Raw genomic sequence first — 72,089 nt, 5'->3', positions numbered from 1 at the left:
TCGAGATTATAGCCTCGAGTTTGATTCACTGGCTAGGTACGCGCCCACTATTGTAGCTGACATGGCAGATAGGGTGCATCGTTACGTAATGGGGTTGGATAATTACTTGATTGATAGCTGTATGACAATGGCTTCTCAACCCGGTATGGATGTCGCTCGAGTGCAGGCATATGCACAGGGGTTGAGGAACGACAGAGAGGGTGTCGATTTGATAGGGAGCAAGACAGGGGTCAGCGTAAGAGAGTTAGATCAGCTGGGTACTTTTCTGGTGACTTTCGGGGCAGGCAGCCTCAACAACAGTACAGTAGATATCCTTCCCAGCCGGCACGGAGTGCACCTCCACAATTTACTGGTAGGAGGTTTGATAGCACGGGGTATTCGGGAGCTGGTCAAAGCTCTATGACTTCAGGTTCCCAGATGCACAGGAATACAGGCCACATGAGACTACCTATACCTCCGTGTCCTCGATCTGGCAGACGCCATCCAGGGGAATGCCATTTCATTACTGGTGCTTGTTTCTCTTGCAGCCGTCAGGGCCATACTATGAGGGAGTGTCGATTTGGGGGTGGTGCAGGTGGCGCAGCTCAGCCTACGGGATCAGTTGCTGGTTCTTCCTCTTCGGTGGCTATGCGCCCTATGGGGCAAGGTATTCCGACACCAGTAGGCCGTGGCAGAGGCCGTGGAGGGGCTTCCAGTTCTGGCGGTCCTTCAAACCGCATATATGCTTTAGCCAGCAGACAGGATCAGGAGGCGTCGCCAAATGTAGTTACAGGTATACTATCGATTTTCTCCCGAGATGTATATGCATTGATAGACCCAGGCTCCACATTATCATATATTTCCCCTTTTGTTGCTAGTAAAATTGGGATAAAATCTGAATCTATAAAACCATTCGAGATAGCTACACTAGTAAGGGATTTTGTTTTACCAAGACTAGTGTATAAAGACTGTTCGGTGGTTATATGTAATCGCTGCACCAAGGCAGATTTGATAGAACTAGACATGACTGAGTTTGATATTATTACGGGGATGGACTGGTTGGCTTCTTGTTATGCTAATGTTGACTGCAGAGGCAAAGTAGTCCGATTTCAGTTCCCAGGGAAACCAATTATAGAATGGAGGGGGAATACAGCATCGCCGAGAGGTAAGTTTATTTCATACCTCAAGGCAAGGAAAATGGTTAGGAAGGGCTATATTTACCATCTGGTTCGTGTGCATGACTTGAAAGTAGAAGTACCGACTCTTCAGTCAGTCCCGGTAGTTAATGAATTTCCAGATGTGTTTCCCGAGGAACTTCCAGGTCTTCCTCCTGAACGTGAGATAGAGTTCACTATAGATGTATTGCCAGATACTCAGCCCATATCTATTCCTCCTTACAGAATGGCACTTGCAGAATTGAAAGAATTGAAGGAGCAACTGAGAGACCTATTAGAGAAGGGCTTCATTAGGCGCAGTACATCACCTTGGGGCGCACCGGTATTATTTGTAAGAAAGAAGGATGGGTCGCTGCGGATGTGTATTGATTATAGGCAGCTGAACAAAGTAACAATAAAGAATAGATATCCCCTCCCCAGGATTGATGATTTATTTGACCAGTTGCAGGTGCGGGTAAAGGAAGCAGACTTTCCGAAGACTGCGTTCAGGACCCGATACGGGCATTACGAGTTTAAAGTAATGTCTTTTGGGCTGACCAATGCTCCAGCAGTGTTTATGGACTTGATGAACAGGGTGTTTAAGCCATTCCTTGACTTGTTCGTGATTGTATTTATTGATGATATTCTGGTCTATTCACGATCGGAAGAAGAGCATGCAGATCACTTGAGGGTTGTACTTAAGGTCCTCCAGAATCAGAAATTATATGCTAAGTTCTCTAAATGTGAGTTCTAGTTGGCTTCAATAGCATTTCTGGGGCATATTGTTGGAGCAGACGGTATTCGGGTAGACTCGCAGAAAATTGAGGCCGTCAAGACTTGGCCTAGACCTACGACGCCTACTGAGGTACGTAGCTTTCTGGGGCTAGCAGGATATTACAGGAGATTTGTAGAAAAGTTTGCTTCGATTTCAGCGCCTTTAACAAAGTTAACACAGAAAGCAGCTAAATTCCAATGGACCGATGCTTGTGAACGAAGCTTCCAATTATTGAAGGACAAGTTGACTACAGCTCCAGTTCTAACTCTTCCTGAGGGGCCAGATTGCTATGTTGTTTATTATGACGATTCAGGTGTTGGGCTAGGTTGTGTATTAATGCAGCATGGCAGAGTTATAGCCTATGCCTCCCGACAGCTCAGGAAGCACGAAAGAAATTATCCTACACATGACCTGGAGTTGGCGGCGGTGACACATGCCTTGAAGATATGGAGACATTATCTATATGGCGTGCATGTTGATATTTATACAGATCATAAGAGTCTCCAGTATACCTTTAAGCAGAAAGAGCTGAATTTGTGGCAAAGGAGGTGGCTAGAGTTGCTGAAAGATTATGATGTCGATATTCTGTATCACCCAGGAAAGGCTAACGTTGTAGCAGATGCACTCAGCCGTAAATCTATGGGTAGTTTGGCAGGTGTACAGCCAGGAAGGAAAGAAATAGTCCATGAGATTCATCAGCTAGCTAGCCTTGGAGTTCGTTTGGCTGATTCTGATGATGGCAGAATTTTTATGCGAGGTGTTGCTGAGTCCTCTATTGTAGAAGAAGTGAAGAGAGGTCAATATGAGGATCCTATTCTTGTACATTACAGAGACACATCACTTCAGAAGGACGAGACCCCATTCAAGATGTCATCTGATGGAGTACTACAATACAGAAACAGATTATGTGTACCTGAGGTTGCAGGATTAAGGCAACAGGTTATGGGGGAGGCACACTATGCTCGTTATTCTGTTCACCCAGGATCAACAAAAATGTATCATGACCTTAGGTGTTTGTATTGGTGGAATGGTATGAAAAAGGACATAGCAGAATTCGTGGCCCGGTGTCCGAATTGCAAACAGGTCAAGATAGAGCACCACAAGCCTGGAGGACTACTGCAGGAGATGGAGATTCCGACCTGGAAATGAGAGGTAATTAACATGGATTTCGTCACAGGTCTACCTCGCACTCCACGGAAATATGACTCTGTCTGGGTTATTGTTGATAGACTGACGAAATCAGCCCACTTTCTTCCAGTCAGGACTACGTATTCAGCTGAAGATTATGCCAGATTGTATCTTAAGGAGATAGTGAGACTTCATGGGGTTCCCACAGCTATTATCGCTGATAGAGGGGCCCAGTTTACATCTAATTTCTGGAGATCCTTCCAGGAGGGATTGGGGACACAGGTGAGTCTCAGCACAGCATTCCACCCTCAGACTGACGGACAGGCCGAGCGTACCATTCAGACGCTACAAGATATGTTACGGGCCTGTGTCATTGATTTTAGGGGCAGCTGGGATGATCACTTGCCGCTGATCGAGTTTGTTTATAACAATAGCTACCATTCTAGCATTCAGATGGCACCATACGAAGCTCTATATGGCAGGAAGTGTAGATCCCCTATAGGCTGGTTTGAAGTTGGTGAGACTAAGCTAATAGGCCCAGATATGGTTCAGCAGGCTGTCGATAAGGTGAAGCTTATTCAGGAGAGGTTACTGGCAGCCCAGAGTCGGCAGAAGTCATATGCAGATAATCGACGTCGACACTTGAAATTTCAGGTTGGCGATTGGGTGTTCTTGAAGGTGTCACCCATGAAGGGTGTTATGAGATTCGGCAAGAAAGGGAAGTTGAGCCCGAGATACATTGGACCTTACCAGATTATCCGTAAGGTAGGCCAAGTTGCCTACGAGTTAGATCTACCAGCGGATTTAGAAGCAGTACATCCGGTATTCCATGTGTCAATGCTTCGGAAGTATATAGGCAATCCTTCCAGGGTGGTTCCGGCAGATGATATCCAGGTAACAGAGGAGCTATCATATGAAGAGCAGCCTATAGCCATACTTGATCGACAAATCAGAAGGTTGCGAACAAAAGATGTGGCGTCGGTTAAAGTGTTGTGGCGGAACAATAATGGGGAGGAGATGACTTGGGAGGCTGAAGAGGAGATGGAAAAGAAATATCCTCACTTGTTTTCCACGCCTACAGGTAATCTAAACCCCCTTGGTTGATTGTGTTAATTGTTTGCTCAATCTATATGTTAGCGATAAGGAAAACCCTTCCCAAGACTCTTATAGAACCCGACGAGATAAAATCGACATTCCAGGATGAATGTTCTAAATGGGGAAGGATGTTATACCCCATATTTTCATACATTGGGACGTTTTAAACTAAACGCGACAAGTTAAAAATAAGACTATTTTAAGATACGAAGTAGAGACTTTAACTTCCGGTTTTGCTTCAAGGCACAAGTTACCTACAAATTTCGTTTGGTATAGAAGCATTAATGGAAAATTGGGATTTAATTAACCATGATTGGATTATTAAGTGGGATTGGGGAAACAAAAATGAGTCCATTATTATAAGCCATAGTTGGTCGTGTAGGTTAGTGATATGGTCAATGGTTTTTGACCCAAAAATTTGAGTGGACACATGTCCAATTCATGGAAGGAATATATAAGGCAAAATTCTGATTCATACATCACTAAGCAACTCATTTCAACATTCACAAAGCAAGAAATATAGAGATAGAGAGAGAGGGTCTCTCGGCTAGAGCTGGCCGAGAGAGAGGTGCCCCAAAGTTGATCCAAAAATCAGTTTTTCAAGCAATTTAACTCCCTTATAGAGGTATAATAACGTGTAGCATTCATTGGTATAGCAAGAACAAGTGTTAAATTTTAATAAATGGATTTGAAGGTTTAGCCGATTGAAGCATTTGGTGATAAGGTAAGAAGTTGATCCCTTTTCATATGTTTTGTGGTGAATTGAATGTTTATGATGTTGCATGTTGGTATTGGACTGTTTTTCTTGAAGTTGAAGTGGGCCGTGTGATGTAGACTTAGGTGAAATGATGCTTAATCTCCTTGTACATGTATTGGGAATGAATTGAATGTGTTGTAGTATGGATAATTGGATGAAAATCATGAAGTTGTTGTAGTTGTGTTGAAGCCGTGTAGGGGACTGTTTTAGAGGAATTTATGGACTGTTTTGTGTCATGTTTTGATTGTTGTTGTTATGGACATTGTGGTGTATTGTATGCATTATGAATAGGTGAATTGAGGTGTTAAAGAAATGAATCATGTTGAAGGGGGAAAACAGTCCAAACCGTGGACTGTTTTAATGTTAGGAGTGAATTAGTGTATGTTGAATGTTGGTTATGAACGTGTAGTGAAAGTGAAGTTTAATGATTCAAGTTGAAATTGAAATGGTTTGTGGGCTGTTGTAAGAGTTAATATGATGCTAAAACAGTTCCAATAATCGTATAAGTAATGTTGTAAACGTGTTGTTGTCGTTGTAGTTGAAGTTGGAAAATTGCGAAGCGAAAATGGTAATGTTGTGTGTGCTGTTTGGCCGTGGATAAGGGCCTGTTTTAAATAATGTACGGACTGTCCAAAGTTCCCTTAAGTCATGTTTAAACAAGTTCGGATTGATACATGAAAGAATGACTAACAATATTAGCTTGTAGTACTAGTTGGTTTGAATGCGAACGAAACGTCGTCTAAATGTTGGAAGGGGATTGTTAACGTTAAAATACATATTGAATTCCCTCGTAGACTAATTGTAGCTTTTGATATCTTGATATAGGATAAGTACTATTGGGCAGCAAGTACAAGTTATAATACGACTAAACGCTAAAGGTATGTAAAGCCTATTCCTTCTTTCTTTTGGCATGTCCTAGACGTAAGTAAGAAATGATATGAACCTTGGGGTAAATTCTACTCTCTAGTTCCAAGCATGACTTATGATTCTATTCATTCCGTAATATTATGGTCACGAGCCTACTATATGATTGACTAATGAATGATGTATAGAAGTTCCTATTTTTAAAGAATTGCATAATTAGAGACATACTTGACTATCAAAAGTTACACCATGTCAAATTGATACATGTACATGAAATCTGAAACGTTCCTTGCTATAACTTGTAATGAGATTTAAAAAGAACTGAATATGATTATTATCCTGACACTTTAGAGCTGGTTAGTTACTTATCTATTGAGTCTCAAAAGATGAATTGCATATATGTGGTTGCTTGTTATTCTGCTCGTGCTTACCGCTATATCCTTCACTGAGTCCCGGACCAGGACACGTTTTCGTGCGCATATTTACTATATTACTCACCGAGCCCCTCACTAGAGCGCCGGGACACGTTATATATATATGATGATATGATGATATGATGATGATGTGATGATATGATGACATGATGATATGGAGATGGCGGCCAGGCGGGCATATATTCCTTATTACCGAGTCCCTCACTAGAGGGCCGGGACACGTATATGTTTATGTTATGATGCTATGATTATAAATACCGAGTCCCTCACTAAAGGGCCGGGACACGTTATATTTGTTATATACAGAATGATTATTCAGCCTTGGTTACAAAACGTTATATTGATATTGATATGAGAACGATACAGATGAAATAGGTTCAAAGGCAAGTTTTATGAAATTCTATTTGTTGCATTGGGTCCTACACGCCTTGTCTCAGTATGAGTCTATTACTATATTTCATGCTTTACATGCTCAGTACATATTCCGTACTGACCCCCTTTTCTTCGGGGGGCTGCGTTCATGCCCACAGGTACAGACGCTCGTTTCGGAGATCCGCCAGCCTAGGATATCTATTCAGCTACTTTGAAATGCTCCTTTGTTCCGGAGCCTAGCTTGTGGTATAACTCCATTTTGTTGTATATGTATGTGTTTATTTGGGGGTACGGCGGGGCCCTGTCCCGTCATATGATACTGTCAGTACTCTTAGAGGTCTGTGGATACATGTGTGGGTCTGTATATCGTTGTTGTTGCGTTGTATGAATATGACATACGTTTGGGGCGTACCCATTCGTAATGGCAGCCTTGTCGGCTTGCATATATATATATGTTTGGGATGTTGCGTATAGTGGCAGCCTTGTCGGCTTGCGTAAATATATATATGCTGTTGTTGAAGATCGTAACTCCTCAGGAGACAAGTGCCTACGACATACAGAATTGTGACAGCTTTAGAATAACGTCCTGTTTTTTTTATACAAATAAGTTCATAATATGCTGGTTTAAAAGATTATAGTTAACAGGTGATATGAGTGTCTGATTCGGACACTAGTCACGGCCTACGGGGTTTGGGTCGTGACAATAGCAACATTGGATATTAAGTTGGAGTAGAAGAAACTACAAAATTGGAGCAATTGAGCGTACAAATTCCTCCGAGAAAAATTTGGTAAGATTTTCTTATTTTATGGTGTGATTATGTTAATGGTGTTGTAATGGTAGGATAAAAATTGAATTGGACGAAATTGGAATTAAGAAAATGCATGAAATCGTTGTTATACGAAATTGTGGGTTGAAAAGGATTAAAAAGGGTTATTGGATTGTTAGGATTGTTATGGGCTAAATTGTGAGAACTTTTTATGTATATCTCTATTGTTGGTATTTCTGTGTTAACAGGAGAATAATTGGAAATTCGGGTTAGGCGAATATATAGGGGGAATGCTGCCCGATTTTCGTTAAGTCCTTAACTAATGAAAACCCTAATCGAGAAAGTATAAGTTAAAGAATGAGTCCTATAAGAGATGGGCTACGGATTTACGAACTAGAAAGTATAGTTACTAATGATAGGGTTACCTTTATATTAAATAGGCAAAAGGGGCGACGAAGCGAACGGGTTTGCGATATCGTTAACAGGTATGTAAAGTTGTCCCTTCTTTCTTTTGGCATGTCTTAGATTTAAGTGATGAATGATATGAGATTTGGGGTAATCCTATTCATAAGTCTTGAGTGTGATTCATGATTCTTATTCACTTCTTGATGTTAGAACTGTTAAGTGATTGAGCTTCGCTCTCCAGTTTCCTATACGTGGATAATAGTCGATATATAAGCTCCTATTCCTAGAAACTCTATGATAACTGATGTCCTTGACTTCTATAAGCTGTTTCATTCTATATTGACATATGTCTATGGTTCTTAAGGCTCTTTTGATATTATTTATGATGACGTTCGAGGGATATTTGGTATGATTGTCACTATTGATACTCAGGTGTAAATCCCTTCTTCTTATTCTGTTTGGGTCTTGAAAATGTTTTAAATTGCATATGGTTGCTCACTACTCTGCTCGTGTATGCCTCAATATGTCTTTCACCGAGTCCCGGGTCGGGTATGTTATCGTGCACAGTTTCACTGCATTGTTCACCCAGTCCCTCACTAGAGGGTCGGGTACGGTATATATATATATATATGTGTGATGATATGATGATAAGATGATATGTTATGGCGGCCAGGAGGGCATATGATGACTTTATTCACCGAGTCCCATAATGGGCCGGGTATGATATATGATATTGACATGCATGATTTACGTTTCAAAAGGCAAGTGTTTTGGTATTTTGAATGTTATATTTGTCTCCTGCACTCCCTATTTCAGTTATGATCCTCTTTACTGTATTTCATACTTTACATACTCAGTACATATCTCGTACTGACCCGCTTTCTTCGGGGGGCTGCATTTCATGCCTGCAGGTACAGATAGTCGGTTTGGTGACCCCTCAGCATAGGACTTCTACTCAGCTGTTTTGGAGAGCTCCGTTGTTCCGGAGTCTAGACTTTTGGTCTAGATCTTATGATGTATATATATATATATATATATATATGTTTATCCAGGGGTACGACGGGGCCCTGTCCCGTCATATTTCGCTACTAGTACTCTTAGAGGTCTGTGGACATGTATGTGGGTTGTGTACAGATTTGATCAGCTGTGTCTATATGGTTATTGTGGATGTTCTGTCGTGGTAGCAGCCTTGTCGGCTTGCGTAATACAATGATATATACAGTGGCAGCCTCGTCGGCTTGCGTATGTTATTACGATGTGATTGATTGAGGAGCTATAGTATCAGTCCGATTATGTTTGGCAGGTACATATTGGTGTCCAGATCGGGCACTAGTCATGGCCCACGGGGCTGGGTCGTGACATTATTTGGGTTTATTTATTCTTCATTCTTCATTCATAATTAATGGTTGCAAACATTGATTAAAGCTATAAACCTTGATTTATTTGGGAAAATAATTAGGGTTGGTAAGAATAAATAACAAGGACTCAAAGCTTTAAACTTTGTTTAATAAATTCACTTAGGAATAAGAAGAATTTACTTGGCATGATTAATCGTTCTTCATAGTTACTTTCTTATATTTGGGAAAATCATAGAAAGAGATAATCTTTATTTATTTGGAAATAGTAGAGATTCATATAGAGATTAAGTGCATTCATATAATGATCCATTAGAAGTATATCAAGATCAATACCCATGATCATACACTCTATCTACGGGGACACAACCTTAGTCTCTTTTACCATAAATTACTACCAAAGCAAGTAGTTAGCAATTAGTCATAAAAAAAAACAACTTTTACCAAAATTATCGGATTAAGACATTAAACCTAAATTTAGCATTCTACGACGTTAGTAACCTTTTCACACCATATTCCCTGTGGGATTCGACCCCAACCTTGTTGGGTTACTATATTTGACAACGTCCACGTTATACCATTAATAGGTGTAATTTGAGCGTATCAAATTTTAGCGCCGTTGCCGGGGAATACGGTTTTGAAATTACTAAATAGTGTTTGCTTTGATCGAAGTCTTGTGCTTATTCCATCACACCTTGTTTTCTACTCTGCTGGTAAACAAGGTGAACATGAATCGGAATCAGTAAAATCAACGTGTTGGTAACCAGGGGAGTCGATTGAATAATCAGGCGAATGTTTTCGCTAATCAGGCAAAATAATTGGACCGTACAACGAAGCGTAAACCAAGGATCGTCAGATCAATTCACCGTCGAAGATCTACGGACATATATACACCCCGTGTAAATTTTATGGGCGTAGATTTAGAGCGTACAGGGCCAGGTAAGTTTAAGTGAAAAAGGCGACTAGGGTATAAAGAATAAAGACGTGATTTCTTTTGCTTCAACTTCAAATCAAAACAAAATTCGTTTCTATCCTCTTCCAACTCAAATTCCGAAATCCCTATAATCCCTCCACTACCAAATCCCACACCCACTACCAAATCATATCCCTAAAAACACTCCCCACATATAATCAACAGCCCCTCATCACCATAAATAAGAAAATGAAAAAAAAAAAAAACCCTTCTCATCTGAAAAAGTTTAAGCAAGAAGCAAAAGCCGTCATTTTCTTTTTCTTACTAATACTCATCTGTTTAATCAATCAGTTGCGTTTCTATCAGGTATGGTTGTCACAAGAGCTCGTGCTCAGGGCACAGGACAGGGCCGAGGGCGAGGCCGAACCCAAGTAAGAACTAGGCTCCGTGATCAGGACCATATAAGTGATGAAGACCAGGCTCCTATCACACGAAACACGGGGCTGACAAAGCAACCCAAACTCTGGAAAATCCCCCGTTTGATAAGGGGACCATCAGTGATGGGGAGCACTCATTAAGCTCCCCTGACCTGTCTAGTCGAGAGGAGGCGACTAATGCACCGGAAGAGTCTGATGCTGAAGAGGCGGCACACCTAAATGAGAACAGAATGAAGGAGAGGTCTGAACATGCTGTTAGGTTCTCGGTCAAAGGCTCGGAAGAAATATATGATAAAGGGCTAGAGCCAAAGGAAGGAGGACAGGGTTGCCGCCGGAACATCTATGAGACGCGGATCAATTTCGAAGGGTTTGAACATTTCCCAAACATACAGACTATCATTGATCACCATGGATAGGGATTCCTTAGCCAGCCACTCGGCACATATGTACCATCTATTATGAGAGAGTTCTACGCCAACTATACGGCGGAGATAAACAAAAGGTACAAGCCAGCCCAACAAGCAAAGAAAGTGATACACCTCCAAAAGGTGACTATTCGAGGTGTAAGGATTGATTTCTCCAGCAAGGCCATCAACCGATTCTATTTCGGGAACAATTATGAACCGCCAGAAAATACTGATGCGTTAGACTATAGATTGGCGGGGAACAGGACTGATATGATGAAAGAAGTACCATGGGTGGCCTCGGTGATTTCTAGAGGGAATCCAGTTTGGCGCACCAAGTCTAGTGCACCGATAAAAAAGAAAGATCTTTCAGTGTCCTAATGCACAGACTTCAACCAACTCAGATAGATAATCAGCTCACTACAAGCCAGGCGATTCTAGTGGCTTCCATCATGTCCCGGTATGCAATTGATATAGGGAAGTTGATAGCCGATTATGTTCGAATGCGGGCAACTCAGCCTGGCCTTTCGTTGGTCTTCCCGTGCTTGATTACGGCCCTTTGTCTGAAGGATGACATCCAGAAGTCTCCATAATGGGACTATAAGTTTAAGGCAAAACACATCTACAGTTTACTAAAGAGCCAAGATAAAGAGGTTAAGAATAAGTTGGCAGCAGCCCGAGGCGGTGTGACAGCCCCAGAATTTATGCAATATGAGTCTGACCAGAATGAGGATGAGGTAACAACATTAGAGGAGACCCCAGAGGGTTTTTAGACCGCCGCCACGACAGTTCCAGCTCCTACAGCGGTTCCAGAGTCATCGCTAGGCCCCACATAATTCGCAGCCCCTTGGGTTGCTATTGAACCGGTCGCCACGACTGCCCCACCTGCTACCAGAGTCACCTCCACATCTACAACACTTCCTGGAGGTGTAATGATTCCATTTAACAGACAGAACTTCCATGACTCATATGTAAAGGCGGACAGAGCCGATCGATAAATCACTAGCCTATTAGGGGAGTTGGAGGAAGTAATAGCATGGGAAGTTCGAAAGGAGATGGAGCCGCTACAGGAGTCCCTTACCCAGTCACACCGTCAAATTCACTCCATAATTGATGGTATTGAGAGGCGAGTACTTGAGTTGGAGAAGGTATCGTCAGCAGCAGACCTGAAAGCAGTGAAGAAAGATATTACTCAGCTGAAGGACGACGTCCTTGCGCTTCAGGTAAAGGAGGGGGGAGTGTTTGAAAATCCCCCTCAATCAGTAATGCCGATTGATTTGGCATCTTTTGTGCCAGTGGTGCGACTTTCAAAGGAAGTTCCCTTAGCACAAGATAGAGGCAAGAGGCCGGGATTAGGGGAAGATAATGAGGGGGTTGACCCAGTGGAGTTAGAAGAGTGCCAGCTGAGGCATGCCACGCGGCTATCTAGGGTTGATTTCCACTACACAGGGGCATCGAGCAGTTTGAATCCCTTTGTTGAGCAGACAGTACCTAGCATTAAGGTACCAGAGGAGGCCGGGACGTCTGTTTCACCAGTGGACCCACTTCCGCAGATTCAGACCGAGCCTCCCAGCAGCACGATTGATCCAGCACCCACCAATACTGATGTGGTAAGGGCACAATAGGAGGAGCATCGCACATAGTGTGCCTCAGGTAGTCCTATCCCTTATCTTGTCTATGCCTACGTTGATGCACTGTGGGCAGTGCATGATTCTTTCATTGGGGGTGGGCCTATTTGATAGTATTGTAGTGTAAATATGTGTTTAGGAACCCCTCATCTTTTCTTTGCCAGAGTTCTTTTCCTGAGGGGAGTTTTATTTTGTTAAAACTGGCATGTTTAGGATGTTGCTTAGGTTGAGTAGAGTAATTTTGACTTATTTTGTATTGTTCTGTAACTGATGGCATGATGTTATCGTTGTTAGAAATGTTGGACCCCTCGAATTTTTGAAAAATGCATACTTAGAACAGTTGTTGGTTGACATGATTGATTCTTTATATGACATTATGATTGTTGGGGTATTGTGTGTGATGAATGACTACTTAGGAGGTCACAAGTGTAAAAAAATAATTGTCCTTATGCCAATGTGTGTGTGAGTTGTTAGTTTGGTTCTGTTTATGCATGTATAATCTAGAACTTGCCCGGTTGGTCGTGTTTAAAATCCAAAAGTTAGTTTGGTTGTGAGATGATCTTAGGCTTTCTTTGTGTAAATAGTTACTTTGCCTAAATAAGCCTTACCAAAAATTAAAAATATCACTACTCTCCCTTTTTGAGCCTTTTGACCTTTTTCTGGGCTAGCCAATTATGAAACCTCACCCTTTGTGCAATTAATCCATCTTCGCACCTGTTCCCTCCTTGATGCTACTAGATATATGAGGCAAAATACCTAAGTTGGGCGTGAATTAAATGTGGAGTAGATGTTAAAAACATAAGTTTGGGGGTGGTGGAGTTTGCTAGTGGAGATTCGATGTGGTAGTTGCATATATAAAAAGAATAAAAAAAGAATAGAAAAACCAAAAAATTGTAACACAAAAAGAATTGTCAGTTGGTTAGGAATAAAACCACATCGAGGTCGGAGACTTGAAAGAAAATAAAGGGGTTAGAAAGAAAATAAGTGAATTAAGGTGAAGAGATGTTGTAGTGGTGAGTCACTAATTTCCAAAAAGTATCCTACCCGTCCCTAAGCCTACATTACAAGCCAGAATAAGTCCTAATGTGATCACAACCGAACGAACCTAGGATGAAAACATAGAAAATAAGGGCAAGCCTATGGTATTTGCATGTGTAGATATGAATTTCTTTGTGAGTGTGAGTGTTTTTCTCTTCTCTTTCATCTTCGTCCCATTCTTTTTGTATATATGTGTGTTGGGACATTCTTTGGTCTATGTGAGGGCATAAGGATGAGAATTGAGCAAAACAAAGTGACCGCCTAAAGTAGCGTTTGTGTGCATCATAATATATTCGATAATGTAATGTCATGCATTGAAGCTTCATTGTTAATCATAACGTTCTTGGGTGGTGCGTATGGTTTAAAAAAAGAAAAATAGGGTGGTCCTCGGAAGAAAAACGTGCATGCCAGGAGTTCAGAGTCAAAACCAATGTAGACATCATTACTCTGCGATATCTAAGTGGTAGATTGAGTCATTGTGTTGTGCGACTTGTTTGAGGACAAGCAAAGACTTTAAGTTGGGGGTATTGATGTACCGTGAAATTATGCCATATTCGATGCTCTTTGGCTATAAGTTTTACTTGTCTTTGAGCAAGTCTTGGTCTTTTTGATGTGTTTGTGATATGTTGCAGATGTGTAACGTATTTCGGGAGCAAGTCGTGAAAATGGAGTAAAAAGAAGATGTTCAAAGAAAGAAAAGTAACTGAAGCCTGATTTATACAGAGGAACATACGGACCGTAGAATATTCACGGTCCGCAAAAGCCATCGTAGATGCTCAACAATAAGGCCTCAGACCTGAAGAGGAAGTCTACGCAGAAGTACGGACCGTATATTATTTACGGTCCGTAAATCCCACCGTAGATTGGATCCAGAGAAGTCTTAAAGATAACAGCATTCTACTGACAGGTTATACGGACCGTATAATATTTACGGTCTGTAAAAGTGGATCGTATATCTGACAACTGGAGAAGATTTCACGGAGAACTTTTTCACTGATTCTACGGACCGTATAAAATGTAGGGTCCGTACATTGGTCCGTCGGGGGCAATTATGTCAATCTTATTTTGCACGACTTAGACTCTTATAAATACCTTATTTAGGTTTCTTGTGAAGCACATTACTGCAGGATTCAGTTTTTATTTCCTTAGCAATAATTTCTCATAGTTTTGGAAGTCTTTTGGGGATTACAAACAATTGCAATTAATTTCTCTTCAAATCCAAGCAATCAATTGTAAGCATTATGATCTCCATTATTTCTTATTGGTCTTCTTCTTCGATGAGTAGCTAAATTCCCTTACTATGGTTGTGAACCCAATTGATGGGTGTTTTGTGATTGGGTTTGTGATTGATATACACATAATGGATTATTAGGGTTTATTTATTCTTCATTCTTCATTCATAATTAATGGTTGCAAACATTGATTAAAGCCATAAACCTTGATTTATTTGGGAAAATAATTAGGGTTGGTAAGAATAAATAACAAGGACTCAAAGCTTTAAACTTTGTTTAATAAATTCACTTAGGAATAAGAAGAATTTACTTGGCATGATTAATCATTCTTCATAGTTACTTTCTTATATTTGGGAAAATCATAGAAAGAGATAATCTTTATTTATTGGGAAATAGTAGAGATTCATATAGAGATAAAGTGCATTCATATAATGATCCATTAGATGTATATCAAGATCAATACCCATGATCATACACTCCATCTACGGGGACACAACCTTAGTCTCTTTTACCATAAATTACCACCAAAGCAAGTAGTTAGCAATTAGTCATAAAAAAACCAACTTTTACCAAAATCATCGGATTAAGACATTAGACCTAAATTTAGCATTCTACGACGTTAGTAACCTTTTCACACCATATTCCCTATGGGATTCGACCCCAACCTTGTTGGGTTACTCTATTAGACAACGTTCGCGTTATACCATTAATAGGTGTAATTTGAGCGTATCAGGGGTCTCTGTGATAGTAGGGACTGGGGCGATAAACCGAGTGCATAGGAAACCAAAATGTACAACTGAGCCAACGATAATCAACAAAAGTAATTCAAGATCATGGCCTATGGTTATAGCAACTAAGCTGAACTGTGTCAAGTCTTAATACATCCAATCCGAATTCGTATATCACAACTAGATCACAAGAATCCAAAACTACAATGCAATGCAATGATGTATGAAATATCGATACAATGCATATGCACCGTAAACATGTACTCCGATGATGGAACATCACATCTCGGGAGCACAACCCATGGGGGACCCATGAAGTTCATGTACCTAACGATTCCAGCAACAACCTCCGCAATCGCTACCTGACGATTCCGGCAACAACCTCGGTAATCGCTACCACGCATCCTCAATTCTGGGATAAATATCGAACATCGGTCCTCAAGTCACTCTCATCCAACTGAGCCCAGCTCGTAACAATATTTCCTTAAGTATCATCAATGTATCAACAGTATATTATGAAGGATGAGAATGCATGCAATATACGAGTTCAATGTCAATAATCAAATTAATATCAAAGTACTACGCATAGGCACACCCACAATATCATGAAAAGGCTACAAAATAAGCCATAATAGAATTACTATCCTCGTCTGAATGACAACAAGTAAAATAGTATAATATCATGAACGAGATTAACACTAGTCCCAATGTCCAGCACAGAGAAAATCACAATAACAATATCACCTCATTCCTTTACTTCCTAACGACATCAATATATATGATAAATACGCTTTCTACTTATAAAGTCACCACTAAACGTCCAGTCTAGAATCATTTCATGTTTTTTTGGCACGTCTATCAATTTCAATACCAAAATATGATTCAATATTAAATAACATAGGATATGTTTATGCACATCATACGGGAACTCCTCATCAATGGAATATAGTAAGCCAAGTACCGAACAACTAGTCTTCCAAGTCACATAAAGTCCACCAATGCGCAAGGGAATACATACACATTATGTAGTAGGCGTTGGGAATTTCTTAGTTTAACCGACTTGCACATACCTCATAAAAGGAGGGAGGTGTCCTGGGGAAGTACGGTTGTGAATTGTACTGGGAAAGTCAGAAAAACCCTCCAACCACTTAATGGTGCTCTAAAGGATACGTTTTATAGTCGCCACCTAATTTTTAGGAAATTAGGAAAACTAGCTCGAAAAGGGTTCATTTATAACTATTTAAAAGAAACCTACTCTACCAAAGTCTGGGTAAGGATTCTGGTGATCTCCCGGGGAAGGTGTTAGGCACCCCGGTATTAAGGATCCGCTCAATTGCGGTTTACCTACGGGTTCTAATGGTTTACCTTTATGATTTTAAATTATTTTGGACAAAAATTGTTTAAGTCTAAATTTCCGCAATAAAAGGGTGTCATTTACATGCAAGAAATTCGTTTTTAAGAAATTGTCGAAGTATAGTTCCGCTCAAAATTGAGCATGGGTGTCGGACTTGAACACCTAAGCTAATACCCGAAGGCTCTTAGCCTAGGTAGGACTCCACGTAAGTCCACCCAAAAAACATTTTTGAAAAAATATTTTTAAGTTACGAAAGTAGTTTTATGAAAATAGTTTTAACATATTATCATATTATATATATGTCGTAATTGATTATGTTATGTTATTATTATTAATCTATCAATTATATCCTTTATCTAACCAAATTTTAATCCTATTTTTTTATACATATTTGCGCAAGTTCTTAATGTCAAAAATCAGTCCATAAGTTTAAAACAGTCCAAAAACGGTCCCAGGCAGTTCAGTCCTAAAGTTTCAGTAATGTCAATTCAGCCCAATAATTTTCCTAAGTCCAGCATTCCGAGTCCAAAACAGTTTCTTGATCTGTTTTATTATTTTTTTTTCTACGCGAGTTGGATTTTAGTAAAAAAATCAATTTTAGCGACTTTAAATTGTATGACAATCATATAAGGGTTCCAACATATTGAATTTAAAGGCACAAATATGGAAATTGCATAAAGTAGAGAGTAAGGATTTTGGGGCGACCAAGCCCAAACGAAGGATTTATGCAAGTTGGTCCCTAATTCCATACGTATGCTCCATTTTTGCTCTGAATTTGTTCGATTCGATCTAGATACGTTAGTGGGCCCGTGGCGGCCCACCAACGGGTTTGGGTGGACAAGGATGCAAACGAGTATACAATACATTAATATATGCCCACAAATTAAATTAAGTACAAAACTGAGAGGCTATGACAATCATGATAGTGCTAAGATGAATTGCAACTTTTTTGGGCTAAACCCATATAAATACAACTCAAGACTGCCACAAAATAACACGAAGAAGAGGCCCAATAAAATCGATATTGATTCAGTGATGAGAACCACGAGTGACAGGCCCAAGCAACAAGCCTAACTCTAATTATATCTCAAAATTTTCTAAGTGTCAAGGGCATTATATACACAATATACCAGTAATATACTATTTGGACTCCTCCTCAAATTTTCAAAATGTCAAACTATGGTATACCTGATATACTATTAGTATACCATTGAACAATACAATCCTGTAAAGGACATACCCTACTGATATACTAATCATATATATGCTCTATATTCCATTAACTCTAAATTACCATATTCAGGCTATCCAAAAATTTCAAGACTCTTCAGAGAGATTCTACACTTTTTAAAGACCAAATACTTAACTTCAATCAAGGCTAACAAGCAAGGATTCTATAACATACAACTTTACTGCCAAAGCTTGACACGGATGGGGCAAGAGGAGTCACAGAAAACATTCGACTAGTACTAGAACAAGGGAGTCAAGTAGCCTTTAGATGATGTTCACCCTAAGCTAGAAGAATTTTAAGGATTCAACAGAGCTCAAATAATCATAATCAAGGATAGGTGCACCAAAATTGATGGGAACCGCTACAAAGGTTTGAACAAGGTTTCAACAGTACAGGGGCCTCTAATCGTATAAATAGGGACATGATGCTAATTCCTAAGTTCCAACTGTTGTCTCAAGCTTTTCCAAAATAAAGTCTAAGTAAGTTCAAAAATGAGATTTTTATAGACCATAAGAGGGCTTTGGCACATAGACAAGTTTAAAGAGATCTTGAATAGCCTTAGCAAATATCTTAGCTAGAGATGAGCAAAAATGTCACCTTAGGAATATTAGAAGAACAAGCAAACAAAGACCTCACTTTGTTTTATCCATACAACAGTGATAGCACACAAAAGGGACAATGTTATGTGATTCAAAATAGTGATTAAGCAGACTAGATATGGAGCCTATTTAAGTCAAGTATGTATTGAACACCTTTGAGTACATGGCAATTTTTCATAGAAGAAAGGAAAACTACAAACTCCTCATCACTGATTTCCCACTAATTGCACATAGACAAACATTCCCAAATGACATGATAGGTTGAAATCAAATAGTTTGAACCCAGGGAAGAACACAGGGAACTAATCCATACAAGATCACAAAATCTAAATTGGTCTAATGACTTAACTGACAGGATCTTTAAGAATAGCTAAGTGTTATTTCAGACTCAGCTTCTTCTCAGAATTTGGCTATTCACATTTTAGACACCTTAGGAGGATCAGGAACAAATATACAGGTACTAGTTTTACCTTTCAAGCGCTCAAGTGAGTAAGTCAACTCATATTCTCCTGATTTTTTAATGTTCATCTTTTACCTTAACAGATTACAAATATTCATGGGGGGGGGGGGGGGGCAGGATATATCTAGTTTTGCAAGATTAGGTTACGGATGGATCACGTGCCACTTAAACTAAGAAAAAGGGTTCATGTCATTCATAGTAGGGCTATATGAAGGCATAGATAAATATAGCAAGTAGGTAGAACATATGCGCAGAGATTACAAAGTGAAGTAGCCATAACAGTTTCTCACAAGACACCATACAAAGAGGTTCCAAGGACCACATCACATATTGCGTTTCCTATTTCTACTCATTTTATTAACTGTGAAACCTATATAAATAACTAAAAGCAAGTAGATAGGTTCTTTTTCATTTTTTTATCCTTTATTCTATATTAGCACTCTATTAATAAGTCATTAAGTAATGAAGCTTCCTAGTTTATGATTACAACCCTAAACAGGGCCATAATAGCCAGATATCACAAACAGTGGCCAGCCATACCCCCTTTCTTTGCTACTAGAACACATTATTTGGAAAATGCCACCTAAATAGGCCTCTATTTTTAGAACAATAAAACCTTGATCACTTTTAAACTGGGCAAAGCAATAGAGTTAGTTTGAAGATATGTGTTTATTTTTTCTTTATAACCATCTATGGTTCCAAGAACTGCTAATACACCTTTATACTTAACTAACACAGAAGTTCTAAGATTTTAAACTAAATTGTCCTTTGAAAACCAAACAAAACCAATGGAACAGTAACTTATAGTTAAAATAGGCCTCTTTCTTTATTATATTTCTAAAAAAAAATTCAAGCACATTCTAAGCTTAGGCTAATACAGAGGCCCAAACAGCAGTTTCACATCACACAAAACATGTCATATGAGCAATGATCAATACAAGAAAAACTCCTTATTAAATAGTTTCTTTAGCTTAAATTAACACAAAACCACAATGGCAACATCAGGATACAGAACATATAATGTAAACAGTAATCAAATAAGAAAGCATTTTAAGCAATCTAAACAGACACCTGTACAGAAATAGCCTCTCAAGTAAGTACATAAGGTAAATGGAGTTGAGACAAGTTGTTACCTTTTTTAGGGGCAACCTAAAGATCAAAGGTGAGGATTGGATCAAATCTCTATTCCAAAAGTAGTGTAAGTCTTTTATAGTTTTCTTATATATAGTATAGTAGTAATATTTTCAGATATTTATGTAGTATATGGAGAGGAATATTTAAGACTTTCTAGGATTCTTGATATTCAAAGGTTTTTTAGAAAGAAAAAAAAAATTCGGATCCTTTAATGGTCATAAAACCCTCTATATATAGTAATAGGAGTAGGACTTAAGGACAAAGAGGTAAAACCTAAAATTCAACAGATTTCCCCCCTCATTCCCAAACCCTAAACCAAACAAATTCAAATTTTATAAAAGACAAACCAATTTCTCAACAAATTCGCACCAATAGTACTATAACCTTATTAGAATTTGTACAAATCACACAGCCAGACAAAAAACTAATGGATTACACCCTAAAAATCCGAATAAAATTCAGCAAAAAATAGGAAATACTAAGATGGTACTGTGAGTCACACAAGCAACTAAAATTAGTACAACACAATGTCCACATAGTACATTAAAGGATAGAATTCCCCAAAATTCCCTAACCGATTCGGATCCCTTGGGATTTCCCCCTTTAATTCCCTCCATCGTGTGTCATAGTGCCAAGTTAACAGCAGGCTCAAAGGCCCCTGTCCATGGCTCCTATGACACGGAGAAAACAAGAGTAAATTCCCAATTAAGATTTTTGAATTGAACATGAAAACATAATTAAAACTTAGAAATAAGCCTGCCATTAGTGTTAGGAAGATAAGGGGAGCAAAACCCCTCAAGAATTTACCCGAAAGCAGCCATGAAATGGCCATGACAAAGATCGCGAAACCAGAACCCTAGAATCGCCATTAGAGAGCTTAGAGATAGAGAGATACGCAGACGGAAGAGAATGGGACCAAAGTTGCTCAATTGCAACTTTGGTCCACTATCTAATATATACCCCCCTCCCCCCCTCCTTAAATTATTTAGCAAGCTTTAAGAAAAAAAAAACCTGAGTTTTAAAACATGATTTAAAGGTCCCTTGTACACAACTTAAATACACATGTACAATTTTATAAAACAATGTATTTGTATAAAACTTAACACGTAAGTTCATATATGTAAAAATAAAGTTTCTAACACGTCGTTATAAAATACGAGCTTCAATATCATCCCAATATTGACATAGTTCTAAGCAATATTTAAAAATGCGGTCAAAATTGTCGTAATTCATACGTTATTTTAAATTAACAATTTTCCCGAACTAGACGGAACGAAATGTATATTTTCTTTTTAAATCAAATTCGTAAAAGTAGATAACTCGTAATTTGTTGTAATTGTTAATTTTACGCAAATAATAAAACATCAATTTTTGCAATTTTCGGGATTTTTAAACTTTAAATTTTTTAAAAGGCATCCTTACTCCGTCTTGGACTCGGGAAATATGAAAATTTAAAATATACGTCTTACGCGGTGAAAATTGGATGTCAACAATTGCCCCTTAGAAGTTCAAGGATGGCCTTGCCATCCTTCAGCTGCGATTTTGACAAACCTAATTTTCACCGAATAAAAGATATTATAGCTTTCTTTTGCCCAAAATTTCAAAAGTATGGCTGGGCCCCAGTTTCTGGGCTTCCTACATATGTCAAGCTACGTGAGAATTCAGGTCGTTTGTAGTTCTGACTCTATGAGGACTATATAAAAAAGGAGTTTCTTTAAGTTATCTTGGGATGTCCTAAGATAACTATAGGAATATGGCCGAGCCTCGAAACTTGAGTAGCCTACATATCCTTGTCTTTGGGAATCAGGCCAATTGTAGTTCGACTCGATAGTACGAAAAGGAGTATTCCTTTATGTGGGAATCTCCTTGGCTGTTTCTGGCTGAAGATCCAAGCCGGAGGCTGTTTTTGAAAGGCTTATTAGTGTTGATGTTTGAAGCGATCTCCAATCCCCTATGTAGAAAGCTTGACTTTCATACACAGTTTTTGACCGGTTGCCCAAGAAAGAGTTCCACGTATGCTCCGCATGTTTTGTATCCGGCTCTTTCCTCCACCTCTGGTAGCTTCTAGCTTGTCTCCAAATTCTGAGCCCTGCGTGTTGGTCTTTTTTTAAAATTTTAATTTTGTTATAGTCATACCTGCGTGGCATTTTGCCATTTTATTGTCATTGTCGTCACTCCTCTACTATCACATTCATCTTTTTGCAAATGCTTGTCCGTCTTCTTTCTTCTCTCCTGTAAGTATGTGCTTTTTGTGTATATATTTTTTGAAAGCAATCTACTCTGGATAATATTATGATACTTAGATCGGTTTTTTTTTCGTCGTCGTCAAGTGTTTCCATCATTCAAATGATAACTTCTGTTGGGATCTGGGTCGGGCTATACCGCATTTCTGCGAACCTATACACCCCAGTCCGATTGTCATTTTCGTAACTCGATATGTCAATTATGAAACCCATGTTTTCTTGTGTGGGACCGTTTTTGTTTCTTACGACGTCCACTACCCTCGAAAATTTGGCGTCACATCATGATTGCATATCGCGATGACTGTCCCAATCTGGTGTCACTCATCCCGTTATCCGCATACGGTGACCGCAGTATACAAGTTGGTCTAACATCACCTATAGTCAAAAATACCTAAATGTAGACTGTTTATCAAAGTGCGGGATCATATTCCTTTCATGATAACCGCTAACCCCTGTGTCCAGAATTACAACATTTAGTCAGAATTTTCAAGTTAATTACGACACATTCAGAGGCGGAGCCTTTTCTCATGACTACCACTATCCCTGAATCATGATTTTGTTAACTTGAAATAGACTGCAATAGAGACCTCAAATCTTGACGTAGGAATCACATTCGTATTTCAACGATTGCGGACATTAAGCTCGGAATCAGCTACCTATTTTTGGCTATATATATGGTCAGCGACTCAGCCCCTTCGGCACGTAGTCTCTTAATCCATATCTTCATTTTGAGGAAAGAAGCTTACCTCGATGGCAAGACTTACACCTTCCTTTTTTGACTCCAGGGAAGAATACCCGAACGTTGACAGGATTTACATCTTCCAAAAGGACTAGACTTGATTGTGAGTAACGACATTCAATCCCTCTATCAACGCGTCATTTTAAATTTTTGAATTTTTGGACGTCCACTCAGTCAATGTATCAAGGAAAGCCATGCGACGTCTAGGCTGGGGTCTCAATACCTTCATACAAAAGTTATTCTTTAGTGGAACTCGGTTCCTGATACCGTGATTATATCTTCCGGTAGTCTTTAAAATTTCCTTTTCGTAAAAATTATTGTGCTCTGCACAATGAACAAATTTGTTAGCGTAAAGGAAACTTTGCTTGGGAAGGACTTCATTACCCTTTTGTGCACTTTTTATGTTGCTGTCCTTGAAATTTTTTCTTCGCTTTGTTTGTTATCGCTACCCTGTTTAAAAACATTCTAGCAAATGGGTTAAATAAAAATATCCATGCTCGTTTGTTCCCGCACCCACAGAAAATTTGTTAGTTCCCTATATGGTCGATCGCCTTTCATGCGTATGGATTTCTTCCACTCGTATCTTGAAGGAAAGGATGCTCATTTTCTTTAAAATCTTTGTTCTTCCTTTAGGGAAATTTTTTGTGCGATGATTTTCTTTTTAAGATACATGCATATATGTTTTGAAAATAATATTTTACATGCCCTCTTAATGTCATGAAATTAGTTAATCAAGTAAGGTCTCCCATCTCTCTTTCTTCTTCTTGACTTGTGAAAATTTTCAAATCCTTTTCGAAACTTTTGTCCCAGTTTGTATACATCTTTGCATCTACTCAAGTCTTGCTGTGTCGAAGGAATTTTTGAGACCCTCTCAAAAATTTTGCCCCAGTGTAAGTGTGTACTTGTCATTTTTTTATTTCATCGCGCTTGAGGAAATTTTGAGATCTTTCTCAAAAATTCTGCCCCAGTTTCCTTATGGGGTTACCTTTATCGTTCTCCTGCTAAATCATTTCTGAAGTTTGCTAAGGTTTATTGGGAATTTTATTTGGGATGGCCGAGCTCGGGAGAGTGCTTACGTGTCCTGTTTCAAGAATCGGGTCGAAACGTAGTTCAGGGTAAGCATATTGAAATTTCCTTTGGGAGGGACCGAACTAAAACGATCGCCTACGTATCCCAAGTGGGAATCAGGTCATGACGTAGTTCAACATACATAATTTGGATTTTTTAGGTTAAAGAGACCGAGCTTGGAAAAGCGCCTACATATCCCCTTATAAGTATAGGAATCAGGTCCTTGCGTAGTTCGTACATAAATTTTGGATGTGGTTTTCTAACAGAAATGCAAAATTACACATAGAGGGAATGCAACTAAAGAAAACCTAAACTATGGAAATTTTGAATCCTCGCAGTCATCTTCTTCTTCACACATAGTATCTCTTGATGGCATCTGAATTTATCGCTTTTGGTAACTCTTGACCATCCATTTTAGCAAGCACTACGGCTCCTCCTGATAGTACTTTTCGTACCATATAGGGCCCTTACCAGTTTGGTGCGAACTTCTTTGTATTCTTCTTGATTAGGGAATATTCGTTTGAGTACTAATTGCCCAATTTGAAACACCCTAGTTCTCACACGCTTGTTGAAAGGATGCGCCATTCTTTGCTAGTACAGTTGACCATGGCAAATAGTTGTAATCCTCTTTTCATCTACGAAAGACAGCTGCTCATACCTTTTACAGATCCACTTCGTATCGTCCAACCCAGCTTCTTGTATTATCCGAAGTGAAGGGATTTCTACTTCGGCTGGTATCACTGCTTCGGTGCCATACACCAACAGGTATGGAGTGGCTCTAGTCCAGGTCCTGGCCGTAGTACGGTATCCTTGCAATGCATAAGGCAATTGTTCATGCTAATCTTTGTAGTTATCAATCATCTTTCGGAGAATTTTCTTGATGTTTTTGTTGGCGGCTTCTACAGCCCCATTCATTTGTGGCCGATACGTGGTTGAATTCCGGTGGGTAATCCGAAACTGCGCACACATGTCTCTCATCAAATGGCTATTCAGGGCAGCCCCATTGTATGTTATGATTCTTTCTGGGATGCCAAATCGGCATATAATGTTGTTGCACACAAAGTCAGTGACCACTTTCTTTGTCACTGATGAGTAAGATGTTGTTTCCACCTACTTGGTGATGTAGTCTATGGCAACCAAGATGAAACGATGTTTGTTTAACGTGGATAGCTCAATTGGTCCTATGACATCCATGCCCCAAGTGGCGAATGGCCAAGCTGATGTCATAGCATTTAGTTCTGTTGGAGGGACTTTTATCAAGTCACCATGAATCTGACACTTGTGGTACTTTTGGATAAATTTGCTGCGGTCATTTTCCATGGTCATCCAGTAATAACCTGTTCTCAAAATTTTCTTCGCTAGCACGAACCCATTCATGTGAAGCCCGCAGGTTCCAGCATGCACTTCTTCAATCAATTTTGTGGCTTCAGAAGTGTCACGACCCAACTAGGGGACCATGACGGGTACCCGGAGCTGACTACCAAGCACCACTTATCATGCTAACTATCATACTCAACCTGGGCATATATCATTTTCAACACAAACTTATCATAGAACGATCTCCGAATATCTCCCGAAACATGTGTGCATACATAGGCCTATAAGGCTACAAAAATGATGTACAGAATATACACAGAAGAAGTCTCATAACATGTACTACCCACACATAAGTATCTACAAGCCTCTAACTGGAATACTTAAATCACAAGGACGGGACAGTACCCTGCCATGCCCCAATATATATACAAAAGAATATATGTCACACCCCGAACTTACTAGGGTGTGATGGGCACCCGACCCCATACTCGGAGCCGAGCGAACCCGCTGACTCTTATAACACACATAGTCTCCTTGAACCCTTAAATCAAATATAATGAAATACATAGTAAAGCTTTCAAAATCTTTCTTTTCATCGTACTCAATTCAAATAAATTCTATCGTCACATGAAACTTGTAACATGAAACACAATAACACATCGACCGGTAGAGCCACTTACAATACTGACATTCTATACCCACCACTCTGTCTGCAAAGTCTCTAACTTCGAACAAGACATTATAGCATAATACTCTGACCCGGTATCTCTCCAGGGGCAAATGGAGCTTGCCATCTTCGCTGGAACATCTTCTATAATGGTTTCTACTCATCTGGGTGTACCTGCGCGGCATGAAACGCATCCCCCGAAGAAAGGGGGTCAGTACGAGAAATGTACTGAGTATGTAAGGCATGAATAGTAACATAGTAAGAGATGTAATTATGAATAATAACAGAATGGAGATATAGAGCACATCATGGGGTAAAAGAGTAACATGTACATCTGAATGCCTTTTAGGCGGGTACCATGCATGCTTAGTGCTGCGGAACGTGCAACCCGATCCATATATACACATATCATATTTTACTTTCATTGAAAACATTTCTTTTTCATATATATGTAAAATAGAACATATCATATTGCCGAGGCGTCGGCTCCGATCCATTTAGCCACATATATCCCGCGTCCGGGACGATATTAACCGATGTGGGATTTGCCTGAACCAATGTGGGATTTGCCTAAACCAATGTGGGATTTGCCTAAACCAATGTGGGATTCGCCTAAGGAAAGCCTTACACTCACCCCCCTTTGGGACTCAGCATTCTTGTTGAGGTTTGCCCCACCATTGGGTTTGCCCCACCACTGGGTTTGCCCCACCACCGGCTCCGATACCAACTGATCAGGTGGCAATGCGTCTATAGCGCCTCACCTTTCCCCTTACCCCATATACATATACATATATCATGTTCATGTAGCATATACATATATCATATACATATATCATATAAGCAGCATGCGGGAGAGCCCAAAGAATGTTATGCCTCTATCGGAGGGACGTAAGGTCGGTAACCTCCAAATATATTATGGATGACTCGATGGACAAGTATACTTACCGACACCTGAAGGCTCAGAAACAAGTTTCGGGTCAATCCGATTTAGTATAAGAAAGTTATAAGCGTTTGAAGTACAGAACCTTCCATGAACGTTTCAGAAGTTATTTTTGGAAAATCAAAGCAATAATCATATCAAGTACCTTTCGAATATCGCTATGACTCAAATCAACATAAAACTTTTGGAAACACACACTTGTATCAAGACATAGCAAAATAGTTCTTCGGAAATCAAGAACATTAACCATCCTGGTGGCTTTAAGAATAGGAATTTCTTTGAAATCATACATATACTTTGTCATGTTGGTTTCACAAAGATCATGCCCAAAGAAAGAAAGGGTAAGCCTTACATACCTGTTCCACGTCCTATTAGCTACGCTTATTCGTCCAAACTTGCTAGTCTACATTCAAGAGAATTGACATAATCATTAGATTCATCGACATATACTTGTCTTAGTCTTTCAAATGAATTCATTTATATTCTACCGAAATTTCGGTAGCATTTCCCCTGTAAATACACCATCCCCAAGAATTTAACTCGGCCAATTTATCAACAACAATCCGAGAATTCAACTCGGACAAATTATCCGCAACAATACCAACAATCATACTAACAACTTCAACAATCAATCCAAAATATATTCTAACATTAGCAACCTTCGTCACACAATTCAACGGTATTTCATTTATATTCAATTCAATCACATATTATCAAGCTAACACCAATGATCCCACATTCAAGTGTTAATCCGAAATTTTTCTAACATGATTCAAGAATACTTCAAACAATTCACATAAAATTCAAAACAACCCAATCAACCTACTACTTCACCCGAGACCTTCCAAATTCAACAAGAACAATAACAGACTATTTCCTTCTTTCAATTTCAATTACAACAACCCAACTTACAATCTTCCAAACACATGTCTCACTTCCAAATTCATGAATTATATTTACAACCTACACATTAGCAATATCATTCCTACAAATATAAGAAACCATACTAATGTCACATTAACTTCTTCAACAATCCCACAATGATTCCAACTTCATTTCAATTCATCAAACCTTCATTTTATTATGGAATCCACAATATCAACAATCAAACTACTAAATAAAATCAATTCATCATACCTACACAACATGGCCCTATTCGGCCACCACCTCCACATATATAAATCATGAATTTCATCCATTTCCACATACTTCAACACTCACAAATCATCCATAACACATGAAAGAAGGGGTTAAACCTTACCTTTATTCTTTGACTCCTCTATTCGGCTAGAGCTTCCATCTTTCACCATGAATATTTTGCTTGTTCCAACAACCACTCCATGTTAATTAGGGCCTTCAAATTAGTTGGAATACTAGAAGAAAATAATTTTTCTTGATAAATTTCCTTGGCACCAAATTTTGGAACCTTGGCCGAATGGCCCTATTTTTTTCTCTCCAAGTTTTCTTCTTGAAATTTCATGAATAATTTGTCTTGCTTGGTCATCTCTCTACATATATATATATATATAGCTCCTCTCAATACCAAGTGGACACATGCCCCCTTTCTTGAAGTTTCTTAAATTAAAAAAAAAAGGATGACTAATTATCTTATTTTGTCATCACTTTTCCATATTTATATGGCTCCTACTAATACCATGTGAACCTTCTTGAATATTTTGTGAAATTCCCATTTTACCCTTAGCCTTTCTCAATATTTCCATACCAATAAACAACTTGTTCACCAAAGTAATTTGGAAAATAGTCTTACCTTTAACTTCTCGCAATTATCTTGAATTTTCCGAACGTACAAAATACGGGCTATAACATCCTCCCCCCCCCCCCCCTTTAGAACATTCGTCCTCGAATGTTCAACTGACCTCATGGGGTGTCATAATACTTCGGGAGGGTCCCTTTTATAGTTGTTCTTTTCTTCATGCCCATTCCTTATCCTTTACCCTATTCTCCTTATAATTGAATTCCTGGGTCTTTACACGAGTCCTTATTCCACGTCATGGGTTTTCTAACCCACTGTGCCAACTCGTTATCCTTGTCCTTCCCAGGTCACCTCTTCTCTGTTATTGTTTCGTCACAATATCTTAATAGAAGTCATGTCTTTGGCACACAATCTTCACTTGACGATCCAATATGGCCACAGGCTGTTCCTTGCTCTCACATTTCTTGACACAAGTATACTTGTCTTTGATTTCTTTGTATCAGCGCTCGTTTCGTCCATCGTTATTCCTTGTTGGCTCTTCGGTGTGGATTCCTTACGAATATGGTTGGGCATTGCTTCACGTCGATGATTCATATGATTTCACAGCGTATATTCTCATGCTCCGTATAATTAATGGTCCATGAACCATTTTCTGGCATCCGATGAACTCTTTTATTTCACTTATAGACACAGCGTTCTTTCTTTCCTTCAAAAATTTCCAAACTACCAAGCGTTGGCACTTTCATTATAATAGTCGTTGTTATCCGAAATATCCTTTGAATCTTATCATTTTCTCTGTTATCCTTTGTGCACTTAGCTTGTATCCATTTTCTTGCTCTTCTTATTACTCTTTAAAACATGTCGTTGCATACTTAGATACTGCGCAATTTTTGCTCGATACGGGGGATTCAAATTATGGCCTAAACATATCGTAATTCATGTTGGCATGAGGCATTCTCTTAAGGTGTCTTCCATCCTTTCCCTTCATGTCGGCCTCACGGTACACTTCATTGTCAGCTCGTTTCTATCTTTGTCATGTATTCTCTTTGTATGCCGATATGTTTTGAATTCTAGCCCCAAGCTAATAAATTTCCTTTTCTGGCGCTTGAAATTGTTGTGATTCCTTTTAAGCCTAATATAATATGGTCTCCTCCCCCCCCCCCCCCCCCTTTAAGGGGGCTCCTTATATGCCAACAACCCTTTTTGTGAAGTCTTCGTTATACCTTACTCCTCATCTTTCTTCCCAACTCTGTGCCTAACATATCGAAAACTTCTTATCCTAAGTTTTTCTTTTACTTACTGTCTATGTCATCATTTTCTCCACATTTCCATACCCTTCCATCCCGTATACTCTAGTTCCCCTTAGGCTACTCTAGCTTCTCATTTGCCTCTTATGTCTCAATTTATAGAACTTTTAGTTCACTTCCCAGGGGGTCACCCATCCTAAAATTTCTCTCACCACAGCACGCTTAACCTCGTAACTTCGATGGAATCCGGTGCCTTAATGCTGATATAATCGCGTCCACCTCCTCGCATGACCTTTATTACATGATCTGGAGCAAGTCGAAGTCTTACAGATTCCGAGACAGTTTCATAACACGTCCTTCCTTTTACAATTACTATTTTACCCCTTTTCAATCCTCAATATTCACCCTTCACCTTCGTGTATTACTACCTTTCATCCTAGATTCCCAGATTCCCGATGGTAACGAATATACCTTCGTCGCTGTTACTTATGAACACTTCGGGTATCAGTCTGTTCGGATTTCCACTCACCATCCTTACATAACAATCTACAGCAAAACTAATTATCAACTTTCTCTTAATCCTCCAGTAGACCTTGTTCTTACTATACCTCGAATATTATCCATCTTAATCCTTTGGGCTGCTAATTGTCTTTCTCACAATCATTTTTCGCGCCATGCCCAAATCCGTAGCTCCCTTAAAATGTCACATCCCACTTATCGTCTGTTTACAGTATTTTCTTTCCACTCTTCCTTCTGTTAGGCGTACCTAACCAAATGACCTGATTTTGAAAAAATTTCTGGCAGAATCTCCTTTACAATTCTTCCTATTCAAACTCTGCACGCAGCAAATACCACCAATGCTTCACAGGGCATACATATGCATACTACACATTCCAGCCATCCAGAGCTCCCAGTCTCAAATAACAGAACAAATATATCAAGACTTACCTTTATGACTTTCCATATCATCCCTCACCTTCTTCCGTCGTATGTAAGGCTTACATAAGGAGTCTCATTTTCCTATGACTTGGCTCTATCGCACTATCTAAAACACAAAGAAGGTCAACAATCCCTAGATGCCCTGTAGCCCCCTGTTTATAAATGTGGCCGGCTTCACACCCATAAACAAGACTCTACTGGACACGACTTTGCAGACAACCCCTAGGACAACCTGCTCTGATGCCACTTTGTCACACCCCAAACTTACAAGGGTGTGATGGGCACCCGACCCCATACTCGGAGCCGAGCGAACCCGCTGACTCTTATTACACACATAGTCTCATTGAACCCTTAAATCAAATATAATGAAATACATAGTAAAGCTTTCAAAATCTTTCTTTTCATGGTACTCAATTCACATAAATTCTATCGTCACATGAAACTTGTAACATGAAACACAATAACACATCGGCCGGTGGAGCCGCTTACAATACCGACATTCTATACCCACGACTCTGTCTGCAAAGTCTCTAACTTCGAACAAGACATTATATCGTAATACTCTGACCCGGCAACTCTCCAGGGGAAAATGGAGCTTGCCAACTTCGCTGGAACATCTTCTATAATGGCTTCTACTCATATGGGTGTACCTGCGCGGCATGAAACGCAGTCCCCGAAGAAAGGGGGTCAGTACGAGCAATGTACTGAGTATGTAAGGCATGAATAGTTACATAGTAAGAGATGTAATTATGAATAATAACAGAATGGAGATATAGAGCACATCATGGGGTAAAAGAGTAACCTGTACATCTGAATGCCTTTTAGGCGGGTACCATGCATGCTTAGTGCTTCGGAACGTGCAGCCCGATCCATATATATACATATCATATTTTACTTTCTTTGAAAACATTTCTTGTTCATATATATGTAAAATAGAACATATCATATTGCCGAGGCGTCGGCTCCGATCCATTTAGCAACAAATATCCCGTGTCCGGGACGATATTAACCGATGTGGGATTTGCCTGAACCAATGTGGGATTCGCCTAAACCAATGTGGGATTCGCCTAAGGCAAGCCTTACACTCACCCCCCTTTGGGACTCAGCGTTCTTGCTGAGGTTTGCCCCACCACTGGCTCCGATACCAACTGATCAGGTGGCAATGCGTCTATAGCGCCTCACCATTCCCCTTACCCCATATACATATACATAAATCATGTTCATGTAGCACATACATATATCATATACATATATCATGTAAGCAGCATGCGGGAGAGCCCAAAGAATGTTATGCCTCTATCGGAGGGACGTAAGGTCGGTAACCTCCGAATATATTATGGAAGACTCGATGGACAAGTATACTTACCGACACCTGAAGGCTCAGAAACAAGTTTCGGGTCAATCCGATTTAGTATAAGAAAGTTATGAGTGTTTGAAGTACAGAACCTTCCATGAACGTTTCAGAAGTTATTTTTGGAAAATCAAAGCAATAATCATATAAAGTACCTTTCGAATATCGCTATGACTCAAATCAACATAGAACTTTTGGAACCACACACTTGTATCAAGACATAGCAAAATAGTTCTTCGGAAATCAAGAACATTAGCCATCCTAGTGGCTTTAAGAATAGGAATTTCTTTGAAATCATACATATACTTTGTCATGTTGGTTTCACAAAGATCATGCCCAAAGAAAGAAAGGGTAAGCCTTACATACCTGTTCCACGTCCTATTAGCTACGCTTATTCGTCCAAACTTGCTAGTCTACACTCAAGAGAATTGACATAATCATTAGATTCATCGACATATACTTGTCTTAGTCTTTCAAATGAATTCATTTATATTCTACCGAAATTTCGGCAGCATTTCCCCTGTAAATACACTATCCCCGAGAATTTAACTCGGCCAATTTATCAACAACAATCCGAGAATTCAACTCGGACAAATTATCCGCAACAATACCAACAATCATACTAACAACTTCGACAATCAATCCAAAATATATTCTAACATTAGCAACCTTCGTGACACAATTCAACGGTATTTCATTTATATTCAATTCAATCACATATTATCAAGCTAACACCAATGATCCCACATTCAAGTGTTAATCCGAAATCTTTCTAACATGATTCAAGAATACTTCAAACAATTCACATAACATTCAAAACAACCCAATCAACCTACTACTTCACCCGAGACTTTCCAAATTCAGCAAGAACAATAACAACCTATTTCCTTCTTTCAATTTCAATTACAACAACCCAACTTACAATCTTCCAAACACATGTCTCACTTCCAAATTCATGAATTATATTTACAACCTACACATTAGCAATATCATTCCTACAAATATAAGAAACCATACTAATGTCACATTAACTTCTTCAACAATCCCACAATGATTCCAACTTCATTTCAATTCATCAAACCTTCATTTTATTATGGAATCCACAATATCAACAATCAAACTACTAAATAAAATCAATTCATCATACCTACACAACATGGCCCTATTCGGCCACCACCTCCACATATATAAATCATGAATTTCATCCATTTCCACATACTTCAACACTCACAAATCTTCCATAACACATGAAAGAAGGGGTTAAACTTTACCTTTATTGTTTGACTCCTCTATTCGGCTAGAGCTTCCATCTTTCACCATGAATATTTTGCTTGTTCCAACAACCACTCCATGTTAATTAGGGCCTTCAAATTAGTTGGAATACTAGAAGAAAATAATTTTTCTTGATAAATTTCCTTGGCACCAAATTTTGGAACCTTGGCCGAATGGCCCTATTTTTTTCTCTCCAAGTTTTCTTCTTGAAATTTCATGAATAATTTGTCTTGCTTGGTCATCTCTCTACATATATATATATATATATATATATATAAATATATATATATATATATATATATATATATATATATATATAGCTCCTCCCAATACCAAGTGGACATATGCCCCCTTTCTTGAAGTTTCTTAAATTAAAAAAAAAAGGATGACTAATTATCTTATTTTGTCATCACTTTTCCATATTTATATATATATATATATATATATTTATATGGCTCCTACTAATACCATGTGAACCTTCTTGAATATTTTGTGAAATTCCCATTTTACCCTTAGCCTTTCTCAATATTTCCATACCAATAAACAACTTGTTCACTAAAATAATTTGGAAAATAGTCTTACCTTTAACTTCTCGCAATTATCTTGAATTATCCGAACGTACAAAATACGGGCTATAAAAATATACCAAGAAGTGGCGTCTCTGGAGTAGTGGAGTGCTCCTGTAGCCCTGCTGAGAAAGCTCCTAGGAATCCGTTCCGTCCCCCTGTCTTCCTAGGGCATGAACACAGCGTGCATAAAAGAAAAAGACGTCAGTACGAATAATGTACTGAGTATGTAAGGCATATATGATAACATAATAAGGAAATATAGAAAGCATAGATAACTGTAACTGCTTGCCTCTTGAGGCAGAATCATGCATGCTCACCTTTACCTTTAAAACATATCACACATACATACATAAACTGTCTGAATCAATAACATCATTAGCCCATGTCTGGGTTAATCATCTCACGCCGCCCTCTAATGATGCTGCCCATGCCATATAGACACGGTGTAGTAAGCCGCCTACCATAGCGGTGCTACCCGGCCATCTAGGCACGGTGTAATCATCATCATATACTTAAAATGAAGCATGTATAAGAACTCAAGTAAAAGTTGTAACTTTATCGTAGTGACGTATGGTCGGTAACCTCCGATTACATTATGGAACATCATGATCTTCATGTTTTACCTTGAAGGAACTAGCATTATAAGGTGAGACTATTAACAATGAATAGCATCAAGGAATCATGTAAAGATCATTAACATCTTAATAGCTTCCTATCATAAGCTTTAAAATCTCTGGACATAGATTCACCATTATCATTATCATATTCATAACACATCTCTTATCTTTATCTCATGAGAAGCTCTTAGTAATCATAGACTTATAAAAACTTTTTTATAATGTAAGAAAGTCATGGAAAGATAGAGGAAATCATGTTATAGGAATCATGCCTTAGAAAAGAAGGGGCTGGCCTTACATACCTTTACATCTCCTTAACGACTAAGCGTTCTCCTTCTAAGGTCACAACTCTACATTCAAGAGAATTCGTACTACATTAGATCTTTAGAAACATGCTTATGGCTAAGCAAAAGCGACTAAGAGCTAACGAAAATTAGGCAGAATTTCCTTTGTTTCAACAACTTTCTCCATATAATAGACAACTCCCACACATGAATAATAACACCCATAATATCACAATCGATAAACTTCATCGAGTTAAGCATTATTCAATTCTTACCATTCCCTTCCGATGTCATCCATAACCATAACTATGACATAATGCCATATTCATTCTCATATACTCCTTTAATATCATTTACATTATTAACCACAAGATTGTACTCATAACAGGTCAAGAACTATGATTCAAGTCAAGTTACTATTCCAAAATACCACTATTTCCATACTTGAGCTTCATATTCTTCTTTCTTCCTCAATTCAATTCTTTCAACCATTAAATACTCTTAATAACATGAAATGAACACAAAACTCACCTTTGATTATGTAGGAATGGGCTTTGGATGAATACACTTCACTTGAGAGAAGCCCTAACTTCAATACCAATAGAATTCCTGACTTCTATCAACTCTAGAGAGCCTCTTCTTCTCTTGATTCTATTGATTATTGGTAACTAGTCCTTGATTCCCCTTGGATTTATGTTAATATGATGTGGAGAATATTCCAGAGTCTTTAAGACTTTTAGAGAAAGTGGAAACTGAAAAATGAGAGCATGGGTCGTCTATTTATAACTGGAACTGGAAAGTTCCAGCGGGAAGGCTCGACGAGCGGGTCGACGACCCGTCGACGATCCGTCGACTTGCGCCTGCAGATTGAAAATTGCATAAACATGTTGACGGTGCACAGTGACGGTCCGTCGACACTAACTGGTGTCTACAAAATTTCCTGAATCAGTTCAGATTGCGTCGATTCGATTCGTTCAACTTCCAACCCCGTAAATTACCGGAAATACCTGCTTGTACATTTGTACACGGGGTAAGGAACTTTCTACCTTAACTTTCTCCAACGAGCTTTCTTCTATCGCCTCAAATGTGTTTGGAATCTTAATTAGAATCATTAAGTATCCCTTCTTACTTGTAGGGGCCTCATATACACCTTAACTTGCGTTAGTCTATTCACCGCACAACAACCCGAAATTCCGAGGTGTAACACTCTCCCCCCCTTAGGAACATTCGTCCTCGAATGTTAAGTTCTCGAGGATTCTACAAAAATTTTGCCAGAGTTTCCCCTGTAATATGACACTACCATCCTCTCACAACAACCCAAAATAACACCGCCACATAGGGCTACAACATCAACAACAAGAAACATGGCCACACACGACCCAAAACATTAAAAGAAAGCTCTACATACCTGGAGACAATGGTGTCTCATCTTGAACCTCTTCTGGAGGTGGAAACAATTACGGATATCTGGACTTCATAGCTTCTTCTGCCTCCCAAGTCATTTCTTCCTTATTATTGTTTCTCCATAAGACCTTGACTGAGGCTACCTCTTTGTTCCTGAGTTTCCGCACTTGCCTATCCAGTATAGCAATAGGTACTTCTTCATAAGCTAACTTCTCGATAACTAGAACATCATCTACCGGCATAATTCTAGAAGGATCTCCAACACATTTGCGAAGCATCAACACATGAAAAACTGGATGGACTGATTCAAGTTCTGGAGGTAAATCTAGCTCATAAGCTACTTGGCCTACCTTGCGCACAATCTTATAAGGCCCAATATATCGTGGATTATGCTTGCCTATTTTGCCGAATCTCATTACACCTTTCATCGGCGATACTTTTAAGAACACCCAATCATTGATTTGAAATTCCAAGTCCCGTCGGCGATTGTCCGCATAGGACTTTTGGCGACTTTGGGCTATCAACAATCGGTCTCTGATAAGCTTGATATTTTGCACCGCTTGCTGAATCAATTTTGGACCTATCAATTGTGTCTCCTCGACTTCAAACCATCCAATTGGCGACCTACATTTCCTTCCATACAGAGCTTCATACGGAGCCATCTGGATGCTGGAATGATAACTGTTGTTATAGGAAAATTCAATAAGTGGCAAATGATCATCCCAATTGCCTCTGAAATCCAACACACATGCCTGCAACATATCTTCCAAGGTCTGAATAGTGCGTTTAGCTTGTCCATCGGTCTGTGGATGAAATGTTGTGCTGAGTCTCACTTGCGTTCCCAAACCTTCTTGAAAGGATTTCCAGAATTTGGCTGTGAATTGCGCTCCTCTGTCAGTGATAAAAGATACAGGAATACCATGAAGTCGCACTATTTCTTTAAGATACAACCTTGCATAATCTTCTACGGAATATGTAGTTTTGACTAGAAGAAAATAGGCTGATTTCGTAAGTCTATCAACAATAACCCATATGGAGCATACTTACACCGAGAACGAGGTAAGCCTACAATAAAATCCATACTGATCACTTCCCATTTCCAGGTTGGAATTTCCATACCTTGCAACAATCCTCCTAGCTTCTGATGCTCAATTTTCACTTGTTCACAATTTGGGCATTGAGCTACAAACTCTGCTATATCCTTCTTCATTCCATCCCACCAATACATTGACTTGAGATCGTGGTACCTCTTTGTCGCTCCTGGGTAAATAGAATAGCGGGAGTAATGAGCTTCTTCCAGAATCTGACGACGTAATCCTGCAACATCTGGAACACATAGCCTACCTCGGTACCTGAGAACTCCATCTGTAGAAACCTCAAATGGTGACTTCTCTTTCTGAGGAAGTGTATCTCTATAGTGACTCAACTGGGGATCTTCATATTGGCGCCTTTTGACTTCCATATCTTTTAATGAAACAGCCGGGTTGTGAATATCAACTCCTTCGTTGCCCGAGTCTATTAAGCAGACTCCCAGGCTAGCTAGATAGTGGTGGAGCTCATGGACTAATTCTTTCGTCTCTAACTGAACATCACGTAGGCTGCCCATAGATTTACAGCTAAGAGCGTCGGCCAGCACATTTGCCTTTCCGCGATGATATAAAATACTAACATCATAGTCTTTCAGTAACTCTAACCATCGCCTCTACCGCAGATTCAACTCCTTCTGCTTGAAAATATACTAGAGACTCTTATGATCTGTGTAAATATCAACGTGAACACCATATAAATAATTTTTCCACATCTTCAATGCATGAATAACCGCAGCTAATTCAAGGTCATGGGTCGGATAATTCTTCTCATATTTCCTCAACTGCCTGGAAGCATAGGCTATAACCTCACCGTGCTGCATCAGCACACAGCCCAACCCAACACCAGAGGTATCACAATAAATAACATAGTCTTCTGATACTTCTAGAAGTGTTAGGACTGGGGCTGAAGTCAATCTATCATTCAATTCTTGGAAGCTACGCTCACAAGCATTGGTCCACTAAAATTTTGCTGACTTCTGTGTTAACTTCGTCAACGGTGTAGAAATAAAAGAAAATCCTTCCACGAGCCTTCTATAATAACCTGCTAAACCCAGAAAACTACGGCACTCCATAGGTGTTGTAGGCCTCGGCCAAGTCTTCACGGCTTTAATCTTCTGAGCATCAACCCGAATGCCATCAGCTGAGATAATATGGCCCAAAAAAGTTACAGAATTCAACCAGAACTCACATTTTGAAATTTAGCATACAATTCACGAGTCTGAAGAATTCCAAGGACAGTACGTAGATGATCTACATACTCTGCTTCTGACCGAGAGTATACTAGAATATTGTCAATAAACCCGATCACGAATATATCTAGAAAAGGCCTGAATACATTATTCATCAAATTCATAAACACTGTCGGAGCGTTAGTCAACCCAAATAACATCACCCGAAATTCATAATGGCCATATCTAGTTCTGAAAGCTGTTTTCGGGATATCTTCTTCTCTAACTCTCACTTGATGATACCCCGATCTAAGATCGATCTTGGAAAACAACTTAGCACCCTGCAGTTGATCAAACAAATCATTGATTCTTGGAAGCGGATATTTATTCTTTATCGTCACCTTGTTCAGCTGCCTATAGTTAATGCACATTCGTAAAGAACCATATTTCTTTCATACAAACAAGACAGGTGCTCCCCATGGCGATGAACCTTGTCTAATAAATCCCTTCTGGAGAAAATCCTTCAGTTGTGCCTTTAGCTCTTTCAATTCTGCAGGAGCCATTCGGTAAGGAGGAATAGATATGGGTTCGACATCCGGCAGCACATCAATAGTAAAATCAATCTCCCGCTTTGGTGGAAGACCTGGAAGTTCATCCGGAAATATGTCTGGAACCTCATTTACTACCGGGACAGACTAAATAGTTGGCGTTTTTAATTCAGTGTCATGAACTCGGACTAAGTGATAAATATAGCCCTTAGCAATCATCTTTCTTGCCTTGATATAGGAAATAAACCTACCTCTTGGAGATGCTACTCTACCTTTGCATTCAAGCACTGGTTCTCCCGAAAATTGGAACCGAACCATTTTCGCGTACCTAGCCAGCGAATCAAACTCGATGCTATAGTCTTGAACACTTCTACCATTCTGCCTCAGGTGTATAAATCTGTCAACTCTGGCTCGCCTCATCTCTGGAGGCAGAAAATGACCCAGAAAAGCCTCTACGAACTCATCCCATACTGCTGGTGGAGCATCTTCACCCCTGGACAACTCCCAGGACTCATACCAATTAACTGCCACATCCCGCAACCGATATGAAGCAAACTCGACCGACTCAGTCTCGGAGGATTTTGTCACCCGCAACGTACGCAGCATCTGTCGAATAAACTCCTGTGGATCCTCTGCGGGTTTTGACCCATAGAACTCTGGGGGGTTACAAGTCAGAAAATCGCGGACCCTCAAACTGTCGCGTCTATCCGCATAATCACCTCCTAACCCACGTCTCCGAGCCTGTCCCGATACCAACCTAGTCAATAACTGTACTGCTTCACGCATAGCCCTATCCTCGGCCCCTGGCTGGGGAGCTGGAGGCTCGGGTGCTGGAGCCGCAGGAGCTGGTGGTAAATCTGTCTCCTGACCTGCAGTTGTTGCTGCCCTAGGCTCCTCTGATAGTGATGGTGTAGCGGAGTTCGCTGACTGAATCCTAGTCCCAGGCACATATTGGGAATAAGCTCTAGTGACCCTCCGGGTCCCACTGGTCTCCCCAACTACCGTTTTGCCCTTCTGGGCGGCTGTTGCCTTCTTTGGAGGCATCGCTGTAAACATAACAATCTGTTAGGGAAAGATTTATCCTGATAATACAGCTCTATCGCACGATCTAGAATGAGAAGAAAAGATGACATCCTAAATGTCCTGTAGCTTCCTGTTTATAAACGTGGTGCACAACACATCGATAAACAAGATTCTACTAGACACAGTCTGTGGACACTCCGAGGATTTGACCGCTCTGATACCACTTCTGTCACGACCCAACCCCGTAGGGCGTGACTCGTGCCCGAATTGGACACTCATATTATCTGTTAACTGTAGTCATTTGCAATTAGCATGTCATGATCTCTTTTGTACATAAAAAGGTAGGACATTATTTTAAAGCTGTCAAGTTTTGTATGTCTTAGGCACCTGTCTCCTGAGGAGTTGCACTTTTTAAACAACAACATATATATATATATATATATATATATATATTCCTACGCAAGCCAACAAGGCTGCCACGATATACAAAATAACAAACATACATATATATGCAAGCCGACAAGGCTGCCATTACGAATGGGTACGCCCCAAACATAAGTCATAGACATAAAACGCATCAACAACTACAACCAGACCCACACCGATGTCCACAGACCTCTAAGAGTAATGACTGTATTACGTGGCGGGACAGGGCCCCGCCGTACCCAAACAAACACATACGCGCACAACATAAGGAGATTATACCACAAGCTAGCTCCGGAACAAAGGAGCAGTCCAAAATAGCTGAATGATGACCGAAGTTGGCGGATCTCCGAAACGAGCGTCTGTACCTGCGGGCATGAACGCAGCCCCCCGAAGAAATGGGGTCAGTACGGAATATGTACTGAATATGTAAAGCTTGAAACATAGTAATAGACTTATATTGAGACAATGTGTATAGGATTCAATGCAACAACCAGACTTTCATAAAATTTGCCTTTGAATATATTTCATATGTATCGTTCTCATATCAATGTCATTATATAGTTTCGTAATCAAAGCTGCATAGTCATTATGTATATAACATATATAACGTGTCCCAGCCCTTTTTATGAGGGACTCGGTATTTATAATCATGGCATCATAAACATAAACATGTACGTGTCCCGGCCCTTTAATGAGGGACTCGGTAATAAGGAATATATATATGCCCTCCTAGCCACCATCTCCACATCATCATATTATGATATCGTCATATCATCATCATATCATTATGCCATTATATCATCATCATACCATCATATATATATATAACGTGTCCCGGCCCTTTAATGAGGGACTCGGTGAATAATATAGTAAACATGCGCATGAAAACGTATCCTGGCCCGGGACTCAGTGAAGGATATAGCGGTAAGCACGAGCAGAATAATAGGCAACCACATATATGCAATTCATCTTTTTTTGAGACTCAATGGATAAGCAACTAACCAGCTCTAAAGTGTCAAAATAATATTCATATTCAGTTCATTTTAAGTCTCATAACAAACTATTCAAGAAACATTTCAGATTTCATGTACATGTATCACTTTAACAAGGTATAGCTTTTGAAAGTCAAGTATGTCTCTAGTTGTGCAATTCTTTAAGTATAGGAACTTTCATGCATTATTCATTAGTCAATCATATTGTAGGCACATGACAATAACCTTAATGAAATATAGAATCATAAGTCATACATGGAACTAGAGAATAGAATTTACCCCAAGGTTCATATCGTTTCATTCTTACGTCTAGGACATGCCAAAAGAAAGAAGGAATAGGATTTACATACCTTTTGCGTTTAGTTGTATTCTAACTTGTACTTGCTGCCCAAAAACACTTATCCTATATCCAGATGTGAAGAACTGCAATTATTCTACAAGGGCATTCAATACGTCTTGTGACATTCACACTTCCTTTCTAACAATTAAACGACGTTTCGTTCGCATTCGAACCAACTAGCGTTACAAGCAACCATTGCTAATCGTTCTTTCATATATTGATCAAAACTTGTCTAAGCATGACTTAGGGAACTTGGGCAGTCCATACACCATCCAAAACAGTTTCATACACACGGCTAATCAACACACATCGCATTTCCATTCTTACTTAGCAAATTTCCAGTTTTAACTTGCAACAACACAACACTTTTAATGACTTTACTTTCATGAATCTTGGAACTGTTTTAGCATCATTTTCATTCTTACAACAGCCCACAATCATTTCAGTTTTAACTTGAATCATGACATTTTACATTCGCTAAACGTTTGCAACAAGAATCAACATTCAACACACACAATTTTTTACTTCTAACTTCCAAAAACTGTCCACGGTTTTGGACTGCCTTTACACCTCAATATAATTCATTTCTTTAACACCCCAATTCACATATTCAACATGCATACAATACACCACAATGTCCATAACAACAACAATCGAAATGTGACCCAAAACAGTCCCTAATTCTCCCTAAAACAGTCCCTACTACACGGCTACAACACCCTTCCACCATTTCATGATTTTCATCCGTTTATCCAACTACAATGCATTCAATCCATTTCCAATACATGTTCAACAAGATTAAGCATGACTTCATTAGAATCTTCAACACATGATTCATTTTAAATTCGAGCAAAAACAGTCCAATATCCAACATGCAGCATCACAACCAAACTCCTACAATCTTTGTTCATTTACATATGTTGATAAATATTCAATTCACCAACAATACTTGCACAATGAAATCAGTCATGAACTCACCTCACACACGGCTCACTCCCTACTTCAACTACAACCACAATCCAACAACAACTTGCATGAACTATACATTCAAATCATCATGCAACACAAGAAACAACAAACATTCTTACCTTTCAATCTTGTGCTTCACTTGGCCGAAACTTCAATCTATTTGGGTGCTTCACTTTCTTGTTTCTCTTCAACAACTAACACACCTTCTTATACACTAGATGAGCAGTAAATTTGATGGAGAAAAACTGGATTTTTTTTGGATTGAACTCACCTCACCACTCTCGGCTAGCTCTACCCGAGAGCTTCTCTTTCTCTCACTATGTATTTTCAACTTGTAAGTGTTGAAATGAGTTGTGGAATGTGGAGTGAATCAGATTTTTCACATTATGTATTCACTCCATATTTTGGCCATGTGTACTACACTAACTTGGGTCAAGAATCTTTGACCACTCCATTATTCTACACGGCCAAACATGGCTTTAAATAATGGGCTGATTTGTTTTGTTCCCAATCCCACTTATTAATCCAATTATGGTTAGTTTAATCCCAATTTTCCATTAATAGTTTAATGCCACACGAAAATTGTGGATAAATTGTGACTCGACACGAAACCGGAAGTTAAAATCTCTACTTCATATCTTAAGATAGTCTTGCCTTTAACTTGTCGCGCTTATTTTAAAACGTCCCGACGTATGAAAATACGGGACATAACAAAAGTAGAACTCGGATCAATCATTGCATAGACATCATGAGAGAATACTAATAGGATACCTGTGATAACGTCAGGGGAGGACTCAAGATCCTGTCGCCCGACTAAGGCGTAAATACGGGGCTGAGAGCTACCTGAACTGGATGCTCCCCCTCTGCCCCTGCCACGACCTGCTGAGATCTGGGGAGTCTACCCTACAGGGCGCATGGATGAAGAAGAACCAGCTGCTGATCCTGTGGGCTGAACCCCAACCCTTCCGCGTATCGAGGGATAATCATGCATCATATGACCAGTCTGTCCGCAAGCATAACAAGCATCTGAGCCTTGACGACACGAACCCGAATTTAATCTTCTCCACTAGCTGCATCGTGGGACCGGAGGTCTTCTCTGACTAAGATCTCCTCCAAATTGGGAACCCAAAACTCTCGAGTTCTGACCCTGTCCTAAATAAATGGGGCGATCCAATCTCCTGCCCGCTAATCGAGGAGTGGCACTAGTGCAGACTGGCTTGAATACCTGGAATATGACTGCCTCTGACCCCCTCTATACTCGCTACTAGCACCAACAGATCTGACCCTCTTACTCTGCCCTCTGTCAACATCACGCTGACCACAGTGCGGTTGCTGCTACTCTTCTAAATTATGAGCGTGATCCTGAATACGTGAGATGTACATCCCTTCTTGAAGTGAAGCTGTCAAGCACTCTTTGACCAAATGCGGCCCTAAGCCACTCACAAATCGATGCACCCGGTCTCCCATATCAGATACCATGGTCGGAGCATACTGGGATAATGAATTGAAACTAAGACTATACTCCCGAGTACTCATATTCCCTTGCTTAAGATTCAAGAACCTGTCAGCTCGGGCCCGACGGACCTCGTGTGGCAAATAATGACGAATAAAAGCATCCATGAATTCTTGTCATACCGGGGGAGGTGCATTTTCCCCTCCTGAAAAGATCCAGTTAATGTACCAAAGAACTGCTACATCCCACAATTTATAGGATGCCAATTCTTCCGAATCTGTATCTGAAGCATTTATAATCCTCAGGGTCCTTAACATCTCGTCTATAAAACCCTGTGGGTCTTCATCCGGCTTTGACCCGAAAAATTCTGGCGGGTTCAAACTCATAAAATCACGGGTTCTAGCATTAGCCGCTCTGTCACCTGGACCCGCACTCTGCCGCTGAGCTTGAGCAGCAACTAGCTGAGTCAATAGCTGAATAGCGTCGGTCATCTATTGACCCGAAGCATCCGGTGGAGGAACTGGAGGCACTGGAGCTGGGTTGGAGACCTTTTCATGCTCCTCTAATATCGGCGGAGTATGAGAAGTCCAAGATGGAGCCTTATTATGGGACTCACCCTCTTCTATATTCATCGAGGGCTCCTGTTCAACCCGTCTTCCTATCACAGTATTGTCCTTCTGGGCGTCTGTTGCTTTCCTCGTTACCGGCATCGCTGAAATTATAACGCACAATTACGAAAAAGAAACCTTATAACATAGCTCTATCGCATGATCTATGAAGGAAAAAGACGGTCATTATTCCTAAATGCCATGCAGCCTCTTGTTTATAAGTGTGGCACGCTTCATACCTATAAACAAGACTCTACTGGACACGGCTCGTAGACACATCCTAGGATAAAACTGCTCTGATACACTTTTGTCACGACCCAACTAGGGGGCCATAACGGGTACCCGGAGCTGACTACCAAGTACAACTTATCATGATAACTATCATACTCAACCTGGGCATATATCATTTTCAACACAAACTTATCATAGAACGATCTCCGAATATCTCCCAAAACATTTGTGCATACATAGGCCCATAAGCCTACAAAAATGACGTACAGAATATACACTGAAGAAGTCTCATAACATGTACTACCCACACATAAGTATCTACGAGCCTCTAACTGGAATACTGAAATAACAAGGACGGGACCCCGCCATGCCCCAATATATACACAAAATAATATACCAAGAAGTGGCGACTCCGGAGTAGTGGAGTGCTCCTGTAACCTTGCTGAGAAAGCTCCTAGGATTTCGGTTCGTCCCCCTATCTACCTGTGGGCATGAACATAGCATCCATAAAAGAAAAAGACGTCAGTACGAATAATGTACTGAGTATGTAAGGCATATATAATAACATAATAAGGCAATATAGAAAGCATAAGAAGAAAAGATAACTGTAACTGCTTGCCTCTTGAGGCGGAATGACGCATGCTCACCTTTACCTTTAAAACATATCACACATACATACATAAACTGTCCGAATCAATAGCATCATTAGCCTACGTTCGGGTCTCCCGCGTCCGAGGTAATCATCTCACGCCGCCCACTAGTGGTGCAGCCCGTGCCATATCGACACAGTGTAGTAAGTAGCCCGCCTTAGCAGTGCTGCCCGGCCATCTAGGCATGGTGTAATCATCATCATATACTTAACATGAAGCATGTATAAGAACTCAAGTAAAAGCTGTCACTCTATCGGAGTGACGTAAGGTCGGTAACCTCTGATTACATTATGGAACATCATGATCGTCATGTCTCACCTTGAAGGAATTAGCATTATAAGGTGAGACTATCAACATTGAATAGCATGAAGGAATCATGTAAAGATCATTAACATCTTAATAGCATCGTAACATAAGCTTTAAAATCTCTTGACATAGATTCACCATTATCATTATGATATTCAAAACACATCTCTTATCTTTATCTCATGAGAAGCTCTTAGTAATCATAGACTTATAATTGGTTTTAGAATGTAAGAAAGTCATGGAAAGATAGAGGAAATCATGTTATAGGAATCATGCCTTAGAAAAGAAGGGGCTGGCCTTACATACCTTTACATCTCCTTAACGACTAAGCGTTCTCCTTCTAAGGTCACAACTCTACATTCAAGAGAATTCGTACTACATTAGATCTTTAGAAACATGCTTATGGCTAAGCAAAAGCGACTAAGAGCTAACGAAAATTAGGCAGAATTTCCTTTGTTTCAACAACTTTCTCCATATAATAGACAACTCCCAAACATCAATAATAACACCCATAATATCACAATCGATAAACTTCATCGAGTTAAACATTATTCAATTCTTACCATGCCCTTCCAATGTCATCCATAACCATAACTATGACATAACACCATATTCATTCTCATATAATACTCCTTTAACATCATTTGCATTATTAACCAAAAAATTGTACTCATAACATGTCAAGAACTATGATTCAAGTCAAGTTACTATTCAAAAATACCACTATTTTCATACTCGAGCTTCATATTATTCTTTCTTCCTCAATTCAAGTCTTTCAACCATTCAATACTCTTAATAACATGAAATGAACACAAAACTCACCTTTGATTATGTAGGAATGGGTTTTGGATGAATAAACTTCACCTGAGAGAATCCCTAACTTCAATACCAATAGAATTCTTGACTTCTATCAACTCTAAAGAGCCTCTTCTTCCCTTGATTCTCTTGATTCTTGGTAACTAGTCCTTGATTCCCCTTGGATTTATGTTAATATGATGTGGAGAATATTCTAGAGTCTTCAAGACTTGTAGAGAAAGTGGAAACTGAAAAATGAGAGCATGGGTCATCTATTTATAACTGGAACTGGAAAGTTCCAGCGGGGCGGTTCGATGAGTGGGTCGACGACCTGTCGACGTGTCGACGGTCAGTTGACTTGCTCCATCGACTTGCGCCTGCAAATTGCAGATTGCAGAAACATGTTGACGGTGCACTGTGACGGTCCGTAAACATGTCGACGGCCCGTCGACACTGACTGGTGTCTGCAGAATTTCCTGAATCACTTCAGATTGCATCGATTCGATTCGTTCAACTTCTAACCCCGTAAATTATCGGAAATACCTGCTGGTACATTTGTACATGGGGTAAGGTACTTTCTACCTTAACTTTCTCCAATGAGCTTTCTTCTCTTACCTCAAATATCTTTGGAATCTTAATTAGAATCATTAAGTATCCCTTCTTACTTGTAGGGGCATCATATACACCTTAACTTGCGTTATTATATTCACCGCACAACAACCCAAAATTCTGAGGTGTAACAAGAAGAGTCCACACACCTGAGCAATCCCAAATCTGGAGTTCTTTTGTAAAGGACATTCTTGTTAAGGAAAAATCCATTTGCCAATTTCCTGATAGTCCTCTTCTGATTCAAAGTGATTCCTTCGGGATATTCTCCTTTCTCCAAGAATATTTTAATGTCGACATACCAAGTCTATCCATCAGGATCAGCTTCTACAAAAGCACAGTAGGCTGGCTGATCTTTAATTTGGATTTTGACAGGATCAATATATCTACTGTCGTCGCCAATGCATCGGTGAACTCATTTTGAGTTCTTGGTATATGCTTGAACTTGACTTCTTGGAAACGATCTGTCAATCTCTGCACAAGTCCCACGTATGGTATGATCTTTTCATTTTTGGTGGCCCACTCTCCTCGAACTTGGTGGATTAGCAAATTCGAGTCGCCAATTACTTGAAGATCTTTCACATCCATGTCGAGAGATAAGCATAGACCTAAGATGCAGGCTTCATATTCAGCCATGTTGTTAGAGCAATTGAAATTTAACTTGGCCGCCACTGGATAATATTGGCCTAAGTCTGAAATCAAGATGGCTCCGATCCCTGATCCTTTAAAATTGACTGCTCCATCAAAGTATACTTTCCATCCTGCCTCATCTTCGCTTTTCTGACCTTCAATTGTCATTATTTCTTTATCTGGGAAGTAAGTCCATAAAGGTACTGGATTGTCATCTACCAGGCTTCCTGCCAATAGGTCTTCCAATGCCTGCCCTTTGACTGCCTTTTGTGCAACGTACTGGAGGTCAAACTCACTTAAGAGCATTTTCCATTTGGCCAGCTTCCCTATGGGCATGGGTTGGCGAAAGATGTACCTTAGTGGATCCATTCTTGAAATCAGATGAGTCGTGTAGGCAGCCACATAATGTCTCAACTTCTGAGATAACCAAGTTAGGGCGCAACACGTCTTTTCCACCAAGGAGTATCTGGATTCGCAAGGTGTGAACTTTTTACTAATGTAATAGATAGCTCTCTCTTTCTTGCCTGTCTCGTCATTTTGTGCTAACATGCACCCGAAAGCATTTTCTGACACCGACATGTATAGCAGCAAAGGACTTCTCGGCCTTGGCGGGACCAAAACAGGTGGATTTGACAGGTATCTTTTGATTGTGTCAAAGGATTTCTGACAGTCTTCCGTCCATTTGGTTGGAGCATCTTTCTTCAGAAGCTTGAGGATTGGTTATATGATCACTGTGGACTAGGCGATGAAGCGTCTGATGTAATTCAATCTTCCTAAGAAGCTCATGACCTCTTTCTTTGTTCTAGGCAGTGGTAGTTGTTGGATTGCTTTGATCTTGGTGGGATCCAACTCGATACCCCGACGACTAACTATGAACCCTAGTAATTTTCCAGCGGGCACTCCAAATGCACATTTTGCAGGATTCAACTTCAAATCATACTTGCGGAGCCTGTCAAAGAATCTTTGTAGATGTTCTAGGAGGTCCTCACCCATTCGGGATTTGATGACGACGACATCCACATACACCTTAATTTCTTTGTGCATCATATCATAGAAGACGGCGGTCATTGCCCTCATGTTAGTAGCACCGACATTCTTGAGTCCGAAAGGCATCACACGATAATGATATACCCCCCATGGTGTGATAAATGTCGTCTTTTGAGCATCTTTTTCATCCATCAATATCTAATGATAGCCTACATAGCAATCCATAAAAGATTGCACCTCATGGTTGGCGCAGTTATCAATGAGTATGTGAATATTTAGGAGTGGAAAATTATCCTTTGTGTTACACCTCGAAAAATTTCCCGTTGATGCACAGTGAATGGGCTAACGAAGAGCACGAAGTGTATTGTATTTCAATAAGTAAATAATGATATTTGATGACCCTAAGTAAGATTTGAAAGACATCCGATGTTAGACGAGAAAGTTGCCAAGAGAAGGCAAGGCATACGATAGGTATCAGACGAGAATTATGAGTAACAAGTTGATGACGGCTTAATGATGTTTGGGGAAGAGTTATAACGTCCCTTGGATTGTTAATGAAGTGTTAAACAAGTGGTGAGAAGATCCCATAAGGATTGGAGATCAAATGAAGTAGCGAGAACAAGTTCAGTGGACTGATGGGTTATACGGCTCATTATACGAACTGTATAAAGTTATACGGACCGTATAATGGACCGCAGAACCATCACAGTGAAGATCACTCACTGGTGGGATTATACGGTCAGTTATACAGACCGTATAAATGGACCGTATAATGGTCACAGAGACGAGTGAATGAAAGGTTCATTTCACGGTCATTTATACGGACCATATAAGATTATACGGACCGTATAAATGTCCGTATAATGTCCCGACAGAGCAGATTTTTGGGTTATTAAAAAGGGGACCAAGTTCATTATTTCATTTCCACATTTCACTCCTTCTCTCTAGAACTCTCTAGAACTTTTCTCCCACATAAATTCAAGAGATATTAGTGATCATCTACATCAAGCTAAGTGAATCAAGTGTAAGAAACCCATTAAAGTTCATCCAAAGCAAGAAATCCAAGTGAAGGTGAAACTAGGGTTTTTCTCAAGTGAAGTGTTTGCACCCAAGGTTCATTCCTACACCATCTAAGGTAAGTTTTATGACATTTCCTTGTTGTTTAAGGTACTTGAAAGTTGAAACACTTGGATTATATGAGGAAATAGGAAATGGGTTATGAATGTGGGAATAGTGTCACTTTTGAGTAAATGTTTGGATTGAGTTATGACTCTTAATACATTATGCTTATAATCATGTTATAAATAACATTGAGAACGTGGAATAGACTTTGTATATGAATGAACGAAATTGTGTGATATGACCATGAATATGGATGAATTGGGGTGAAATGAGAAGTAAGGATGATGTATGTGAATAAAGGCTATTGTGATGATATTGTGAATATTATTATTGATGTTTGGGAGTTGATATATGATATGGAGGAAGTCGTTTAAATAAAGGAGATGCTGTCCAATTTTCCCTAGCTTTAGTCATGAATGCTAAGCTATCAATTCTCTAATGTTAGTATGCACTCTAATGAAGGTAGAAACGTGAGCATTGAAGAAGCACGTGCGAGTGATAGAATAGTCGAACGGAAAGGTATGTAAGGCTAACCCTTTCTTTCATAAGGCATGGTTCTTTGGCCAATCATCTAAATCTTCTATAAGTCTATGACGTACTCCAAATGATTCTATCTTCAAAAGCTAATAAGCTTATGACTCTCGATATGTATTATGATTGTACTAAGTTCCTCATATGACGAGTAATCCTATAAGGATAGATGTAATGAACAACGATGATAGTGATAACGATAATGAAAACGATGATGATAGCGATGACGATAACGATGACGATAATGATAGTGATGATAATAGTAAGATGCTTATGAGCTATTATGTATGTGTATCTATGTATGACTATTGTGGAACCCTGAGCTTAGGAGGCCGGGTAGGATATGTATCTATTTACGTAACGCGCGCGCACCTCTGCAGATGGTACGGATAACCCTGAAGCCTTGGTAGGGCAAGGTAGATGTAACCCTGAAGCCTTGGTAGGGCCAGGTATGTGTAAACTTGAGCCTTGGTTGGCCAAGTATGTATGAAACACCGAACCTTCGTGGTCGGGCATGCTATGTAAATGTTATGTGTATGATATGGTTATGTATATGATGTAGATATGAGTATGAATACAAACATGATACGGATATGAATATGAATAAGACTATGTATATGAATACGATTATGGACGCAATGTAAATGAATACGGATATGAGTACGGATACGGATATAGATGTATGTACACGAATACGCGCTAGAAATGGAAAGTCCCTATGACAAGCAAGTAAGTGCTTATGACGACGTTGCTACTATCTCCCATCTGATGCTATTTCTTATGTTGCTTATTATGCTCCTATATTGATATTGATCATGCTTTGCATACTCAGTACATTCTTCGTACTGACGTCCTTTTGTTTGTGGATGCTGCATCATGCCCGCAGGTGCCCAGGGAGACAGACTTGATCCATAGCTACATTCTCAGAGACTACATAGCAGAGCTCCATTTCATTTGGAGCTATAGCTTTTGGGTACTTATTATTTTGTGTACATAATTATGGGCATAGCGGGGTCCTGTCCCGCCTATATGTTATGACATACTCTCCTTAGAGGCTCGTAGACATATGTATATGGTTAGATAGGTTTGGCCTTATTGGCCTATATTTTGTATATCATTTTGTAGCCTTGTCGGCTTATGTACATTGGTATGGCATAGATGTCAATAATGATATAAAGGTATCGTTGTCCAATGGGACTCGTAAGATTGATGAATAGGAATGTATGTTTAAATATGTGGCTCACCTAGACGTAAGCGTGAAGGTACGCTAAGGGGTGCCCAGGTGGGCTAGCACCGGGTGCTCGTCGCGGCCCCTAGTCCGGTCGTGACAAAAGTGGTATCAGAGCAGTTCTGTCCTAGGGTGTGTCTACGAGCCGTGTCCAGTAAAGTCTTGCTTATGGGTGTGTTGCGCGCCACACTTATAAACAAGAAGCTGCGGGCATTTTAGGAATAAATGACCTTCTTTCTTCATAAGAATCGTGCGATAGAGCTATGATATAAGAACTTCTTGTTCCTTAACCGTGTGTTGTGTATTTCAGAGATGCCTGTAAAGAGAAAGCCTACAGCAGCCCAGAAGGGCATGACGGTTGCAGAAAAGTGGGCTGAAAGAGCACCGCCACGGGTAGTAGATGAAAGTGAGTCCCAGAGTGCGGCTCAATCTCAATCCTCCCGTTCAGTACCTATATTAGAGGAGCGTGAGGGAGCCTCAGCCCCAGCTCCAGCACCTCCGGCTCCTCCACCGGATGCTTCAGGCCAAGATGTAAAAGAGGTCATTCATTTGCTTACTCAATTGGTTGCTTCCCAGACTCAGCGGCAAAGTATAGGACAAGGTGATAGGGTTGTTAGTGCAAGGGCCCGTGATTTCATTAGCTTAAATCTTTCGGAGTTCTTTGGATCAAAGCCGGATGAGGACCCTCAAAATTTTATTGATGGTATGTTGAGGACATTTCGATTGATACATGCTTCAGACACCGAATCGGTAGAGTTAGCGTCATATAGATTGAGAGATGTCTCGATCCATTGGTACACGGTTTGGATGGCTTCACGGGGAGCCAATGCACCTCCCTCGGTATGGCAAGAGTTTGTTGATGCTTTCCTCTAACAGTATATGCCTCCAGCAGTTCGGCGAGCTAGAGCCGATAAGTTCTTGAATTTGAGGCAAGGTAGCATGAGTGCTTTGGAGTATAGTCTCCGCTTCAATTCTTTAGCTAGGTATGCTTCGGCCATTGTAGCGGATATGGGTGACTGATTACACCGATTTGTGAAGGGCCTAGGGCCACATTTGATGGATAGGTGCTTGACTGCGTCCCTTCAAGACAATATGGACATTGCACGCATTCAGGCTCATGCTCAGAACTTAGAAGAAAGTCTGTGTCACAACCCAGCTAGGGTCGTGACGGGTACCCGGGGCTAGCCACCGAGCACCGTTTGTTCTATCTCTCATCATGCTTATTTAATGCTCTTTTATCAGTTTATGCTCAAATCGTATGAAAATCATCTTTTATGTGGAAACATAAATACTTTATATATACGTATGCTTCTCAGCCATCAAAATAATATATACATCTAATAGCATCTCGTGAGACCATCTAACCCACACTGCGCATCTACGAGCCTCTACTGGAGTGCTACACATAAGGACGGGACAAGACCCTGTCATGCCCAAAAATACATATACATGAATATACACAAAAGAATCGTCATAAGCACCTCCGAACAAAGGAGTGCTTTCAATCAGCTGACAGCTATTGCTGGTTTGGGTCGAGCTCTCCTCCCTGTCTACCTGTGGGCATGATCACAGCGTCCAAAGAAAGCGGACGTCAGTACAAATATTGTACTGAGTATGAGAGGCATAAACAAGGAAATAAGGCAATGATTTACAAGAAGTATCAATATGGAATAACTGTATCTGACTATCAAGTGTAAAAGGAATAATGCATGCTGGCTTACTCATAGTCATCATCAGGTCATGTGTGCATAAATATATAAGCTGTCGCCCATATAGGTACGGTGTAATAATGTAAAAGCTGCCCGTCCATATCGGATCGGTGTGATAATCATAACATTAGCCTGCGTCCAGGCCTCCCGCGTCCGGGGTATCATCTCATGCCGCCCACTAGTGGTGTCTGCCCATGCCATTTGGCCATGGTGTATCGTATAGCAGCCCGTCTTAGCGGTGGCTGCCCGGCCAAATAGGCGTGGTGTTATATCATCATCATGCATGCTCATCATACTATGCTTATCGTAACATACTTATCATAGTACATGCATAAGTCTTATGAACAACTTTACTTTATCGGGGTGACGTAAGGTCGTGATCCCCCGATTTCATTAAGGAGAAATTATTGACATCCTGCCTCACCTGAAGGAAATAGCATATAAGGTGAGTGTAAGCAATAAATAACACCATTAACATTATAGGGTCATCATATCATATCTCTTATCTTATATAGCTATCCATAGACATAGGCTCTTAGCTTTCTGGAATATGGGAACTCATGAAAAGGAAGGAAAATCATGCTAGAAGATTCATTCCATTAGAAAGAAAGGACTAGCCTCACATACCTTTGACGTTTAACTAAGCTATTGTTCGCTTTTTCTCCTTCGATATCACGTTTCTACCTTCAAAAGAGAATTCGCATTTACGTTAGTTAATCGACTATAAGAACGCGTGACTATTACTAGGAAAAATTGGGCAGTGCTTCCTTTGTTTATACTAATTTTCCCATATGCTATATCAACTCCCACACGCTCACAACAACTTTCACAATATTGCGTTCAACAATCGTCATTTTTATACATTGACTACAATCCACCATTTCTCTTCAATTTCTCCACATTTATGGTGATAGCTTACTATCGCGTTTCCTCATATATAATACTTATTTCATGGTCTAAATGTCATTTATAACGCATTCATAATCACAACACTCCAACATTCATAATCCAACCCAACTACTATCCAACCATGACACTATTCACTCATAAATGACCCATTCCCTATGGCTTTTTACAATTCAAGTATCTTAACCTTCCCATACCTTAAACAACATGGTTTAGTCATGAAAATTACCTTAGATGATGGTTGAACAAGCTTTGAATGGAATTACTCTTCTAGCATCAAAACCCTACTTCACTTCCTTTGGGTTTTCTTGAGAGAGATGAACTTTAGCTAGGTTTCTTACACTTTATTTCATGGATTTGGTGTTATTGATCATGGATTTCCCTTGGTTTTTCTTGTGATGAAGAGTAGAGAGTATTCTAGAGGCTTCTAGAGAGAAATATCGTGGAGATGAAATGAATTTAATGAGCTTGGGTCTCCTTTTAATGACTTAAAATCTAATCCGGAATGAACAGTGACTGAAGTGCACAGTGGTCGTAAACCCAGTTTACAGTCCGTATTCCAGTTTACGGGCCGTATATCGTGGTCGTATTTATGCATATCAAAACCAGAAAGGTATGCTGGGGATCATGGTGATTTACGATCGCAGTTTACGGGTCGTATTTCAATTTACGGTCCGTATTCCAGGTCGTATTTAACCATTTAAACATTTGACAGAAAGTTGAAGTTTTGTTAGTTGAAATACGACATGGTAGTTTACGGGCCATATACCACTTTACGATCAGTACTTCACTTTACGGTCGACTGGGCCAAAATGCAAATCTGCGACTTTCAAGTCTTCAAAACCTATAGTTAGTCATTGTGGAGCATAACCTATCTCTTGTTCCCATTGCCTTTGAAATCTTACTTAGGGTCGTCAAACGTCATTCTCTTCTGATTAAAACACCATATACCCATATTCTTCGTTAGTCTATTCGTGGTACGTTCACGCGAAAATTTTCGAGGTGTAACACTCTTCCCCCCTTTTGGAACATTCGTCCTCGAATGTTAAACACTCGGGATTCTACAAAAATTTAGCCAGAGTTTCCCCTGTAATACGGCACTACCATCCTGTCACAACAACCCATAATATTATTGCCTCACAGGGCCATAACACAATAAAACTCTAAGAAAGACTTACAAAAGCTCCCGAAAGTAGGGGATATAATATCTGAGTAATGATAGAAATAAGGGTGTTCAGGTACTCTAATTATTACACTTCATTTATTGCATACTTAGCTTATATTGTTGGCGTGCCATCTTGAGTCTCTTCTGGGGGTTGAAATAAATGCGGGTACTTGGACTTCATACTCTCTTCCGCTTCCCAAGTCATTTCTTCCTGGTTATTGTTTCGCCACAAGACTTTAACTGACGCTACCTCTTTATTTCGGAGTCTTCGCACTTGCCTGTCAAGAATAGCAATAGGCACCTCTTCATAGGTTAGCTTTTCTGTCACTGTGCACATCATCTATCGGGACAATCTTTGTGGGATCTCCAATACACTTGCGGAGCATCGAAACGTGGAAGACTGGATGGACTGATTCAAGCTCCGAAGGCAAGTCCAATTCATAGGCTACCTGATCCACCTTGCGGATAATTCTGTAGGGTCCAATGTATCTAGGGCTTAGCTTCCCTTTCTTACCAAATCTAATCACCCCTTTCATTGGCGATACTTTCAAAAATACCCAATTACCAGCTTGAAATTCCAAGTCTCGTCGGCGATTGTCTACATAAGACTTTTGGCGACTTTGGGCTGTTAACAATCGATCTCGGATCACCTTAATGTTTTCCACCGCTTGCTGAATCAATTCAGGGCCTACTAGTTGTGATTCTCCTATTTCAACCATCCGATTGGGGATCTACATTTCCTTCCATATAAAGCTTCATATGGGGCCATTTGAATGCTGGAATGGTAACTATTATTGTATGCAAATTCGATTAGCGGTAAATGATCGTCCCAACTACCACCGAAATCCAGCACGCATGCTCGTAGCATATCTTCCAAGGTCTGAATAGTACGCTCGGCTTGTCCATCGGTCTGCGGATGAAATGTCGTGCTAAGCTTCACTTGAGTGCCTAGACCTTCTTGGAAGGACTTCCAAAACTTGGCTATAAACTGTGCTCCTCTATCTATAATAATAGATAATGGAATACCATGAAGTCGCACAATTTCCTTGAGATATAACCTTGCATAATCTTCAGCTGAGTACGTAGTCCTAACTAGGAGAAAATGGGCTGCTTTCGTCAATCTATCCAAGATCACCCATATAGAATCATACTTGCCGCGGGAACGAGGTAATCCCACGATGAAATCCATGTTGATCACTTCCCATTTCAAAGTAGGGATTTCTATTGCTTGTAATAAGCCTCCTGGCTTCTGATGCTCAACTTTTACTTGTTGGCAATTTGGACACTGTGCTACAAATTCCGCTATATCTCATTTCATGCCATCCCACCAATACATCGTCTTGAGAACATGATACATTTTAGTTGCACCCGGGTGAATAGAATACCGAGAACAATGTGCTTCTTCTAGAATTCGTTGGCGCAATTCTACCACATTCAGCACACATAGCCTGTTTCGGTATCTAAGAATTCCATCCATTGAAACTTCAAATGGAGATTTCTCCTTTCCATGAGATATGTCTCTGTAATAGCACAGTTTAGGATCCTCATACTGGTGCTCTTTCACTTCCATGTTCAAGGATGAAGTTGTGGGGTCATTGATGCTAATCCCTGCATTACCTGAATCAATTACACGTACTCCAAGATTAGCTAATTGGTGGAACTCATGAACCATCTCTTTCTTTTCCAGAGGGACTTCACATAAACTGCCCATTGACCGGCGGCTAAGCGCATCAGCTACTACATTCGCTTTTCCAGGGTGGTACAAAATGTTCACATCATAATCTTTTAACAATTCTAACCACTGCCTCTGCCACAGGTTCAACTCCTTTTGCTTGAATATGTATTGAAGGCTTTTGTGATCTGTATAGACATCAACATGCACACCATACAAATAATGCCTCCATATTTTTAAGGCATGAATAACCGCAGCCAATTCGAGATCATGAGTTGGATAATTCTTTTCATGTTTCCGTAATTGTCTCGAAGCATATGCAATAACTTTACCATGCTGCATCAATACGCATCCTAATCCGACACCGGAAGTGTCACAATATACTTGTCACGACCCGACTCGGGGCCGCGACGAGCACCCGGTGCTAACCTACCCGAGCACCCTCTTAGCTTACTCTTATACTTACATCTAGGTGAGCCACATAATTATACATGCATTTCCATTCATTCATCAACTAGTCCCATATGGACAACCGCACATTTATATCATCATAGGCATTTATGCCACATCAATATACATGGGCCAACGTGGCCGACAAAATGATATACAAAACATAGGCCGACAAGGCCAAACACATCTACCCACACACACACATGTCTACGAGCCTCTAAGAGTATAACATATCACATTAGCGGGACAGGTTCCCGCTACGCCCATAATTATATACACAAAAGAATGAGTACCCAAAAGATATGGCTCCGAAGGAAATTGAGCTCTCTATGTAATCTCCGAATAGGCAGCTAAGGATCAAATCTGTCTCCCTGTGCACCTGCGGGCATGACGCATCGTCCACAAACAAAAGGAAATCAGTACGAAGAATGTACTGAGTATGTAAAGCATGATCAACATCAATATAGAAGCATAATAGATATCATATGAAGATAGCATAGGAGGGGAGACAGTAATATCATCATCATCATGTCGCTTACTTGCATACGTCGTCGTTCGGATCCCATAATAATACTCGTACCATACTTGTACTCATATTCGTATACATGTCCTTTTTCGTATTCTTATACATAGTCTTATCACATTCATATTCATATTATATACATAGCCATACACTTATATACATACATAGTATTTACATAGCATACCCGACCTCATAGGATCGGTGTTTCATACATACTTAGCCAACCAAGGCTCAAGATCATACATACCTGGCCCTACCAAGGCATCAGGGTTATCCGTACCTTTTGCAGAAGTGCGCGCGCGTTACGTAATCATATGCATACTTTATACATAGTTATATACATATAGTCTTACCTGGCATCATAAGCTCGGGGTCTTATCATAGGCCTTCATAGGCACACATATACATATATCATAGCTCGTAAGCATCTCTAGTCTCATTTTACTCTCATCATCATTACTATCCTCATCATTATCGTTACATTTACATTATAGACTTACTCGTCATACGAGGAACGTAGTATAATCATAGTACATATCAAGGGTCGTGAGTTTATGAGCTCGGAATGTCAACCATGTGAAGACAACATACTCATATAGAGGAATTTAGGAATTTGGCCAAGAACCATGCCTTATGAAGGAAGGGTTAGCCTTACATACCTTTCCATCGAACTATTCTACACTTGCACGTTCCCTTCCAATGCTAGCGTTTATACCTTCATTAATATCATAACAATGGCCATTAGTCATTCACATTATCCACATTATCTAGATTCCTCAATTTGCCTCTAATCCACCCACATTCTTGGTCATAACACCCATCTTCGTCCATTCGTCTAAAGTGTTTAGTTCATGATCTTAATACCATTTATAATACATTCATATCACAACACAACAACATTCATATCTCAATTCAAACTACTTCTCAAAATGTCACTATTCATCATTCATGACCTAGTTGACCACATTTTCTACAATCCATGTATTTTAATTCTCCAATACCTTAAACATCTTGTAAAAATCATGAATCTTACCTTAGTAGTTGTAGGAACAATCTTTGGTTGGTAATACTCTTCTTTGAGCAAACCCCTAGTTTTTCTCCATTTGGATTCATTGACTTGGATGATCCTTGATGATTCCCTTATCCTTGATTCACTTGTCTTAATGTTATTGATGGCTTATAATCCTTGAAAACTCATATAATAAATGTAGAGAGAAGTTCTAGAGAGAAGTGGTGTAATGTTGTAATGAAATAAAATAAGTCTTGATCCTCATATTTAATGAATTGGAAAATCTGTGCTGGGTGAACAGTGGTCGTCCATGGAGGTTTACGGTCCGTATTTCAGTTTACGGACCGTCCCTCATGGTCGTCTTTAAGTTTAAGCAGGACCAGAAACTTTGGCCTGCATGCATGGTGATTTACGACCATGGTTTACGGGCCGTAAATCACTTTACGGTCCGACCACCAGGTCGTGTTTAGCCATTTCCTCGGCTGGCAGAAAGTTGAAGTTGGGCATGCCAGTTTACGACTTCAAGTTTACGGACCGTGTTGCACTTTCCGGTCCGTATTTTGCACCATACGATCACTGGGCAGTTTTGCCAACTTTCAATTTTTCTCATTTCTCGACTTTTCATTCTAATCATTCTCGTCCATTTACGCACCTTGATCATGAAACACTATACACAAACACTCATCGCACACATCATTAGTTCGTTCACTTGCGTATCAACGGGAAATTTTCCGAGGTGTAACAATACTACATAGCCATCTGACCCTTCTAGAAGTGTTAAGATCGGAGCTGAGGTCAATCTATCTTTCAACTCTTGGAAGCTGCGCTCACAAGCATCATTCCATTGGAATTTGGCTGACTTCTGGGTTAGCTTCATCAATGGGGCTGAAATAGATGAGAAGCCCCCTACGAATCTTCTATAATAACCTGCCAAACCCAGAAAACTACGAACTTCTGTAAGCGTCGTAGGCCTTGGACAAGTCTTCACAACTTCAATCTTCTCAGTGTAACTCGAATGCCATCATTTGAAATAACATGGCCTAGAAATGTCACATAATTTAACCAAAACTCGCACTTTGAAAACTTTGCATACAATTCTCGGGCTCGAATAATGCCAAGAACAATTCGCAAATGATCTGCGTGTTCTGATTCTGTGCGAGAATACGCTAGAATATCATCAATAAATATTATCACAAATAAGTCCAAAAGAGGCCTGAATACATTGTTCATCAAGTTCATAAACACGGCCAGAGCATTAGTCAATCCAAATGACATCACCCGGAATTCATAGTGGCGATATCTCGTTCTGAAGGTCGTTTTGGGAATATCCGCTTCTCTAACTCTCACTTGATGATAACCCGACCTCAAATCTATTTTTGAAAACCATTTGGCACCTTGCAATTGATCGAATAAGTCATCAATCCTTGGAAGAGGGTATTTGTTCTTTATTGTCACCTTGTTCAATTGCCTATAGTCAATACACATTCGTAGAGATCCGTCTTTCTTTCTCACGAACAAGGCCGGTGCTCCCCACGGTGATGAATTGGGTCTAATAAACCCCTTTTCAAGCAAATCTTTCAACTGTGCCGTTAACTCTTTCAACTATGCCGGAGCCATCCGATAAGGAGGAATAGAAATAGGCTTGGTGTCCGGAAACACATCAATGGCGAAGTCAATCTCTTTTTCTGGAGGAAGACCTGGAAGTTCGTCTGGAAACACATCGAGGAATTCATTCACTACCGGAACTGATTGGAAAGTTGGCGGCTTTGACTCGGTATCATGAACCCGAACTAAATGATAAATATAACCCTTGGCTATCATCTTCCTTGCCTTAAGGTAGGAAATAAACCTACCCTTTGGAGATGCTGCATTACCCTTCCATTCAAGCACGGGCTCTCCCGGGAATTGAAATCGCACCACTTTCAATCGGCAATCAACATTAGCATAGCACGAGGCCAACCAATCCATACCCATAATTACATCGAAATCTAACATCTTCAACTCAATCAAATCGGCTGTGGTCAGGCGATCACATATCACAACTACATAATTTTTATACACTTGTCTTGCTATCACGGGATCACCAACCGGAGTAGACACCTCAAAAGGTTTGATTGGCTCAGGTTTCACCCCAATACAACCAGCAACATAAGGAGTAATATAAGAAAGAGTAGAACCCGGATCTATCAATGCATACACATCACGGGAAAATATAGACAATGTACCTGTAACCACATCCGGGGAGGACTCAAGATCCTGCCGTCCGACTAAAGTATATACACGGGGCTGAGTGGCACTTGAAGTAGATGCTGCCTCTCTACCTCTACCTCGGCCTGCTGACATCTGGGGAATCTGTCCTGCCGGGCGTGCTGAGGAAGAACCAGCCGCTGAACCTGTGGGCTGAACTCCAACTCTACCATTCATCGACGGGCAATCTCTCATCATGTGCCCAACTTGGCCGCAAGTATAGCAAGCGTCCGAACCCTGGCGACAGTTTCCGGAATGCAATCTACCGCACTAGCTGCATCGCGGTACTGGGGGTCTCCTCTGACTATAATCTTCCCTGAACTGGGAATCTGGAGTCCTCGAACTCTGGCCCTGTCCTGAACGGAAGGAGCGATCAAATCTCCTACTTTCGAATCGAGGGGGTGCACTGGTCACCGACTGGCCTGAGTAACTAGAATATGTCTGTCTTGATCCCCATCTATAACCAGTGCCTACTCCCATAGATCTAGCCTTCCTGCCTTGCCTTCTATCACTATCGCAATCACTTCTTTGTGGTTGTTGTCGCCCCTCTAAATTCTGAGCATGGGCCTGTATTCGGGAAATATCCATCCCATCTTGTAGCGAAGCTGTCAAGCAGTCTTTGAACAAATGTGGCCCCAAGACACTCACGAATCTATGCACCCGATCTCCCATGTCGGCCACCATAGCCGGGGCATATCTAGCCAAGGAATTAAATTGCATGCTATACTCCCGGGCACTCATATTTCCTTGCCTCAAATTTAGAAATCTATCTGCTCTAGCTCGGCAGACCTCGGGTGGAAAATAGTGACGAATAAATGCATCCACGAATTCTTGCCAAACCGGAGGAGGTGCATTCTCTCCTCTTGACATTACCCAGTTATTATACCATAAAACTGCCACATCCCGGAATCTATAAGATGCCAACTCCACGGATTCAATTTCGGAGGCATGGACAATCTTCAATGTCCTCAACATCTCATCTATGAAACCCAGCGAGTCTTCATCCGGCTTTGACCCGAAGAACTCTGGAGGATTTAGACTCATAAAATCACGGGCTTTGGTACTTGCTGCCCTATCACTTGAACTCGCATTTTGTCGTTGTGCTTGTGCGGCGACCAATTGTGTCAATAGATGTATGGCCTCGGTCATTTGTTGACCCGAAGCAGCCGGTGGAGGAATTGGAGCTGGAGCTCCTCCTTGTCCTTCCACATTAGGCGAGATAGAAGAATTATTAGACAAGGCCTCATTATGTGATTCGCTTTCTTCTATATTCATCGGAGGCTCTCTTTCTACTCGCCTCTTTGCCGTAGTCTTGCCCTTCTGGGCGGCTGTAGCCTTTCCCTTTTGCGGCATTCTGATATCATAACACACTATTAGGGAGGATAAAATCTTGTACACGGCTCTATCGCACGATCTCATGAGAAGAAAGGTCATTTTTCCTAAATGCCCTATCCTCTTGTTTGTTGATGTGGCGCGCAACACACCATAAACAAGACTCTACTAGACACGGCTCGTAGACACTTCCTAGGACTGAACCGCTCTGATACCACTTTTGTCACAACCCAGCTAGGGCCGTGACGGGTACCCGGGGCTAGCCACCGAGCACCGCTCGTTCTATCTCTCATCATGTTTATTTAATGCTCTTTTATCAGTTTATGCTCAAATCGTAGGAAAATCATCTTTTATGTGGAAACATAAATACTTTATATATATGTATGTTTCTCGGCCATCAAAATAATATATACATATAATAGCATCTCGTGAGACCATCTAACCCACACTGCGCATCTACGAGCCTCTACTGGAGTGCTACACATAAGGACGGGACAAGACCCTGTCATGCCCAAAAATACATATACATGAATATACACAAAAGAATCGTCATAAGCACCTCCGAACAAAGGAGTGCTTTCAATCAGCTGACAGCTATTGCTGGTTTGGGTCGAGCTCTCCTACCTGTGGGCATGATCACAGCGTCCAAAGAAAGCGGACGTCAGTACAAATATTGTACTGAGTATGAGAGGCATAAACAAGGAAATAAGGCAATGATTTACAAGAAGTATCAATATGGAATAAATGTATCTGACTATCAAGTGTAAAAGGAATAATGCATGCTGGCCTACTCATAGTCATCATCAGGTCATGTGTGCATAAATATATAAGCTGCCGCCCATATAGGTACGGTGTAATAATGTATAAGCTGCCCGTCCATATCGGATCGGTGTGATAATCATAACATTAGCCTACGTCCAGGCCTCCCGCGTCCGGGGTATCATCTCATGCCGCCCACTAGTGGTGTCTGCCCATGCCATTTGGCCATGGTGTATCGTATAGCAGCCCGTCTTAGCGGTGGCTGCCCGGCCAAATAGGCGTGGTGTTATATCATCATCATGCATGCTCATCATACTATGCTTATCGTAACATACCTATCATAGTACATGCATAAGTCTTATGAACAACTTTACTTTATCGGGGTGACGTAAGGTCGTGATCCCCCGATTTCATTAAGGAGAAATTATTGACATCCTGCCTCACCTGAAGGAAATAGCATATAAGGTGAGTGTAAGCAATAAATAACACCATTAACATTATAGGGTCATCATATCATATCTCTTATCTTATATAGCTATCCATAGACATAGGCTCTTAGCTTTCTGGAATATGGGAACTCATGAAAAGGAAGGAAAATCATGCTAGAAGATTCATGCCATTAGAAAGAAAGGACTAGCCTCACATACCTTTGACGTTTAACTAAGCTATTGTTCGCTTTTTCTCCTTCGATATCACGTTTCTACCTTCAAAAGAGAATTCGCATTTACGTTAGTTAATCGACTATAAGAACGCGTGACTATTTCTAGGAAAAATTGGGCAGCGCTTCCTTTTTTTATACTACTTTTCCCATATGCTATATCAACTCCCACACGCTCACAACAACATTCACAATATTGCGTTCAACAATCGTCATTTTTATACATTGACTGCAATCCACCATTTCTCTTCAATTTCTCCACATTTATGGAGATAGCTTACTATTGTATTTCCTCATATATAATACTTATTTCATGGTCTAAATGTCATTTATAACGCATTCATAATCACAACACTCCAACATTCATAATCCAACCCAACTACTATCCAACCATGACACTATTCACTCATAAATGACCCATTCCCTATGTCTTTTTACAATTCAAGTATCTTAACCTTTCAATACCTTAAACAACATGGTTTAGTCATGAAACTTACCTTAGATGATGGTTGAACAAGCTTTGAATGGAATTACTCTTCTAGCATCAAAACCCCACTTCACTTCCTTTGGGTTTTCTTGAGAGAGATGAACTTTAGCTAGGTTTCATACACTTTATTTCATGGATTTGGTGTTATTTGTCACACCCCGATCTTACTAGGGTGTGATGGGCACCTGACCCCATACTCGGAGCCGAGCGAACCCGCTGACTCTTATTACACACATAGTCTCCTTGAACTCTTAAATCAAATAAACATGAAATACATAGTAAAGCTTTCAAAATCTTTCTTTTCATCGTACTCAATTCAAATAAATTCTATCGTCACATGAAACATGTAACGTGAAACACAATAACACATCGGCGGGTAGAGCCGCTTACAATACGGACATTCTATACCCACGACTCTGTCTGCAAAATCTCTAACTTCGAACAAGACATCATAGCATAATACTCTGACCCGGTAACTCTCCAGGGGAAAATGGAGCTTGCCAACTTCACTGGAACATCTTCTTTAATGGCTTCTACTCATCTGGTTGTACCTGCGCGGCATGAAACGCAACCCCCGAAGAAAGAGGGTCAGTACGAGCAATGTACTGAGTATGTAAGGCATGAATAGTAACATAGTAAGAGATGTAATTATGAATAATAACAGAATGGAGATATAGAGCACATCATGGGGTAAAAGAGTAACCTGTACATCAGAATGCCTTTTAGGTGGGTACCATGCTTGCTTAGTGCTGCGGAACGTGCAGCCCGATCCATATATATACATATCATATTTTACTTTCTTTGAAAACATTTCTTTTTCATATATATGTAAAATAGAACATATCATATTGTCGAGGCGTCGACTCCGATCCATTTAGCCACATATATCCCGTGTCCGGGACAATATTAACTGATGTGAGATTTGCCTGAACCAATGTGAGATTTGCCTAAACCAATGTGGGATTCGCCTAAACCAATGTGGGATTCGCCTAAGGCAAGCCTTACACTCACCCCCCTTTGGGACTCAGCGTTCTTGCTGAGGTTTGCCCCACCACTGGGTTTGCCCCACCATTGGGTTTGCCCCACCACTGGGTTTGCCCCACCACCAGCTCCGATACCAACTGATCAGGTGGCAATGCGTCTATAGCGCCTGACCTTTCCCCTTACCCCATATACATATACATATATCATGTTCATATAGCATATACATATATCATATACATATATCATGTAAGCAGCATGCAGGAGAGCCCAAAGAATGTTATGCCTCTATCGGAGGGACGTAAGGTCGGCAACGTCCGAATATATTATGGAAGACTCGATGGACAAGTATACTTACCGACACCTGAAGGCTCAGAAACAAGTTTCGGGTCAATCCGATTTAGTATAAGAAAGTTATGAGCATTTGAAGTACAGAACCTTCCATGAACGTTTCAGAAGCTATTTTTGGAAAATCAAAGCAATAATCATATCAAATACCTTTCGAATATTGCTATGAATCAAATCAACATAGAACTTTTGGAACCACACACTTGTACCAAGACATAGCAAAATAGTTCTTCGGAAGTCAAGAACATTAGCCATCCTAGTGGCTTTAAGAATAGGAGGTTCATTGAAATCATACATATGCTTTGTCTGTTTGTCTCACAAAGATCATGCCAAAAGAAACAAAGGGTAAGCCTTACATACCTGTTCGACCGCCTATAAGCTACACTTATTCGTCCAAGCTTGTAAGTCTACATTTAAAAGGATTAATACTGACGTTAGACTCTGTCATCGCACATTTGTACCATATTTCAAATTATGCTATTTTATATTCTGCCCAAAATCGGGCAGCATCTCCCTTGTTTATATGCATAGCCCAAATTCCAATTCAGCAACCAACAACATCAACAACAATACCAATAATATTAACATCATTTCCAATACCAATGTATGCCATAAAATAGCCCGCACACTGTTTTCTAAATTTCTCAACCAACCAAATTTGCGATATAGCTATTTCATAATTTTATTTCCGCAAAGACGTCGAAGTTAATACCAATAACATCAATACTTACATCCAACAAGATAAATAAATAAATATACATTTTATCCAAAATTCTCCTCACGCCTCAAACCATAATCCAACCACACTGATAAACGAATTTATCACACTATTTTCTCCGTTCTAGTTCGTTAAAACTCTAAATAAACTTACTAGCAATGAAAAGGAACCTTAATCTTACCTCAAGTGTGCAGCCACCATGTCCACCCTCTTCTTTTTGGTTGATTTTTAGTTCAAATTGAAGACAACGCGACGTACAACACCTTTCTCTTCATGAGCTTCGGGATTCGGGGCTCAGATTTCGATCAAAATTAGTTTTTCTTCTCCAAGACTATTTTTCTCTCTCTCTCCAGAATTTTCTGGCTGTTTTGGTCTGAAAAATGAGGAGAAAGGGCTGAAATCTCATTTAAATAGGCATGGGTCATGGGCCTAACCCGGATTGGGCCTAGCACACTGACCTTTCTGCTTTAAAAAGTCCATATCTCTTTATCCCGACGTCGTATGTGGACTCACGACCTATGGATGGAAAGATAATTCAATTATCTACTACTTTCATTCTGGGAGCTTTCCCAAATTCCCAAACACTGATGGGTTTATGGCCTCCCGAATTCAGATCACCCAAAAACGTAACTTAAAAATATTTGTTTGGAGGGCTTCCACTTTGATTTGGCTCATGGGTTCTTCTTGAGTTGTGCTTAACTTCACATATGTAGTTCATATAACTTGTCACGGGTTCCTAAAAAAAATCTCGATGTGCGGGCCCCACCTCCGCTTACGACTAATCCGACGTGCAAAAATACGAAATATAATACTATCAACGTGAGTTTAAATTATGTAGTAACAACGTGATTGTCAATGTCTGAGGAAGCGCATGTCACGCTCATGCTCTGAAAATGCGGGGTATAACATCCTTCCCCCCTTTGGAACATTCGTCCTCGAATGTTTAAACCAATTTCGCACTCTGTCCATAATCCCCTTCTCGGACACATCCCATTATCGGATCATCCTTCCTTTAATGCGATCATAATCGATACACTATGGCGTTTATTTTCTACGGCTTTATTATTTAGTCGTCCAGCTCGCGCTGTCTTGTAGCCTCTCTTTACTGGGTGATCATACCATAATCATCATCGTAGTTATTCCAATATCTCGTCAATCTTTGCCCCCTTCATTGGAATATCGTTCAATTCCTTTTATTCTTCACGAATTATTTTCAGTCCAATCTTAAAAGACACCCTTCAATCACTCTATTCCTTTCATCGATTCACTTGATGTCCGTACTGAAATGTATAATGATAGCAGCTATATCATTTTCATATAACTCCCACTTTTGTCTTAGGGTCTATATGTGTCATATCTTGGGACTCATCGTTTCGATCTCTACACTTATGCTTTCCTTACTTGCTTCCCCCCTTTTAGGGTCTTACTTATATCCTTCGCAAATCCATTGCCTCACCTCCAATCTTGAATTCATGTACCCCCTTTTTTTTTTCTATACCCATACTTACTTCGTTTTATAATTAATCCTTTGTTCCTCACACAAGGAACCTTATTCTTAACGCAGTACCGCTTTGCTTTTCAAAATATATTACTTGTATACACTCCATTCTTCGCTTCCAACCCTTATCCTACTCATTCCCTCTCATCCTTATTATGCTGATCCTTTTCCTAACAAGGTCTTATAAGCTTTCTTATCCACTGCTTCTTAGCTCGCTTATTGGTGTCACACTTGCATTCACTCTCTATTCACATAGAACATGTCACCTCTTTAGTCGTTTCCTCGCTATACTTTACTTACTGTATATTACAGTTCTCGCTACATTCTCATTATATCCTAATCATAATCAACTTTATAGAGTATCACTCCTTGTTCTCATTCGTAACAGTGCGTATAAAACAGAATAAACCTCGGGGGGGGGGGGGGGGGTAAGCATACTTAACCTGTAACTCTTTCTGATTGACCTTATTGGACTTACCACATAAATTGCCTTACCAAGTTTTTCACATTCAATTCTGCTTCTTTCTGATATCTTTCAGGTATGCCGATATGTTTCGAACTCCGGCCCCGAACTAATAAATTTCCCTTCTGGAGCTTGAGAGCATCATAATTCCTTTCAAGTTCAATATGTTCTTCCCCCCTTTTAAGGAGGTCCTAGTACATCAATAGCTTTCCCGTATCTGAGGCAACCATACCAATATGGCCACACATTTATTCCTTTGTATCCCTCTCGAGAGCTAAGTCTCTTAGCATTCTTGCACGGTCGAACCATTCCTTCTCTTTCTTCTCACTCCTCGTCATAGTCACTATCCTCTTAGTCCCACTTATTGAAATTCGTTTCTAACCCCACACCTTCCTCTTTGTGTTCCATACTACCACACTTTAATCCTTTTTACACGCCTACCTTCAAATTTTTACCCGAGTGACCCCGTGTCTTGTGCTCTGCCTGTCGTCTCTCTTGGAGGCCTTACTCACTCCTGTTTCCTACCCTTTTCACTTTTTTCGACATTTTGATCTCCTTACCTTCCATTTATTCCCTTTCTTTCTTTTTCAAATATCGTTGTATTAGAATTTTCCAATCTTAACCTGTAGTGAAAATAACATCAGCTTACCTTATAATACTTGTACCATATCTTTTCTTGTTACTTGAACTTCGGTACCCTTGTTCGATTGAGGCCTTCCATACCGTAGCACCGGTCGCTGGGACACACATCACATGCCCACCAATACATTTACATGTGAGATATCGTACGCATTCATATATATATATATATATATATACTATCAACTAGCCCACAAAGTACTTCCAAACTCTATTCAAGCCTATCCTAATTCCAGAGTTGTGATGCATTTCCTGTCTCTCCACCAGTCTAGTCTGCCTCGTCCTACACGTCCTCTTATGGTCTCCAACCATCCCGTATACTCTAGTTTCCCTTAGGCTACTCTAACAACTCATTTGTCTCTTATGTCTAAATCTATAGGATTTTTTGCGCACTTCCCAGGGGGTCACCCATCCTAAGATTTCTCCCACCTTAGCACGCTTAACCTCGTAACTTCGATGGAATCCGGTGCCTTAATGCTGATATAATCGCGTCCACTTCCTCGCATGACCTTTATTACATGATCTGGAGCAAGTCGAAGTCTTACAGATTCCGAGACATTCTCGTAACACGTCTTTCCCTTTACAATTACTATTTTACCCTTTTCAATCCTCAATATTCACTTTTCACTTATATGTGTACTACTTTTCATCATAGACTCCTAGATTCCCGATAGTAGTGATCGCACCTTCATCGCCATTACTTATAAGTACTCAGGTATCAGTCTGTTTGGATTCCCATTCACCATTCTTATATCATAATCTACAGCAAAACTGATTGTCGACTTTCTCCAAATCCTCCAACAGACCTTACTCCTACTAAACCTCGGATGTTATCCATTTTAATCCTCTGGACTGCTAATCGTCTTTCCCGCTATTATTCTTCATGCCATGCCCAATCCATAACCTTTCTGAAACAACTCATCCCACTTATTGTCCACTTACAATATTTCCTTTCCACGCTCACTCCTGTTAGGTGTACCTAGTTAAATGACCTGATTTTGAAAAATTCTGACCGGGTCTCCTTTACAATTCTTACTATTCAAAATATGTATGCAGCAAATATCAACAATGCCTCACAGAGCATACGGCTTTATAACACATTCCAGTCATCCAGAGCTTCCAATTTCAGGTAGCAGAATAAATATGTCAAGACTTGCCTCTATGACTTCCCATATCATCACTTACCTTCCCCCATCGATACTGTGCATTTGCTAAAATCAAGGGTTAGTGCCAGGAATCTCATTTCCTATGACTTGGCTCTATCGCACGATCTAAGACAAAAAGAAGGTCAACAATCCCTAGATGTCTTGCAGCCTCCTGTTTATAAATGTGGCCGGCTTCACACCCATAAACAGGACTCTGCTGGACACGACTTTGCAGACAACACCTAGGACAACCTGCTCTGAGACAACTTTGTCACACCCCGATCTTACTAGGGTGTAATGGGCACCCGACCCCATACTCGGAGCCGAGCGAACCCGCTGACTCTTATTACACACATAGTCTCCTTGAACTCTTAAATCAAATAAACATGAAATACATAGTAAAGCTTTCAAAATCTTTCTTTTCATCGTACTCAATTCAAATAAATTCTATCGTCACATGAAACTTGTAACGTGAAACACAATAACACATCGGCGGGTGGAGCCGCTTACAATACCGACATTCTATACCCACGACTCTGTCTGCAAAGTCTCTAACTTCGAACAAGACATCATAGCATAATACTCTGACCCGGCAACTCTCCAGGGGCAAATGGAGCTTGCCAACTTCGCTGGAACATCTTCTATAATGGCTTCTACTCATCTGGGTGTACCTGCGCGGCATGAAACGCAGCCCCCGAAGAAAGGGGGTCAGTACGAGCAATGTACTGAGTATGTAAGGCATGAATAGTAACATTGTAAGAGATGTAATTATGAATAATAACAGAATGGAGATATAGAGCACATCATGGGGTAAAAGAGTAACTTGTACATCTGAATGCCTTTTAGGCGGGTACCATGCATGCTTAGTGCTGCGGAACGTGCAGCCCGATCCATATATATACATATCATATTTTACTTTCTTGGAAAACATTTCTTTTTCATATATATGTAAAATAGAACATATCATATTGCCGAGGCGTCGGTTCCGATCCATTTAGCCACATATATCCCACGTCCGGGACAATATTAACTGATGTGGGATTTGCCTGAACCAATGTGGGATT

Source organism: Lycium barbarum, chromosome 4, assembly GCF_019175385.1.
Source record: "Lycium barbarum isolate Lr01 chromosome 4, ASM1917538v2, whole genome shotgun sequence".
Classification (NCBI taxonomy): domain Eukaryota; kingdom Viridiplantae; phylum Streptophyta; class Magnoliopsida; order Solanales; family Solanaceae; genus Lycium; species Lycium barbarum.
The sequence above is the reverse complement of the archived record's forward strand: the minus strand, read 5'-3'. Positions refer to the sequence as shown.